The 72,089-nt window shown below is 46.5% G+C and overlaps 5 protein-coding genes across 6 annotated transcripts; 2 read left to right on the plus strand and 3 right to left on the minus strand.

The window, feature by feature from the left end:
* Positions 1-7,446: 7,446 nt before the first annotated feature.
* Positions 7,447-7,959, minus strand: LOC109757540 (uncharacterized). Its single transcript, XM_020316358.1, has one exon. It carries the CDS (start codon positions 7,957-7,959, stop codon positions 7,447-7,449), a length of 513 nt encoding a protein of 170 aa, XP_020171947.1.
* Positions 7,960-12,984: 5,025 nt separating this feature from the next.
* LOC109757520 (pollen allergen Phl p 2-like) lies at positions 12,985-14,226 on the minus strand. The gene has a single exon (XM_020316342.3). It carries the CDS (start codon positions 13,906-13,908, stop codon positions 13,285-13,287), a length of 624 nt encoding a protein of 207 aa, XP_020171931.2. The 5' UTR covers positions 13,909-14,226; the 3' UTR covers positions 12,985-13,284.
* A 130-nt stretch (positions 14,227-14,356) lies between these two features.
* On the plus strand, positions 14,357-15,153 carry LOC109757538 (uncharacterized). The gene has a single exon (XM_020316357.4). It carries the CDS (start codon positions 14,451-14,453, stop codon positions 14,985-14,987), a length of 537 nt encoding a protein of 178 aa, XP_020171946.1. The 5' UTR covers positions 14,357-14,450; the 3' UTR covers positions 14,988-15,153.
* Positions 15,154-26,729: 11,576 nt separating this feature from the next.
* Positions 26,730-32,832, plus strand: LOC109757508 (carotenoid 9,10(9',10')-cleavage dioxygenase). Of its 2 annotated transcripts, XM_020316329.4 has the most exons (14): positions 26,840-27,246; positions 28,627-28,697; positions 28,925-28,939; positions 29,345-29,456; positions 30,206-30,305; positions 30,410-30,472; positions 30,657-30,767; positions 30,851-31,035; positions 31,249-31,387; positions 31,519-31,636; positions 31,720-31,821; positions 31,990-32,241; positions 32,334-32,445; positions 32,618-32,832. In XM_020316329.4, exons 1-14 carry the CDS (start codon positions 27,010-27,012, stop codon positions 32,648-32,650), a joined length of 1,650 nt encoding a protein of 549 aa, XP_020171918.1. In that variant the 5' UTR covers positions 26,840-27,009; the 3' UTR covers positions 32,651-32,832. The 2 variants fall into 2 exon arrangements, with proteins under 2 accessions (XP_073355697.1, XP_020171918.1); XM_073499596.1 differs by lacking the exon at positions 28,925-28,939 and having other exon boundaries at positions 26,730-27,246; positions 28,627-28,713.
* On the minus strand, positions 32,825-33,476 carry LOC109757509 (oleosin 18 kDa). Its single transcript, XM_020316330.4, has one exon. It carries the CDS (start codon positions 33,403-33,405, stop codon positions 32,962-32,964), a length of 444 nt encoding a protein of 147 aa, XP_020171919.1. The 5' UTR covers positions 33,406-33,476; the 3' UTR covers positions 32,825-32,961.
* Positions 33,477-72,089: the final 38,613 nt, after the last annotated feature.

The following is a 72,089-nucleotide window of genomic DNA, read 5'->3' on the forward strand; positions in this document are numbered from 1 at the left end:
AAGACGGGGACGGGACGTGACGTACCGTTAAACCTAGACAAATCTTGAGGAAAATGGAGCTTGGAGGTCGAGCTTGGAGAGGAGAAAGCTTAGGTAGTGTGGCTCGGGCATTTCATCGAACACCTCATGTGCATAGGACGTGAGCTAGAGCACCACTAAGCCCTCCCCTCGCAGGCCAAAAAAACAGAGCAGTGGAGTGCTCTGCTCGCGGGCGAGGGAGTATATATAGCCACATCATTGGTCCCGGTTCGTGGCTGGAACCGGGACTGAAGGCCCACCTTTGGTCCCGGTTCCAGCCACGAACTGGGACCAATGGATGTGGGCCAGAGCAAGGCCCATTGGTCCCGGTTCGTGTCAGGAACCGGGACCAAACAATAGTGCAGAATCGGGCTTTAGCGCCGGTTCGTAAGGGCCTTTAGTGCCGGTTCCACAACCGGCACTAAAGAGTGGGGACTAAAGGTCCCCCCCCCCTTAGTACCGGTTCATCACGAACCGGCGCTAAAGTGCCACCACGTGGCACGAGCCAGGCCCGGTTGCGTGTAGGACATTAGTAGCGGTTGGTAACACCAACCGGTACTAAATGTTTGGGGGTGTTTTGGTTTTATTTTTTATTTTTCCTTTAATTTTGTGTTTTCAATTTAATTTAGTGATTATTTTAGTTGTTAAATCATTAGGTGAAAGTATCGCAGATTAGTTTCGACTGGATGCATGTGGATCCTAACTAGCTAACTGATCAAGTATATGCCATATCCATATTATACTTGATCACCTATACCTTCTCAGCACAGCAAAATTGTTAACGATCCTAGCTAGCTAAATGATCAAGTATATGCCATAACCAGACGAACCGGGACCAATGCCCCACGAGGCCCGGCCGGCCCCCTGGGCTCACGAACCGGGACCTATTCCCCCATTGGTCCCGGTTCGTGACTAAACCGTGACTAATGGGCTGGCCAGGCCTGGACCAAAGCCCTGTTTTCTACTAGTGATGGCAGACTAAACAAGTTGCATCCTCTGTCCTACTGCAGTAACCCATGCATATTATGTCTGAAATTATTAATAGCATGCTACACTAAACAAAATGACCTAACTTAACAATGTTGCCAGACCAAGGGGAAAAGATGCTGCCAGAGTAAACAATTGCTTCTGATCCACTTTCCTAACTTAACAATACAACAAAACTTAACAATAAACTGCAATGCCTGCCTCCACGGTACAAATCCAGAGAAAACAAATCACAATATACCTTCTCAGCATAGCAAAAAAACCTCCTGCCAGTGCGGATTCCTTCAAAAGCAACACGCCTTTCTGCGGCCTTCCCATGTTCATGGCAGAGAACAAGCAACTCCATTTCAGGTCCCTCAAAATCGGAGTCTTCAGTGGTAGCAGGGATCTGTCATACGAATAGCAAACATTTGATCCACAGGTTGAGAACAAGCTCCTTCAACAAATCCCTCAAATCAGAGTACAAACCCTAACCCTACAAATCTAAGAACTTACCTTAATGGTGCCGTCGTCGGAAGCTGAGCTGACGTACTCCACGGTGTGCTCGCTGCTATCGGACCCATCGCTCCAGGACACCATGGCGAGGCGGCGGCGGGTGCGGGGAGCAAGGCAGAGGAGCAAGACAGAGTAGGAGTGAGCGAGAGAGCAGCGAGACAGAGTGGGGAGTGGGGACAGCACCGACCGGTCTTTTGACCGGGTCCATCAAACAGAGAGGGACGGTGCCGTCTAACGCCGTCTAACAGCTGTCGGGACGGCCGACAGTGCCATGTACGCAAAAAAATGGCCCCACCTGTCATAAACAAGCTTAACTGAGCCCGATCCGCCGATCAGTGCTTTTTACAGAAAGATTACCGAAGACATGGTGTTTTCTGCAAAAAAAAATGTATTGTAGTGGTTTTCGCAAACCTTGCCTTTAAAGCGGTGGTTTTGTGCAATTTACTCTTAATCTTCGGCAGCCTTCCCTTTCTTGCTCCTACGGCAACCTGATCAGCCTCTGACACTTGGGCACTTCACTTGTCATCTGCCACAGGAAATACCGGAGGATTCCCATATTGTGCAACAAATTTCAACTCTGTTCACGACAGCAGGTTCGGAGCCAGCCAGCAGACGGCGCTCTGTCAGGTTCAGAAAGATTGGGCGTTGAGTTGAGTTGAGTTCGAGGAGGCCGACGAAGATAGCTCGAAGAAGATCGGGGCGAGGGAGGAGGGCCTCACCTTGAACGAAGCGGAGAAGAGAAGGTGCCACTGGCCAGGAAGGACCCGTTGCCGCCGGTGAAGACTCCGGAGCGCGCACGGTGGAGGAGGCGGCACTGGCACCGGCACGAATTTCTCTTTCTTCTTTTCTTTTGAGCTGGCTGAATCGGGCTGGGAGTTTTTCTTTCCTCCAAAGAGGGAGGAGGGAGGCGATCCTGGCCGTTCCGTCCAAATCCAATGGTCCACGACGGGCCGTAACCTCTGTGTGTTCGCTTCCGTGTACAACTTTGAACTTCTTGACTCTGTCTCGTTCCCGTCTTTAAGAGGGACTCTCATTTTTCCTTCTTTTTATATACCTCTAAAATTCTCATGCACATCCGACGGCAATTGCACTACATATCAATTAAAAGTATTGCTCTTTCAAATTTCAAGCTAACAATAATGTGTATAAATAATATATTAGTGTCACAAAATCAAAGATGATTCCAAGATTTCAGCTTGCTTTCTAAGTTTCTCACTTTGCTGTGCCGTGTTATGTCATTCCAACATTCCCTCAAACACGAGGAATACTGATGAACAATGCCTTGTGGAGCTAAAATAGATATATAAAGTCGAAATATTTATATAAGACTAAAGACATATATACCTTAGCCTGTTAGGCGTTCACGCCACCTCACCGTCATCTTGGACCGAGCATCGCCGCCATCACCAATGCACTTCCACCATCGCCTTGCAACGCTGCTTGTCGCCGTCTCTTTCGACCTGTTCAGGAATAACATTTTTATTACAGCGTACTTTACATGGCCATAATGCATGCATATTCAGAGTTCCAATCATGGAGACCAAGTCTTTTCAGCCGCTGAACCACATCAGCCTCGCTTTCTCTGATGATAACACCTTCTGTAACCAAATCAGCATATTTCGGCTGATTATACAGTAATGATCCCTTTGAAACGTGGTGCACACATAATAAGTCCAAAACATGTGGGATATTCCTTGAGGAAAGTACCCATCCCAGTGTTGAGACCGATCTGTAGTTGGACCCAAGAGGTGCAGAATTTCTTCTGCAAATGTCTGGAATATATAAAGTTACACGGTTTACTGATATGCTTACTCCAAATATCTATTGTACTTGTTGATCATCACATGCAAACACACTAAACTAACATCGATTCGGCCACAGCCATTTGCCCATGCGTGGTCAGAACTCACAACTGAATGGTGAAGCATATGCTTGGAATCATAACATTGACATACAAATTGTAGAGAATGATTTGGTGCATCGATAATTGATTGATCATGCACTAGGCACATATATATAGGTACAAGGGGTGCGACCGGTGTCTTGTCTCCCAAGATACAAGTAAATGCAGAGGGGGAGAGACACTACCGGTGCGGCATAAAAACCCAGACCTACGTACATGTACGCATGTTCAACACCCCCCCTCCCCCCCCCCCCCCCCCCCCCCCGCGGTCGAAGCGTCGCCGGTGACGCAGAGACTGGACCGAAAGCCCTCAAACGTCGAGGTGGGTAGTCCCTTCGTCATGACATCGGCGAACTGCTGATCGGTGGGCACATGGAGAACTCGAACACGACCAAGTGCGACGTGCTCCCGGATGAAGTGAATGTCGAGCTCAATATGCTTCATACGTCGGTGATGGACAGGGTTGGCAGCGAGATACACCGCGGAGACGTTGTCGCAGTAAACAAGCGTCGCCTTGGTAACCTCGCATAGCAACTCCTGAAGTAGCTGTCGTAGCCAAGAGCACTCCGCAACTGCGTTGGCCACGGCCCTGTACTCGGCCTCGGCACTCGATCGTGAGACCGCGGGTTGTCGTTTAGACGACCACGAAATCAGAGAGGGCCCAAGGTAGACGCAGTAGCCGGAAGTGGAGCGTCGAGTGTCGGGACACCCAGCCCAGTCGGCGTCGGAGTAGGCGACAAGGCTGGTGTCAGGTGATGCCATCAGGGTGAGACCTATAGCTGTGGTGCCACGTATGTACCGAAGGATACGTTTCACCAGAGCCCTATGAGTATCACGAGGAGCATGCATATGAAGGCACACCTGCTGGACAGCGTACTGAATGTCCGGACGCGTCAGTGTGAGGTACTGAAGCGCACCGACGATGAAGCGGTAAAAGGGAGCGTCGGACGCCGGAGATCCCTCGACGGCGGACACCTTAGCCTTCGTGTCGACGGGCGTAGGAGCAGGCTTGCAGTTAAGCATGCCCGCTCGCTCCAGAAGCTCGTAGGCGTACTTCTGCTGATGCAGGAAGAAGCCAGTAGCCCGGCGCACAACCTCGATGTCGAGGAAGTAGTGGAGAGCCCCCAAATCCTTGAGGGCGAACTCAGTGCCGAGGCGAGCTGTGATCTGCTGAAGGAGCGCTGGCGAGGAGGCAGTCAGGATGATGTCGTCGACGTACAGGAGGAGGTACGCGGTGGCGGGACCTGGGTGATAAACAAACAGGGAGGCATCGAACCGTGTGGACCGGAACCCCTGCTGCTGAAGGAAGTCCGCGATCCGCTGGTACAAGGCCCGAGGCGCCTGCTTCAACCCGTAGAGAGAATGGGAGAGCAAGCACACGTGGTCCGGATAGTCGGTGTCGACGAATCTAGTAGACTGCTGACAAAACACCTGCTCGTCGAGATGGCCATGCAAAAAAGCATTAGACACATCGAGCTGGTGAAGTGGCCAGACGCGAGAAACAGCAAGCTGGAGGACAGCGGAATCGTGCCCGGTTTGACAACCGGGGCGAAGGTGTCGGTCAAGTCCACGCCGGCACGCTGCTGAAAGCCGCGCACCACCCAACACGCCTTGTAGCGCTCGAGAGAGCCGTCGGGGCGAGTCTTGTGGCGGAAGACCCACTTGCCAGTGATCACATTGGCACGGGGAGGCCGCGGGACAAGCTGCCACGTACGGTTGCGCTGCAGGGCGTCAAACTCCTCACGCATCGCAGCAAGCCAGTAAGGATCCCAAAGAGCTGCGCGAGCGGAGGTGGGGAGTGGAGACGGTGCCGAGGTAGATGCAGCACACGCGTACTCGTCAGACGTGTGGCGCGTGCTAGGACGAAGTGTCCCAGTCCGAGCCCGAGTGACCACACCGGTGAGGGGTGCAGCCGCGACGACGAGGGCGGCCGAGGGGGCCACGGCGGTGGGGGCCGCCGAGGGAGCCGCGGCGATGGGGGCGGCCGCGGCGACGGGCCCGCGGAGGGGGCCGCCGAGGGGGCCGCGGTAGGGGCCGCGGCGACGGGGCCCGCGGAGGGGGCCGCCGAGGGTGCCGCGGTGGGGGCCGCAGCGGGGGCCGCCGAGGGGGCCGCGATGACAGGGGCCGCCGAGGGGGCCGCGGCGACGGGGGCCGCCTGCGCGGGGAGCGCTGGCAGGGCTGAGCCCAATGCGCGGCTGGGCGGTTCGCCAGAGGAGGAGGCAGGGGCGAAACCGCGCCGCGGGAGACGCCGAGGGTGACGGTACCTGCTGAAACGGGAACACCAGCTCATCAAAGTACACATGCCGCGAAGTGAAAACGCGGTGGGACACTTGATCATAGCACCGGTAACCTTTGGTGTTGGGAGGATAACCAAGGAAGATGCAAGGAAGCGACCGGGGAGCGAGTTTGTGAGGAGTAATGACCGCGGTGCTAGGATAACAGAGACACCCAAAAATGCGAAGACCATCATAAGATGGAACCGCACCGAAGAGGAGCTGGTGAGGAGTGTAGTTCCAGCGCGAACGACACGGGCGAATGTTAAGGAGAAGGCTGGCGGTCGCGAGCGCGTCCGGCCAGAACCGAGGAGGCACGTAGGAGTGGAAGAGCAACGTGCAGACACAGTCATTAAGAGTGCGAATGACGCGCTCAGCGCGACCATTCTGCTGTGACGTGTAGGGACAAGTGAGGCGAAAAATGGTGTCGTGCGATGCAAGAAGATTGCGGACGGCAACGTTATCAAACTCCTTGCCGTTGTCAGTTTGCAAGGCGAGAATGGAACGACCGAACTGTGTGGTGACATATAAATAAAAAACTGTGAGTGTGGCAAGAGCGTCGGACTTGCGACGAAGAGGAAATGTCCACATATAATGGTAAAATCATCCAATATCACCAAATAGTATAAATAGCCCGTGTTGCTCGCAACCGGGGACGTCCAAACATCACTGTGCAATAACTGAAACAGAAAGGCGGAAATGTTTGTAGACTCTCTAAAGGGGAGACGAACGTTCTTGCCAAGACGGAAAGCCTCACAAGTGTGGTCGTCAATCTTATTACATGAGAAAGAAAAACTTTGAAGAACCTGACGCATAACGGTGGACTTGGGGTGACCGAGGCGGGCGTGCCAAAGATCGACACTAGCGGCGAAGGCAACGGCACGACGGGTGGTGGTGGCGCCGGAGGGATGCACCGGGTAAAGCTCATCCAGGCTGTCACATCGGTGGAGTACCATCCGTGTACGGGCGTCCTTCACAGAAAAACCGATATCGTCAAATTCAACAGTTATAGGATTCTCACGAGCAAGACGATGAACAGAAACGAGATTAGTGACTAAGTTGGGAGACACAATAACATTAGACATGTTAACGGGAGTAGAAGTAGAAGGAAACGACATATGACCGACATGTGTAATGGGTAGAGAGGAACCGTTACCAACGGTGATGCGAGTGGGAGTATGAACAGGAGTGGCAGACGTGAGGTTACCGGGATGAGCAGTACATCTGAGCGGTGGCGCTCGAGTCCATGTACCAGTCACCACCGCCACCGTAGGAACTCGGTGACGGGGTGGAATGCAGGGCGGCGAGAAGGGCCGGGTCCCACGGCGGCGGCACCTGAGGAGGGTAAAACCCTCCGTAGGCCGGCGCGGGGGCGGCGCCGAAGGCTGATGCGGCGGTGGCGCCGTAGGCGGGCGCGGGCTGAGGCGCGGCACCGTAGCCGCTGTAGGGAGCGGCGTTCTGCGCGGCGAAGAGGGCCTGATGACTCGCTGGACGAGGCCCAAGGATGCCTGGAGCGGGAGCCCGAGGGACTGGCATCGAGTACGCGTGGACGACGCCCGTCCACGGGTTGGTGCCGTACGTCCACGGAGGGTTGACCTGCTGTTGTTGCTGACGAGCCCCCCCCCCCCCCCCGCGCGCCTGTTGCTGCTTGCGGCCGCCCCCGAGGCGGTTGCCGCGACGCCCGCCACCGGGCTGCTGGGGGGCAGCGGGAGGGGCGGGGGGCGCGGGCGGCATGGGGAAGTACCCCGGAGGCGCGGGGGGCGGCGGCTGCTAGCGCGGCGCTGGTGGGGCGACCAGTGGTGGGGCGCCACGGGAGGTGCCGGCGGCGATGGCGTGATACTGCACGCGCTTCTTGACCTCCTTCATCCGGCGCTCCTCCAACCGCAAGTACACCACAAACTTGGGGAAGGAGGGCTCCGGCATCAAGGTGAGGTTGGAGGCGGCGTTGCCGAAGTCCTCGTTGAGGCCGACGGTGAGCGTGCTGAGGAGGAGGTCGTCATCAACCTTGGCGCCAATGTCGCGGAGCTCATCCGCCAACGTCTTCAGGCGGCGGCAGTAGTCATCAATGGATTGTTCATCCTGGTGACAGTCAAAAAATTCCTGCTGCAAAAAAACGCGGCGCTGAAGCTTCTTGTCGGTGAAGAGGTCGTTCAGCTTGACCCACAAGGTGCGGGCGTCGTCGCCGGCGCTCACGACCGTGTGGAACAGGTCCTTGGAGATGGTGGTGAAGAACCACCGGATGATGGTGGTGTCGATCGCGGTCCACTCAGCGTCATCCATCATGGCGCGGGAGTCAACGGTGCCATCCACATGATCCACGAGATTGTTCTCGCGGAAGAGCGGGTAGAGTTGGAGGCGTCAAGGACGACGGGAACGCGTGCATGGACGTTGATGTCGCGGATTTCCGCAGGGTCGACGGCGAAGGGGTTGGAGTAGGTGGAGGCGTTGGACGACATGGCGGCGAAGAGTTGGTGAAGGGGCGGCGCGGCAGGGTGGATCGGGCGGCGCGGCGGGAGGGCGCGCGCGGCGGGGTGGAGAGGGCGGCGCGGTGGGAGGGCGGCGCGTCGGGGAGGTGGGTAGCGGCGTCGGCGTGGGGCAGCGGCGGCGGCCCGAGGCGGCGGCGGCTAGGGCTAGGGTTAGCGGAAGCGGGGAGATCGACTTGCGATAGATACCATGTAGAGAATGATTTGGTGCATCGTTAATTGATTGATCGTGCACTAGGCACATATATATAGGTACAAGGGATGCGACCGGTGTCTTGTCTCCCAAGATACAAGTAAATACAGAGGGAGAGAGACACTATAGATGCGGCATACAAAATCCAAACCTACGTACATGTACACATGTTCAATATAAATAATTAACTTTGGTAAAAGCTTAGCCTTGAAACTTCCAAAGCTTAATAAAAATGACAAGACCTTCAATCACCAGACCACCAGATGCCCAGTTCTCAAAGAACCATGCTATACGTACGACAATTCACGTACGAATTATATCCGATGGAGCAGATCAACCCGTATATCAGTTGGACTCTAAGTCCAGCAACGACTGGATGTTGCATCGTACCAAATCGGACAAGTCATGTTCGTAGTGCAGTAGTTTCGGTTCTCAAAACGCTGCTAGTTTCTAGGTTTACCTGCTGGAGTGAAACTACGGTTCTTTTCTCTGATGGTAGTTTTGAAGTCTGACAAAAAGTAAACCGTGTAACTTTATCGTTTGCAACTATGGTGGGTCGTTTGTAACTTTATCATTGACATCTATCAGGTCGCACTGCAGCTAGCCCACTCAACCCCAACACTACCAACTACTAAAATTCAAAAGTTCTAACCTGAACTACGGGAGGGGCTCTCCGCGGCGACTCCAACGCCGAACACGCTGGGAGTTAATGGTCCACGACCCCAAGGAGAACACACTGGTAATGAGGTACCCATTAGAGGTAGCGGGAGCATCCCAAAAATCTTCAAAGCTTAATCATCAAAGAAGTAGAGGAAGAAACATAAAAGATGAGATTCTCAACCTGGAAACGAAGGCATCGCTCCAGTCCGACGTTATCTAGTCCCTCTGCTGATATTGCCCTCATGCCCTGGCCTCCACCTGATCTACCATGATGCCACGCAAGAGAGAAAACGAGGTGGGGTGGGGGGAGGGGGATAGGGTTTGGTCGGTGGACTCTTTGGTGTCGCGGGTGAGACGGGAGAGAGCTAGAGGGAAGGATCAGGGGACGTAAAGGAAACATAAGCAAATTTGGTAAGAGGCCGCAGAGGGAATTGCATCCCTATTTTCTCAGGGAGAATTTATTGATCGATGACCTTGCGAGGTGGGAGAAAAACCGTGCGATATTCAGGCAATGTGGGGGAGTGGTGGACGAAAACTTTTGACGTAAGAGGGGAAGACGGAACCTTACATCTCTTTTATAGTTTAGGTAGTATAAGAGATGATGGCAAATTGAACGTTTTTTATGATAATTTTAGTGACGCCAGAATGACAAGTTCAGTTGACACGCACGGTAATTTTCTGACAAAAAATACCATATTTGCATCCTCGCGCCACTAAACTTGTCATTCCCGTGTCACTAAAATTACCACCAAAAGAGGCCGATTTGCCATGATAAAATCTGGGAGGTTCGGGATTTATCAGGGTCCTTTTCGGACAACACTCGGCACATTATTGATCAATATGCTCATCACATTACATCTTGCAAGACCTCACATTTCTTGGCAGACAACGTGAGCCAAACAGAGAAACGTTGACTTGTCGGGATTTATCTTCTTCAGCCCGGGCCCATCACAGCGAGGTCGTGCAACACTTCTACGATCATCGTGGTTGAAGAAAATGCCACCGTCCATAAATGGAAGGTGCGGCATCATTGTGAAAATACCACAAAGATCCCTCAACTCCTCTTTTCCGATGGAGCAAGCAGGAAAATCCCTCTATGCAGAATCATCCGATGGTATCCCAATGACGTACATATGCTATGGGTCGATATAACAGGTTGTGCCAGATCACCATTCAGAAGTAACCATTGTGACGCATATCGTGACAACATTAATGAACAACAAAACCAAGTTTGGTAAGACAACCATGGAGATAGGTCCGTTCTACCACATCATATGGGATACGGCTTCATCGTGCCAATCTTGGCAGCTAAATAAGGCTTCTTTGATTGTCGGGTGCAGATCGCATGTAAGTACTCATAAGCAACCAAAACATTATCGCCTATCAACCATCCAGGCAGAAAAGGCAATCAAATGATCAGAAATTATCTCATGGAGAAAACATGTTGGGAAGAACTTTGCACGTGATCTTGTATAAGGCATTGCATAAGTTGATGGGGTCGGGAATCTTTGAATGTTTAGGGTGGTTCAACTTTGGGATCAATACGATGATGGAGTAACACACAATCTCTCTTGGAAAATGTTCTCGGCATATGGCTTACACGGGTATTGCCTTCATAGCATGACATACATTAGCACGGGAGAGTGACAGCCGCTCAAGAGCACAATAGTCCCAAATGGAGGCGTCACTGAAGGCATCACAAATGGAGGTATCGGGAGAAGATGGCGGGAGGATGGCAAAAGTGGGCCAAGCGAGGACAGGCTATCATGCCAAAGAGACGGCCTACTGTTCTCGTTCATACGCACCGAGGTGATCACATCGGAATCAGGTCAATGAAAAAAATATGCCATGATCCTTAAAGTAAAACCATATATTGCCGAACTCTAAGGGTGAAAAGAATAATCTCAGAAAATCCTTTCGAGTCTTTGTTATACATATAATCTTGAACAGATTCAGTTGATACAAGAAAAGGAGAAAAACAAACTGTTGATAGAGAAATTGGGTGCATGGGACATCACCTCACAAGCCTCGATCAACAATTATTGACTGTTTACTTAGTACGTAATACCAGGCCGCAAGGATTATTATAGGATAGGACCTCGCGATGTCGATCGGCAATGGCGGAACCGGACGATTCTCCGGCTTACAGGGACGACATCGTCGAAGATGTTGCGCATGCCCTTCTCGGTCTCGTGCGGAAGCTATAGGGGCCCTTGAGAGGCTTGTCACCCTTGATCTCCCACACGCCGCCAGCGCCCTTGTCCAGTCCTCGTTCTGCTTCAGCTCCACCTCCTCCATGTTGTCGCCATCCTTGTCGTACTTGATCTGCAACGCCGGCTTCTTCTTGCCGGAGCCGTTCTCCACTATGAAGCTCATCGGCGGCGGCACGCACCACACCACGGACATGTCATCTCGATTCAAAGCCCTTGCCGAGGTGAACCTACCGGTGAAGATGGGTCACTAATCGGATTAATGGTTTATGAGACAACTCATTCCAAGTTCGAAATAAAATTTAATGTGATGGTGTCAGTCTGATATGTAAGATTCTTACATACAAGCATGTGTTCTCCATATAGGAAAAATCCCATTGGGATGCCGCACCACCGGAGTGAATGTGTGCATACATGTGTGTTTTTCTTTATTGTTTAGGTGGTTCGCCTTTGAGATCGTTACGATGGTGGAGTCGAACAAACCCCTCCAAAATCATATCTCCTTCGAAGAAACCGCTAGCAACCACACAAATTCCCACTTTAAAAACGTTTCTGATGGGTCTATTAGAAAGGCGTCGAGCAAACATTTGGCCCTAGCGCCTTCATGGGCCCCTTCTCTGATCTCCTCGTCGGAATACGCCTTACACTGGTTTCCATTCATATCACCAATGACTACATGGGAGAGTGAGAGCTCCTTGTGATCACCGCATATCTGGGGAGGGGGGCGTTAAAAATAGGGTGCCTGTCATGCAAGGACAAGTTATCAAGACAAAGGAACTACATATGGTCGTTGTCTTCTTCTCTTTTTTTGCGTGGTTACATATGGTTGTTGTCAACGCGCACCGAGGTGATCGTGGGGTAGAGCGAAATCCTACTACATAACAAATATGCTAGATTTCTTATAGCGAGTACCATAAACAATAATACTAGCAAACTTAGAGATTATATAGAAATGAAATCTAGATTTCAAGTATATTACAAAGAGAAAAAAAAGAAATTGTCAATCGAGACAACGGGTGCACGGGAGAGAAAATACATCTGACCGCCGGCTGTTGCTTCTCCTACTACTCCCTTCATCCCGAATTAGACAATTTATCCAGGATTCAGGACGAAGGTGAACCCACGGGTGAAGACGGGTCACTAATTGGATGACTGGTTTATGAGACAAATCATTCGAATTTTGAAAATAACAATTAGTGTGATGATGTCAGTCTGATACATGTGTGTTTTTCTTTATTGTTTTGGGTGGTTTACTTTGAGATCGTAACGATGGTGGAGTCGAGCAACTCCTCCAAAATCATATCTCCTTCCAAGAAACCGCTAACAACTGCACAAATTCCTTCTTTAAAAGCGTTTCTGATGGGTCCATTAGAAAGGCGTCGCGGAACCATTAGGTCCTAGCGCCTTCATGTGCCCCTTCTCTGATCTCCTTGTTGGAATACGCCTTACACTGGTCTCCATTCATATCATCAGTAACCACGTGGAAGAGTGAGAGGTCCTTGTGAGCACAACATATCGTGTGTGTGTGTGGGGGGGGGGGGGGGGTGTGTGTGTGGAGGGAGGGGGACTAAAAATAGGATGCCGTCATACAAGGACAAGTTATCAAGACAAAGGGACTACATATGGTTGTTGTCCTTTTTTTCGTTTGCGTGGTTACATAATATGGTTGTTGTCAACGCGCACCAAGGCGATCGTGGGATAGGGCATAATCTCAACTACTCAACAAATATGCTAAATTTTCTATAGCGAGTACCATAAACAATATTACTAGCAAACATAGAGATTATATATAAATGAAATCTAGATTTCAAGTATATTACAAATAATAGTGAAAAGATTCGGTACAAAGAAAAAAAGAAATGGTCAATCAAGACAACGGGCGTACGGGAGAGCAAATACAACCGACCGCCGGCCGTTGCTTCTCCTACTACTCCCTTCGTCCCGAATTAGACGATTGATTCGGGACGAAGGTAATATTATCTAACTTATTAGTATCCGTGCGTCTTACGACACGATCTTAGTTGCGAGGTCGATGATGGCTGAACCGATGCATGGGTGAATCTCAGTAGGTCGCCTCTGGCTTGTAGGTGGCCCCGCACTTGAAATCTGTGGGGATGACGTCGTCGAAGACGTTGCGCTGGCCCTTCTCGGTCTCATAGCGGAAGCTGTAGGGGCCCTCGAGGGGCTTGTCGCTCTTGATCTCCCACGCGCCGCTGTAGCCCTTCTTCAGGGGCAGCCAGTCCTCCTTCTGCTTCAGCTCCACCTCCTTCATGCTGTCGCCGGCCTTGTCGTACTTGATCTGCAGCGCCAGATGCGTCTTGTCGGACCCCTTCTCCACCGTGAAGCTCACCGGCGGCGGCGCGCACCACGCCACGGCCACCAGGGCGGCCATCACCGCCGCCACCAGCATCCTGCTCGATGAAGCCATCTCCGGTCGGTTGGTTGGTTGATTGATTCTTGTGTGTGGGTGTGAGTGTGTGCGGTTCTGCTGCTGTGGGGTTGTGAGCTTGTGGTGTGGTACCATATTTATGCGCGGACGGGCGGCGCTCCGGCGATGTCGCTCGCGGCCCTCGGTGACGGAGAGCCGCGTATGCATGAACGGACCAGCTCGGTCTCGATCATATGGCCGGGTGGCCGCATAAACCACCGACATCGCCGGACCGTTGGCCGGTCGCATGCCTGTCATGCCATGTCTAATTATCCACACATAGCAGCAACAAACATAAAATAATAAGCTTCCTCGGACGATCGAGATGGCTTCGTCCTCGGCGGTGGAGTTTTTCACCTCCGGCGAGAATTTTATTTTGGCGTGTCCTCGTGCTAGCGAGTAGAGGTGTCTTCCAGACGGAGTAGATGGGGGCTCGTGGCCTGGCTACACGTGCACGTGGCGCGAGGCTGTTGGCTGCGAGATGGAACGTGGAGCAGTATCTCGTTGGCGGCTGCAAAGCAGGACACGTACGCGAGCACGGAGAGCCGTCCACCTCTCGCATGCATGCACCGCCGTTGCATGCATCCATGCGCCACGTTGCCACCTCCGTGACAGACACGTGCACCTCCATTCCATGTCCATCCGATCGGCCATGGCGGCTCCATCTGCTACTTATTTATACCTGCTCCGTGCATGTGTCACATGATCGATAGCAGAGCAATTATTCTCTTGCAACTTGATAAGATCGAGATACTTCCAGACACACGCGCACACATAGGGCCGGAGATAGAAGAATAGTTATGGCTTCATCGGCGGTGAGCCACAGCCACGGCGGGCAGCACCAGCAGCACCTGCCGGCGGCGGCAGGGAGCATGATGGCGCGGGTGGACCGGCTGGACCTGGTGGTGGGGTACCTGGAGGAGATGCGCCACCACAGCGGCGGCAGCGGCAGGTCGTCCACCACCGCGACCAGCACGCTGTCATCGTCATCCCCGACCACGCCTAGGTCTTCCCGGCCTCATGGGTGCCGGCCGGCGGAGGAGCTGCTGCGGGAGGCCAAGGCCAAGGGGAGCCTGGTGGAGCGCATCGCGTTCCTGGAGGACCGGGTGCTCCGGATGGAGGAGGAGCGCATGGATCTGTCGTCCAGCATGGATACGGCGGAGCAGACCACGCCGACCTCGTCGGGGAGGAGGACGATGAGGATGATGATGAGCGGCAGCGGCGGGGCCGGGGATGAGCATGGGAGTGGCGGGAGCGGGAAGAAAGGGAAGAAGGGGCTCAAGAGCTTGGTCAAGTCATGCGTCCGAGCAGGCGCCAAGCTCAAGACCAAGGAATAGTCAGGTCTTTCTTTTGTTTCTTTATTATTAGTCGTGTGTGTACGTGCATATGTTCACGTGTACGTACACCATGTACAGTAAACGTATGTGTAAATGTGAATGTACACGTTGTAATAACGAAAAAGTAGTAATACATGCTTGCTGTATTATATTCGCCGATAAGAAACTCAATTTGGGTAATGCTAATGTTCCCTTCTGGGTGAGTTTGGGTGAGTTCTCTTCGTAGGCGGAGATTGAAACTCAATTTGGGTGATGTTAATGTTTCCTTTTGGGTGAGTGATCTTTGTAGGTGAAGATTGTTTCTGATGCGCTGGTTTTATGGGATGACTTTTTGACCCTCTATTTGTTTAGAGGGGCGATGCCGGCGGCGCGTGTTTGTGGTCTTCGCTAGGTGCTCTATAAAATTTTACTTCTAGATTGACAGTATTTTTACTTCTAGACTTGACAGTATAGAAATAGGAGAATGTGTAGATTTTACTTCTAGACTTGGACAGTATTTTTACTTCTAGACTCGACAGTATAGAAATCGATCAGAAGTTTTCACGAAAAAAAAATTCCCAGTCGAGGAATAGATCAAAAAAGAATGTTCCCATTTGATGAATAGATCAAAAATTCTCAAAAGAATGTTTCTTTTGAATGAGTAACGTTTATATATACCACAACTTTTTCATGTATTTATGGGTGGGAGCGGGAAGAAGGGGCTCAAGAGCTTGGTCAAATCGTGCGTCCGAGGAGGCTCCAAGCTCAAGACCAAGGAATAGTCAGTCTCTAGTCTCTAGTCGTGTGTGTGCGTGCATATGTTCACGTGTAAGTCCACATGGTACAGTTCACGTATCCGTAAAAACATGATCTGAAGTTACACTTTCGTATAAAAAGTAGTAGTAGTAGTATATGAAGAACTTCTTTTCACAAAGCAACGAGCCGTCTCGTCGATTTCCGTCATGGCTCAAGGAACTTAATTTTAGTGAATGTTAATGTTCGCTTGACCACATGGCTTGTAGGTCGCAGGATCTGCGGCGGCCATATATGGGGCTTGAAGGCGGAGGGTGCACTGGTTGTCGGTCGGGTCTCGTGGGCCAGATCCGGATGAAAAATCTTGTCTTTAGCCAGTGGCTGGAGCCGTGATGGCCTTCTTAAAGGCATCGTCGAGGTGAAGCTTCCTCCTCCTTCCGCTATCTTTGAGGAAATCCGCTCCTTCGAGAAAAACATTGATCGACTGATCGGGTGATGGCGGCTCCAATGTGTCGTTCCTTCTTTGGGGCGCCATTTTTGGAGGTTCATCGGCTAGAGGGATAGACGGCTTCAGCGGTGGAGCGGTGTTTTATGTGGCGCTTCGATGGTATGCTGCCTCAGGGTCTCGACGATGTACACTTAATGATGGACGCGCGTGGGTGGTGGCGTTGTCTGGCGTCGGTGGTTCTGAAGATGCTTCCGTGAAAGACGTGCGCATGCGGTGCAAGCTGCCAGTTTATAGGCTAGATTGATTGAGGCTTTCAGTATTAGATGTTTGGCGTTGTTGGTGTTAGGTCTGGCAGGCGCCCGAGAATGTGCACCTCCTTTATCACGTTGATAAAAATAGTGACAACTGTTGTCAGGAGGTTGGCTTTGAGACTCGATGATATAAGACTTTGTACGGCTTTGCGGAATAATTAATAAAGACTGGTCGCGATCGATGCAAAGGCCGGGGTTATCCTCTTTTTTAAGAAGAAAAAAATGTCGCTTGTACCGCTATCACCATACAACCTTTTCAGAAAAAAATCATAAAAGAAAATAAAAAGACTTTCCAGAGTGTTCGATTGTACCATTACAACCATTCATATATTTATTTTCTTTGACAGGGTGCCAGTTTGTATTTCAGCCAATGCCTTCTGGAAGACATGGGCCCTCTTGTTCATGTGGCTAGCTGCTAAGAAAAAAATCGTTTAGCTAAGGCAGCTCTGGGTTCTTTGCAACGGAAGATACTGACCATCTGTTTGTGGGTCGTGCTATTTTTAATATCATATATGGAGCCACGCGCTAACTGTAGATTCAAAACCCCTATGAAGGACCGAGGGGCCGCCGCCCTTCTCTTCCCCCCCCCCCCCCTCCTTCCTCTTTCCGTTTGGCAAAGCCCGGTAGGTGCTGGTGGCGGTGGGGCCCTCTCTCTCCCTGGCGCGGTGGTGACCGGCACGGACCGGCGACCCTGCATGGAGGCTCATTGCTGATCCAGGGCGACGCGGTGCCTAGGCTACCTTGCCAATCATGTGGGGCTTGCTCGTGGTGTGGGAGGGCTAGTGATACGTTCATTTTGCATCATGTTTTCATGTTGATATTTATTGCATTATGGACTATTATTTCACTTTATAATACAATTATTATTCCTTTTCTTTCTTATTTTCAAGAATTATATGAAGGGGGAGATCGTCGGCGGCTGGAATTCTGGATCGGAGAGGGCTATATCGGAGGCAACTTTTCTAAACATCTCCAAATCAGCTCAAAATTGACGTTGAATTATTTTAGAATATATTAAAAATATCAGCGAAAGAAATACCAGAGGGGGACCCACCAGGCAGCCACAAGCCTGGGGGCGCGCCCTACCCCCTAGGTGCGCCCCTTGAGCTTGTGGTGAGCCTGGCAGGCCTCAAGGGCCCATCTTCTGGTATATAACCCCATTTGCCCTAGAAAGAAAATTCAAGGGAGAGCTTTCGGGATGAACCGCCGCCGTCTCGAGGCGGAACCTGGGCGGGAGCATTTTTACAGGGAAACATCCCTCCGGGAGGAGGAAATCGAAGCCATCGTCATCACCAACAACCCTCCCATCGTGGGAGAACCAATCTTCATCAACATCTTCACCAGCACCATCTCATTTCAAACCCTAGTTCATCTCTTGTATTCAATCTTTGTATCAAAAGCTCAGATTGGTACCTGTGGGTTGCTAGTAGTGTTGATTACATCTTGCAGTTGATACTAGTTTGTTTATTTGGTGGAAGATTATATGTTCAGATCCATGATGCTATTCAATACCCCTCTGATCTTGAACATTAATATGATTTGTGAGTAGTTGCTTTTGTTCCCGACGACACGGGAGAAGTGTTGTCATAAGTAATCACGTGAATTTGGTATTCGTTCGATATTTTGATGATGTGTATGTTGTGATTCTCTTAGTGGTGTTATGTGAACGTCGACTACATTACACTTCACCATCTTCGGGCGTAAGGGAATGCATTGTGGAGTAGTAATTAGATGATGGGTTGCTAGAGTGACAGAACCTTAAACCCTAGTTTATGCGCTTGTTGGGGATATAACTATTAGGTATGACCCGCCCAGGAGGGGCCGGGTTATACCTATGGCGATTCATGAAGCCCAAGACAGCTCTGGAAGATGGCGGTTCAGATAAGGGCCCAAAGCCCAAAGGCGACTTAAGGCCCGTAGAGATAAACCGCCATATGTACATAACTTGTATTGTAAGGCAGGGATAGTTAGAGACTGAGCTGGACACTGTTTATGAGCCGGCCGGGATTCTGTGAGCCGCGGGGCGTCGGCCTCCGTATATAAAGCGACGACTCGTCGGCGGTTCAGGGCAAGTAACAACAGATCGAAAGCTAGGTCAAGCGGATTCGCTCCCTAGTAATCGAAACATAAGCAATACCACCTCAAACTGGATTAGGCCTTTACCTTCACCGCAAGGGGCCGAACCAGTATAAACCCTCGTGTCCTTTGTCCCGTTTTAACCCCTTTAAGCTTCCTAGTTGCGAGGGCTCCACGACTAAGTCCTTTCATTAGGACATCGGCCGTGACAATTCCACGACAGTTGGCGCCCACCGTGGGGCCTACGCACGGTGGATTTGAGTTCTTGAAGGGCAACTTTGAAGGGCTCAAGGGATACGTTGTGGGCCAGATGACCAAGAGTCGTCGCGGCAAGCTCTACATCAATGACGCAGGCTGGGGCCCCGATGCCGGCTCAATTGAGTACGGGTACCGGGTCCCCTTCGGCGGAATCCACGTCTTCATCGGCGAGCCAGGCCCTGAGCCGGACATCTGCACCGACATCGTCGAAACGGATCAGCGTGCGAGACCCGCCCGGGCTTAGCCGGCCATGAAGCGTGCCTTCGTGGGATGCATCCATGGAGGGGAATTTTCTGAAGGATCTGCGTCTAACGGTGAGACGACCATCTGATATGTCTTCAATGTATCTATAATTTTTGATTGCTCCATACTATATTATCTTCTGTTTTGGACATTATTGGGCTTTATTATTCACTTTTATATTATTTTTGGGACTAACCTATTAACCGGAGGCCCAGCCCAGAATTGATGTTTTTTGCCTATTTCAGAGTTTCGCAGAAAAAGAATATCAAATGGAGTCCAGACGGAATGAAACCTTCGGGAACGTGATTTTTGGAACGAACAAGATCCAGGAGACTTGGACCCTACGTCAAGAAACCAACAGGGAAGCCACGAGGTAGGGGCGCGGCTACCCCCCCCCCAGGCGCGCCCTCACCCTCGTGGGCCCCCTATTGCTCCACCGATGTACTTCTTCCTCCTATATATACCTACGTACCCCCAAACGATCAGAGACGGAGCCAAAACCCTAATTCCACCGCCGCAACCTTCTGTACCCACGAGATCCCATCTTGGGGCCTGTTCCGGAGCTCTGCCGGAAGGGGCATCGATCACAGAGGGCTTCTACATCAACACCATAGCCCCTCCGATGAAGTGTGAGTAGTTTACCTCAGACCTTCGGGTCCATAGTTATTAGCTAGATGGCTTTCTCTCTCTTTTTGGATCTCAATACAATGTTCTCCCCCTCTCTCGTGGAGATCTATTCCATGTAATCTTCTTTTGCGGTGTGTTTGTTGAGACCGATGAATTGTGGGTTTATGATCAAGTTTATCTATGAATAATATTTGAATCTTCTTTGAATTCTTTTATGTATGATTGGTTATCTTTGCAAGTCTCTTCGAATTATCAGTTTGGTTTGGCCTACTAGATTGATCTTTCTTGCAATGGGAGAAGTGCTTAGCTTTGGGTTCAATCTTGCGGTGTCCTTTCCCAGTGACAGTAGGGGCAGCAAGGCACGTATTGTATTGTTGCCATCGAGGATAACAAGATGGGGTTTTTATCATATTGCATGAATTTATCCCTCTACATCATGTCATCTTGCTTAAGGCGTTACTCTGTTCTTATGAACTTAATACTCTAGATGCATGCTGGATAGCGGTCGATGTGTGGAGTAATAGTAGTAGATGCAGGTAGGAGTCGGTCTACTTGTCTTAGACGTGATGCCTATATACATGATCATACCTAGATATTCTCATAACTATGCTCAATTCTGTCAATTGCTCAACAGTAATTTGTTCACCCACCGTAAAATACTTATGCTCTTGAGAGAAGCCACTAGTGAAACCTATGGCCCCCGGGTCTATCTTCATCATATTAATCTTCCAACACTTAGTTATTTCCGTTGCTTTTTTACTTTGCTTTTATTTTACTTTGCATCTTTATCATAAAAATACCAAAAATATTATCCTATCATATCTATCAGATCTCAGTCTCGTAAGTGACCGTGTAGGGATTGACAACCCCTTATCGCGTTGGTTGCGAGGATTTATTTGTTTTGTGTAGGTGCAAGGGACTCGCGCGTAGCCTCCTACTGGATTGATACCTTGGTTCTCAAAAACTGAGGGAAATACTTACGCTACTTTGCTGCATCACCCTTTCCTCTTCAAGGAAAAACCAACACAGTGCTCAGGAGGTAGCACCATCTACTCTGATGGTGAGTCGTCCACGGGTGAGACGGATTCATTGTATCAATTGCAAGACGGCGGGCTTGGGGGCTGTTCCGATGGCAGCAGTATTCCGAACCCCTTTGAACCGCCAAGCAGAGTGGGGATCTTCATGGCTGGCACGCAACTCGTTCAAAACACTACGGCTGCGGCAGCGATAACCTCCGGGTCAGCGGCAGCCGGGGCAGGAGGCCCTGCGCGCCCGCCGGCTCAGGTGCTGACGGATCTCATAGATAAGTTGACAGCCCTGTTAACTACCATGGTTAATCCGGCGGATCAGGCTCAACATGATGCGGAAGTGGCACGGTTACGTGAGGAGGTAGCACAAGCCAAAGAAAACCTAGCAGCGGAGGACGTCAGGCTAGCCACAGAGCGGGCGGCTTTGGATGCTCGAGCACAGTAGATTCAATCAGAGGCTTTCCAGCTTACGATGGATCTGAATGCTTCAAATGAGGTCATGAGGAGAAGGCACCAGAAGGCTCAATCCCGTCTGCCTCCGACTTATGATCCTAGAAACCTCTTCCGCACACCCGGTGCAGGCCCCAGTAACCCGCGGAGGTAAACCGGGTTGCAACACCCGGGGCTGGGACGCCGGTTCAACCACGGGTGATGGAACCTCCTCGTATGAATACTGCTCCACCTCATTATGTACCAACACCATCGGGTCATTATTCTAACCCTTTGGAGAACATGATCGCTGCGGAGGCATGATTGGCGGCTCTCCCAGTGGAGGGCGACTCTCCGGCAGCGATTGAAACACGAAGGGTCAGAGAACTTCTTCAGACGGCTCTGGCACAGCAGGAGGCATACTCTTATAGTCGAGACAGGATTCACTCAACCCCTCGCCCGAGCCGGAGCCCAAGTTATAGCAGGCATATAGATTCAGCGGCCGTTTCAAGCAACGCTCGGCGCCATGACCAGCCGCGCGGGCATGACCCGGCGCGTGATGGAGCTCTTAACTTGGTTGATCAGGACAGGATACGCCAAGAGGCTGAGCGGGCGGCTCAGTGGGCGGCTGAGAAGGCGGCTCAGCGGGCAGCTTACCAGCCTTTTCCGGTTTATCCAACGACTTCTATTGAGGCAGGCGTGACCACGAGGACTGTAGGTGTCCCTTGCTTGGTGCCGGCTCTGCGTAATGAGCGTTTGCCCAAGGATTTCAAGGGCCCTCGAAAGGTGCCTAATTACACGGCTGATTTACAGCCCGGTGCATGGATTGAAAGTTATGAGATGGCCATGGAACTACTGGAGGTCAGTGATGCTGCAATGGCCAAGTACTTCACCATGATGTTGGAAGGAACGGCCCGCACTCGGTTAAAGGGGCTGCCACCTAACTCCATTGGTTCATGGGCAGAATTAAAGGCCCAATTTATTCAGAACTTCAAAGACACCTGCAAGCAGCCCATGTCCATTGTGGATCTGACTAATTGCAAGCAAGAGGAGGGTGAGTCCACAACCCATTGGGTGCGCCGGGTCAAAGCCATAATACATTCATCTGATAAGATGGATGCCGGTTCTGCAGTCTTAATGTTGGAGAAAAATTACCGTTTTACGCCTCTGAAACAGAAGCTGGGGCGGCTCAAGCGCGATTGTAATGACATGGGCCAGCTAATGGCGGCTCTAGTCAAGTACGCCGACTCTGATAGTACCAAGGATCCCGAGTCTGATGATGAGAAGACAGGGAAGGGAAAGAAAAACGGCAACGCCAAGGGTCACCAGCATAACCCGGCGAATCAAGGAGGCAATAATAAACGTAAGGCTGACGGTAGCTTGGAGTTTGTGGCTAACACTAATGCGCAGGGCAACAATCAACGACGTAAGGGGAGACCACCACCTCAGTTCGGCGGATCAGGTCCCACTCTTGAGCAGTTGCTAAATGAACCCTGTCCAAGGCACGGTACTCGCGAAAAGCCGGCCACTCACCTATGGAAGGACTGTACGATCATGAAGGCTTTCAAGAACTCTAACATGTTCGACAACAACCATGGGCCGGGCGGCGGCTCAGGTGGCGGCGGTTTTCATGGCCCGGGCGGTGGTTCAAATTCCAACTTTCAAGGCTCTCAAGGAAACCAAGGTGGCTATAATCAGCCATCCGGCCAGGGAGGTCAGCAGCAGCAGTAGTCTGGATATCAGAGCAATCCAAAGCAGTTGAATAGTGGACAATATCATGTGTTCACCACCAGTTTGTGCAAACGAGACCAGAAGCTTCATAAGAGGGTTGTGAACGCTATTGAGCCGGCAGTCCTTGTTATTTAAGATGGTCTAAGCAGCCTATTCTGTGGAGTAGGGAAGATCACCCTTCCCGGGTTGACAATCCGGGTCACTTGGCCTTGGTAGTGGCGCCTCAGGTTGGTGGATATAAATTCACTAAAGTGCTCATGGACGGAGGCAGTAGCATCAACATCCTCTATTATGAGACCTTCCGTCGCATGGGGTTAACTGATAAAAATCTTAAGACGTCCAATACTATTTTCCATGGAGTGGTGCCTGGTAAGTCTGCGTACCCAGTGGGTAAGATTGAACTAGAAGTGGCCTTTGGAGATGAGCATGACTCTAGGGCTGAAAAGTTAACCTTTGAGGTGGTCAAAATCAAGAGCCCATATCACGCCCTGTTTGGACGGCTGGCTTACGCCAAGTTCATGGCACGGCCGTGTTATGTTTATCTGCAGCTCAAGATGCCGGGTCATAAGGGCACCATCACAGTGCATGGGAGTCGAAAGATAGCCTTGGAATGTGAGGAAGGCAACGCAGCTTACGCTGAATCTGTTTGTGCAACAGAGGAGTTGAAATTCTACAAGAACAATGTTGACCCGGCGGACATGACGTCTTTGAAGAAGCCAACCATAGAACATGAGCCGGTGCTGAAGTTTAAGTCAGCTGATGATACCAAGCTTGTTGATTTTGTGCCAGGTGACTCATCTAAGCAGTTTAGTATCAGTGCTAATCTGGATCCCAAATAGGAAAGCGCGCTCATCGAGTTCATCCGTGAGAACCGGGACATCTTTGCATGGAAACCTTCTGACATGCCGGGTGTACCGACAGAACTCGCTGAGCACACTCTTAATATCGATCCAAAGTTTAAGCCGGTCAGACAGTTTCTTCGACGGTTCAATGAGGAGAGGCGTAAGGCCATTGGTGAGGAAGTGGCCCGGCTCTTGGCGGCCGGGTTCATTATTGAAGTTTTCCATCCAGAGTGGTTGGCTAACCCGGTGCTCGTGCTTAAAAAGAACGGCACCTGGCGTATGTGTGTGGATTACACGGATTTAAATAAGGCTTGTCCGGCTGATCCTTTCGCTCTCCCTCGTATTGATCAAATCATTGATACTACGACGGGTTGTGAGCGTTTGAGTTTTTTGGATGCTTATTCTGGTTATCATCAGATCAAGATGGCAGTTAAGGACCAGGAGAAGACGGCTTTAATTACTCCATTTGGAACCTTCTGCTATGTGTCTATGCCTTTTGGGCTTAAGAGTGCCCAGGCGACTTATCAGAGATGTGTGCAGAATTGTCTTCACAGTCAGATTGGGCGCAATGTTCATGCTTATGTGTACGACATTGTGGTGAAGTCCAGAGAGAAGGAGACTTTGATAGATGATCTGAAGGAAACCTTTGTTAACCTCCGGGTCTACAAGATGATGCTTAACCCGGCCAAGTGTGTTTTTGGAGTGCCAGCGGACAAGCTTTTGGGTTTTGTGGTTTCTAACAGAGGCATCGAGACTAACCCGGAGAAGATCAAGGCAATCACTTCTTTGGCTAAGCCGGCGTGTATCAATGATGTTCAGCGTTTGGCGGGTCGTATTGCTGCTTTAAGCCGGTTAGGTGAGAAGGCCATACCGCTGTATCAGATGATGAAAAAGACAGACGACTTTGTCTGGAGTGATGCTGCTAACGCTGCCTTTGAAGATTTGAAGAGACAACTCGCTGAGCCACAGGTCCTTGCTGCTTCTATTGATAAGGAGCCATTATTGTTATATGTGGCTGCTAACACGCGTGCCGTCAGTATGGCCATTGTCGTAGAGCGCAAGGAGGCGGGCAAGGAATATCCGGTTCAACGGCCGGTTTACTACGTCAGTGAGGTGCTTATTGAGTCCAAGAAAAGATATCCACACTGACAGAAACTCTTTTATGGGGTGTTCATGGCAAGCCGGAAACTTAAGCAGTACTTTCAGGGTCATCCCATCATTGTGGTAAGTTCTGCTCCTTTAGGAGATATCATTCAAAATAGAGAAGCCACAGGACGAGTCGCCAAGTGGGCCATTGAACTTGGGCCTCATGGTTTAAAGTTTGTGCCACGCACTGCTATCAAGTCTCAAGCACTGGTGGACTTCATCAACGATTGGACAGAGCTGCAGATGCCTGAAGAGAAGCCGGACAACACTTTTTAGGGAGAATGCATGCCTAAGTTAAGTGTGTCAGACGAGTTCAGTAGAATTCTCATATGAGTGTGGCCAAATCTCAGTTGACTTAGACCTAACAAAGTCGAAGTCGAGTGGTGTCGGCATATTTATTCTTTTTCATATGTGTTTCCCTTTTTGATATTTTCTTCATCTTTTTTTTCTTGATTCATGATTTCTGTACATATACATTTGACGATTTTTCGGTTGAGGTTGAAAACAAATAAAATACGTAAGTATAGTTGTGCACAGCCAACGGTCAGTGGACATGCAACTGTAGTCGAGCGTGGACATGGGAGATTGCTCTGCGACGAATCTCGTGGGATTCGGTCGGCATTTGTCTCCATTGGATCCACGTAAATCCGGTCTTCGTTCGTCTGTGTTTGTGTGTCTACAAATTGGATCCTTCTCATCTACGCTTCTCTTCATCGGCAGCGGTTGCTGTTTTGGTGCGCTGGTCCTATAAAGCCTTAGCACGACGACTTTTCGACTGTCTACTACAACAAGGTTTGCCCAACTCCGATGAGGGAGGGGCGATGACGGCGGTGCGCCTTCGGCTCGCTCCAATGCTTGTAGTCGTCCCTAGGTGGTCTACGGACCTGAATATATTTTTTACTTCTAGTGTTCTTTGTACTACCTTGACAGTTGATCAATAGATTGAAAGTTTTCCTCGCAAAAAAGGGTAATATTTATTTTTCTTTTCCCCAATAGCACAAATTACTATTTCCATCTTCTGAAATTTAAAGCTAATGTAATCTTTAAAGTCTTTGAAAAAATAAATTTAGCTTTGAGAATGGATTACATGACGAGTTTAATTGTACATACCACAAGAAAACACCCCGGATTATCCTCCTCCTCCCGTCGGCACCGCCGCTGGTCTACCTCATCTCCGATGGCCTTCGGGCTATGGATGTGCGGAGGACCTCAGCCCCTGCCAGCGGGAGTGACCCCGTTCTCGTTTCTAGGTTAAGCGTCTTGGTTGGGGCAGTGTGGCAGCAGCGATGTCCCTCAGTAGGAATAATGTCTCTCACGTTCTATCCCTATCCTGATGGTGTGTCTAGCTTCGTCGGAGGGCGTGTGGAGGTGTGTCTCCATTGGATCTCGCAGGATTCGGTCGGTGATGGTCTTCGGTGGATTTGTTTGGATCCGGTCTTCGTTTGGGTGTTTACAGGTTTGATCCTTCCGATCTATGACTTCATTCACCGGCGATGATTGCTGCTCTGGTGCGTTGGTCCTATGGGCCCTTAGCACAACGACTTCCCGATTGTCTACTATAACATGGTTTGCCCCCGGCTCCGGCGAGGGAAGGGGCGATGACGGCGGCGCGCCTTCGGATCGCTCCCGTGCTTGTAGTGACTGCTAGGTAGTCCACAGACCTGATTGTAATTTTTATTACCTTCTTTGCACTGCCAGGATGGAAGATGAATAGATTGGAATTTTTTTTAAAAAAATAAGAGTTTAGTTGTATATATTTATTTTTTTGCTTGCTTAAGCAAGGCACGGATCGTACCAGGTGAGGTCATGTCACGCACACGATATGGTAGAAAAATCGTGTGGAACCTGCGACCGAGCATTATCACTCGATTGATTTGGATTTTTGTTCGGACGACGAAATCCAGAGCGAGCGACGCGGCCAATGGCGCGCCACCACCACGCCACTGACTAATCGATGGCCGGCTGTCGCTAGCGCCATTGCCGTCCCTCTCTCCTCCGCTCGCGTCGCGTCGCGTGGCCGGCTACAAGCCAAACCCCCGCCGAGCCAACGCCCAGGGAACAATGCGCTGAGCATCATCTCCGGCCTCCTCCTCCTCCTCTTCTTTCACCAACCCACCCACCCCGCCCCGTCAGTGGCCAGCAGTAGTCACCATGGGAGAAGCGGTGGCCGCGGCGGAGGACGCCCTGAAGAAGGAGGGGGCGGTGGTGGTGCCGGCGCCGCGGCCGAGCAAGGGCGTGGCGTCCTGGGCGGTGGACCTGCTGGAGCGCCTCGCCGTCCGCCTCGGCCACGACAAGGCCAAGCCGCTCCACTGGCTCTCCGGCAACTTCGCCCCCGTCCGCGACGAGACCCCGCCCGCCGCCGGCCTCCCCGTCCGCGGACACCTCCCGGTCAGCAATCGCACCCCCTCCCTCTCTTCAACCCTTCTTCCCCACTGCGTACATGAGTGTTTCTATCTACTAATAGTTCCAGATTGCTTCTTGCCCGCCGTCAAAATTCAAGATCCCCTCTGTTAGTTACTACGACGTGAAAGAAAAATCCCTTCTTTCAGATGATTGAAAATTACTACTCCCGTAGATCCCCTCCCGTAGGTCTTTGTCGGCTTTTGGATTCAGAATCGATTGAACTCCGACTCCTCGGAGGACGACTTGAGACTGCTTGTACTACTACATCGTTAGTCAACTATGAGAAGTAGTTTTTTTTTAAGACGAAAGGCATAGCCCTGCTTCCACATCATGAAATAGTTGTATCCATACTTGTAATTAATTAAGAAATGCTCTGGAGTCAACCCAGAGAACACCTGAAATCAATGCTCCGCACCTTGTTCATATAAGTATATAACACCCAGCAAGCATTGCCCTCTAAAAGCTTCAGTTTGTCTTGCCCTGGAGAGGAGTAACTTGAATTGATCCTTTCCTGGATGTCAAAAATCCTTGGTGTTATACTCACTGGACAAAACTAGTTATCCTACTCATCTTTCATCCCTATCCTTCTCTTCTCCAGTTTGCTTGTATCATTCCCACTGTTGTTCTTCCTTTTACCGTTTGCGTCTCTGAAACCATGGTAGACAATAAAAATAACAGTGATATGTGAAACGTGGTCACATGCGACCGTTACAAGGATTAACATCGGTTTTGCTTGGTTACAAATACAATGCAACCATTTCCAGGATTAGCATGGGTTTTGCTCAGAACTCTTGTCTCTTGTTGTGAACCAAGCCCAGATTTCGCTCAAGTTGCAGCTTGCGTTACCTCATATGTTGGGACTATTTTTGTCTCTAACAAAGCATATGTTGGGACTCCAAATCCTAGCTAACAACGTGTCTGGGAGTATATTTGCACTTTTTTACTGTGCCCAACATACCTTTTTCGTTACTCCTTATCTTCACTGGCTTGTTCAACCTATGTCTGGTACTCCAGGATCTGGCCTTTTGATGAAAACTTCTTTTAGAAGCACTAAAATTCCATCAAGAAGGCATCTGGCCTTTTGATCAAAACTTCTTTTAGAAGTACTAACATTCTCCAAGAACAACCTCTATGCCAATTTTCTACTCCCTCCGTCCCATAATATAAGAGCGTTTTTAACACTAGTGTAGTGTCAAAAACGCTCTTATATTATGGGACAGAGGGAGTATAACCTAATGATATATGCTTTATTTGAGAAATTGGTTATTCAACAGTTCCTTAAAGAACTTCCCTTTTTCTTATGAAGCCATGCATCTCACTAGATTATCTTCCTGATGGTGTTCTTTCTTTCTTTCTTGTCCACAGGAGTGCTTGAATGGAGAGTTTGTCAGGGTGGGGCCTAATCCGAAGTTTGTCCCTGTTGCAGGCTATCACTGGTATTGACTCATACTTGTTTCTGACAATTTGTGGTCATACACCAGTTCCTAGCAAAATCTCAATTCTTAAACATCACTTTCTGTTCCTAAATACGGGCTGTTATCTTCCTTCAACAGTGTGACTACAGTTATCCATATCTGCTTTGATGTACACATATTAATTGTGACAGTATCCAATAATTGAGCATCACATTTCTAATTTCTTTTTCGTGTTTTCTTTTTTGCAGGTTTGATGGAGATGGGTATGTGATACAATCTCTTCTGTTTGGAAAACTGCAGATCTAGCTAGTTGCACATTCATTTTTTCGTGTTTTCAGTACAATTTTCCGGACCATCACAGTTTCATGCCCACATTTCCCATGCTACACATAAAGATTTTACATAAATGGAGGTTATCCTATGGATGCTGTATCCATGCCTGTTCGAAATGTGAATTATAGTATTTTTTTTCTTGTGGGAATGGAAATGAAAAACACGAGATACCTTTTCTAGAAATATGGACAAAATTCAACGATTTCAAAATTTCAATGTTTCGGCATCAAGTTTTGAGTACTCCAGCTCATGTTTTTTGCGATAAAATCCAGCCTTAATCTATGGTTCAGACTTTTGCTTTATGGATACACCAACTTCTATATTGTTTGTTACAGAATGATCCATGCAATGCGTATTAAAGATGGCAAAGCTACATATGTATCAAGATACGTGAAGACTTCTCGCCTCAAGCAAGAAGAATATTTTGGTGGAGCAAAGTTTATGAAGGTAAGTTCCATAAAAAACGTGATTCTTCTTAACAGTTACTCAACTATTGCGCAACACTTGATTGTCTCCATCTCCAACTATGTTCTGTTTTTCTTAATTCATGGTACTAACTTTTTTACTCTGGTAATTAAGAATCTAATACTCCCTCCGTCCGGAAAAGCTTGTCCCAAGCTTGTCCATCAAATGGATGTATCTAGCTCTAACTTGGTGCTAGATACATCCATTTGAGGGACAAGCTTTTTCGGACAGAGGGAGTAGATATCATACATACATATATTTTAATCCACCATATTTCCTTGGTGAAGTTCTCTGATCAGCTTGGTTCTTAATGACATAACTAATCTCATGCCCACCATAATTTTCTGTAGTGTACTTGTGGTGCTTGCAAAGCTGCCTGTGCTTGAACATAAGTTTATTAGTATGAATGTTCTCTTCTTTTATGGCTTATCTTGTCAGTTGTCAACTTGTCATATATTCATATTTCCGTAGAGGTCTCTATCGTGTCATCTTAGCTTTTTAGCTGCTACATCGACCTTATGGTAGGTCGGCCTAGTTTATTGTGGCTGATGCCATCAATACATGATACTGTCATGAATAATATTTAGGTCATACCATCTGTCAATTCAAGGCTAATAAAGCTACTAAGTATCAATTTAAAACCCTGACTCTCCTTGCCTCTGGTGGGTTTAGTGATGGCTATATAAGCAATCGTTGTGCACACGTGTGAGTTTTTATCTTGATGTTTACAGATTGGAGATCTAAAGGGCTTTTTTGGATTGTTTATGGTTCAAATGCAAGCACTTAGGAAAAAACTGAAAATCCTGGATGTTACTTATGGATTTGGGACAGGTACCTCTTTCCCTTATGCAGTAACTGAATGATGTATATCTACATATTTTTCATGGGTATTTAATTTTAGTGGGATATTGTTGATCCGTTCCCTTCTTTTCCAGCTAATACCGCACTTATATATCATCATGGCAAACTCCTGGCCCTGTCAGAAGCAGATAAACCCTGTAAGTTCCGCACATTTTTTTTTCTATATGCATGTACATATATCATTGTAGATAGGGGGCCTTAACTGTGGTTGTGCTGGCCGCTACATTACATCTTGTTGCAACTTGTTATCATCCACAAATCCCGCATCCATCACAATAACTATGCAACTGTGGAAGATGAGTTTCTATTTTCGTTTTTCAGATGTTGTTAAGGTCCTTGAAGATGGAGACCTGCAAACTCTTGGGTTGTTGGATTATGACAAGAGGTTGAAACATTCTTTCACTGCTCATCCCAAGGTTGATCCATTTACAGGTACACTACGGTGACATCGTACTATTTTTACTTTCTTTTAGGACAAAAATCATGCTAAATGATGTAGTTTATCCTTCTTTCAGATGAAATGTTCACCTTTGGGTACTCGCATGAACCTCCTTATTGTACATACCGGGTCATCACCAAGGATGGAGTTATGCTTGATCCTGTGCCAATAACAATACCAGAGTCTGTAATGATGCATGACTTTGCAATCACAGAGAACTATTCCATATTTATGGACCTGCCTTTGTTGTTTCGACCAAAGGTATGCGATGCTTTATGCACGCCGTCAATTGACAGGCAATGTCCTCAATGATAAATGCCTTCAGTACTTTTTTTTCCTGCACCATTTCTTTTCATCCTGTTGAAGGACGCCCTACACAGATGCATATGGGATAGTCATGCATTTGCATTAGCACTTGATAAGGGATACTCCTCTTCACAATCTGGTCTTATTGTTCTGCATTCTTGTATAAAGGAAATGGTGAAGAATGGTGAATTCATCTACAAGTTCGACCCTACAAAGAAAGGTCGTTTCGGCATACTCCAGCGTTATGAAAAGGATGAAAAAACCATCAGATGGTTTGAACTCCCCAATTGCTTCATTTTCCACAATGGTATGCCATTTCTTGCTACTTTGTTAGAGCATGTAGTAGTTCCAATCGATGCATCGCACGATCCAATTATCAGTGGTTTTCACTCCATGCTAATCTTGCAAACTGATCACAAGAAGCATCTCTTGTCGCAGCTAACGCCTGGGAAGAGGGCGACGAAGTTGTTCTGATTACCTGCCGCCTTGAGAACCCAGATCTGGACAAGGTGAACGGCACCCAAAACGAGAAGCTCGAGAACTTCGGGAATGAGCTGTATATACACCTGCGACCTCAACTTTTACTTTGAATTCCATGCAACCCACCAGTGCTTGCGCCTAATTTTATATCTTCTATAGGTATGAGATGAGGTTCAACATGAAAACCGGCGCTGCTTCACAGAAGCAACTGTCGGTCGCTGCTGTAGACTTTCCTCGAGTCAACGAGAGCTATACCGGCAGGTAGTTCCACTGAGGCATTGAGCTTCAACATAAGTTTCCGTTCTTTCTTTGATGCTCGTGTCATAAAGCACCGTGTATTTAACTCCTGAGAAAACTTGCATTTACAGTATGATTCTTCCTGAATTTCTATTATGTACTCTGATCTGTTACTCTGTTGAGCGAACGCAGAAAGCAGAGGTACGTGTACTGCACGATACTCGACAGCATAGCAAAGGTGACTGGCATCATCAAATTTGACCTGCACGCCGAGCCAGAGAGCGGCAAGAAGCAGCTTGAAGTTGGGGGGAATGTGATGGGCATATATGACCTGGGACCTGGTAGGTTTGGTTCAGAGGCTGTCTTCGTGCCCAAGGAGCCCGGTGTTTCTGGGGAAGAAGACGATGGCTATCTGATATTCTTTGTGCACGATGAGAACACAGGGTGCTCCTCCATTCCCTTCCCATACATACATCATCACTCTAAGCTGCTGCTGCAAAAGACAGAAATATTAAAAATTTGTGTTGTGGATGCAGGAAATCTGAAGTGAATGTGATTGATGCCAAGACCATGTCTCCTGATCCGGTGGCGGTCGTCGAGCTGCCAAACCGGGTTCCTTACGGGTTCCACGCCTTCTTTGTCAACGAGGTACTTTTCAGCTAGAAATCTTCTTCTTTTCTGATCTGTTTGTGTATGTATATATATAGCAAAAAGAGAGTAGTATTTTGGCAAAGCTTGAAATGAAATCTATATCCATTTATCTGGCATTTGTATCGTACATGCTGAAGAACATCTATCTGGTTTGTGGTTTCCTTGACAGGAACAACTGGTACATCAGCAAGCAGAGGTGTGAAGAACAGTGATAAAAAAGACTCTGCGTGTTCTGCATGCTGCAGAAATAAAGGAAAGAAAGCAGTACATAGTACATTGGTACAATATATATAGGATTATTTGTACAGTGAATTAATCGGCACCGTGGAACGAGACTGTAAATTTCATACTATATATGGTACTTAATAAACATGGATTTTCATATAGGGATTATCACGATGATAGATTTTATTGCATAATCTCATATGCTCCATGAACATCGTTGGATATTACTACATTAAGCACTCATATTGCTACTAGAGGAGCTAGACAGGATAGATAATACAGTATATTCTAGGAGATCAGGGCGTGTGAGCCACCGTACGGCCGGCGGCTGCGGGCCACTTGCTCCGGATTGATCGCCGGGCCGGCGTCGATGTGCGCCGTCTGCTCCCCGGCCACCTCCGCCACCCGCCGCTTCCCTAACTCCACGTAGTCCGGCGGGGTTGCGGCCGCCCTCCTCACCGCGCTTGCCAAGCGTGACAGCAGCGCCGTCGCCCCGACGGCCAGTGAGCCTGAAGCGGCCATGCCGCCGGCCGTCAGAGCGGCCAGCAGCGCCGCCGGGACAAGCACAGGGCTGCAGAGCAGGAGCAACGGCGCTGCCACGGCCAGCCCCGCGACCGAGGCAGCCAGCGCCGTGCCGGAGAGGGCGAGGAGGCCGAGAGCCGCGAGCGCCGCCACCATGAGCACGCCTGGCCGCTGCTGCTGGGCGCGGTCACGGCGGTGGTCCCCCGCCATGGATTCGTCGTCGCCGCCGCTGGATTCTGTCAAGCTAGCCGCTGATGGTCTCTCTGGATGGAAGAAACCAGATGCTTTGGTTCTTGGCGCAATTTATATACACGGAGGTAGGTCCACGCCACGCGTAGACGGCGGCACACACCTAGTACCCGTGGCACGTGGAGCACCATGCACGTGGCCACATTGAGCCAAATGAACGCTGATAGTGAGGGTATCCATAGTTACAACATCTATGCCCGGGTGCCTAGTACCCGCCTCAAACACACAACAGACCATCCAAATAAAAAACTTAATCTAAGTTGTTTTTCAAACCGGTCTTAAACATTTGGGCTACCCCTCATATCCAGCCCCCCAAAAAAAAAATCCAGTAAGGTTGTCATAATCGTGATTTTGAATTGGATCGGAGTTCCGATGGCAGGATCGCAAATCGTAGAATCTTCACTCTCAGGATCGTAAAAACGTAGATTCTATGAACCAAAATCGTAGAATCAGAGGGGTTAGTTTGGATCGTAAAGTCATAGAATCATACAACAGAATCGCGATCCTGACAACCTTATCCGGCCCGCGCTAGCCTACTTCGGCCTCACATATATTTGTCCCTATTTGCTTGCCCGACCAAATCCTAACCACTCCGGCCCCTCCCCTCCCCTGTGCCCTGAAGCTCACTTCTGGCGATCTTCGGCCTTCTCCGGCATAGCCGGCAGCGGATCCGAGTCCTCCGTCAATCGATCTGCGAACATGGACCTCATCCCAGTTGGGCCCCGGGGGAGATGGTCGCCGGCAACTTTTTTGATGATCTCGCTTATGAAAGAGGGGCATGATTTGTTGAGTTCTTTGTGGCTTGCACAACATCGTACATGTCAGGTTCGGATGCCATGAACTTGACGCATGAGCCCTCGAGCTGCCAACAATCGTGCCGGCCGTGCACCAGCATGAGCGTCGCCATGACATTGCCGACATCGATGCTTTCAGACAATATGTTCTCGCACATGAGCCTTAGTCTCTCCAGGTCGTATAGGTCCGCGGCCACGAGGAGATCACGCGCCATGGCTACACGGCATATGCCCCAGATTCCTTGGGTACGAGCAGCTCATCGTGTTATATTAATTGATGAGATTATATAAGTGCCAATGGATCTTGTCTAGTACACATGGACACAACTTGATCTGATGCAGAATGATAATTGTACCTCCGTTTGGAGAGGCCATCTCGGTAGAGAAATTAGAGTTTGAAGTTGATGACGGATTGCAGCAGCGTCTCCAGCACTTTGCCGGAGAAACGGCAAGGCCTTCACGTCAATGAGCCGCGCTCTCCTGATTGGAAAAGGAGTGATTCTGGGAGACAATGACTAATGCGATTAACTCATGTTTACGTGCATCTCCTCCCTTATATAATGCGCTGACTTTGACCGTGGGACCTTAACCATATTAACATAAATTCAGCCCCCCGATCACGGGCCCAATTGTTAATTGCCATTTAATTGGTATTAATACCTAAATTAATTAATGGGCCCATATTAACTTATGGTAATTAACGTTTTGACCATTTGATCACATAATAATTCCAACACATCGGTGTAGATGAAGTGGAGCATGGCTGTGGACGTCAACACACTCATGTTGGAAATATGCCCTAGAGGCAATAATAAAATGGTTATTATTGTATTTCCTTGTTCATGATAATTGTCTATTGTTTATGCTATAATTGTATTAACTGGAAACCATAATACATGTGTGAATACATAGATCACAACATGTCCCTAGTAAGCCTCTAGTTGACTAGCTCGTTGATCAATAGATGGTTATGGTTTCCTGACCATGGACATTGGATGTCATTGATAACGGGATCACATCATTAGGAGAATGATGTGATGGATAAGACCCAATCCTAAGCATAGCACAAGATCGTGTAGTTCATTTGCTAAGAGCTTTTCTAATGTCAAGTATCATTTTCTTAGACCATGAGATTGTGCAACTCCCGGATACCGTAGGAATGCTTTGGGTGTACCAAACGTCACAACGTAACTGGGTGACTATAAAGGTGCACTACAGGTATCTCCGAAAGTGTTTGTTGGGTTGGCACGAATCGAGACTGGGATTTGTCACTCCGTATGACGGAGAGGTATCTCTGGGCCCACTCGGTAATGCATCATCATAATGAGCTCAATGTGACTAAGGAGTTAGCCACGGGATCATGCGTTACGGAACGAGTAAAGAGACTTGCCGGTAACGAGATTGAACGAGGTATTGGGATACCGACGATCGAATCTCGGGCAAGTAACATACCGATGGACAAAGGGAATTGTATACGGGATTGATTGAATCCCCGACATTGTGGTTCATCCGATGAGATCATCGTGGAACATGTGGGAGCCGATATGGGTATCCAGATCCCGCTATTGGTTATTGGCGGGAGAGGTGTCTCGGTCATGTCTGCATGGTTCCCGAACCCATAGGGTCTACACACTTAAGATTCGGTGACGCTAGAGTTGTTATGGGAAATAGTATGTGGTTACCGAAGGTAGTTCGGAGTCCCGGATGTGATCCCGGACGTCACGAGGAGTTCCGGAATGGTCTGGCGGTGAAGATCGATATATTGGACGAAGGGTATTGGAGTCCGGAAGTGTTCCGGGGGTACCAGGCTATGGCCAGCATGACCGAAAGGTGTTTCGGGAGCCTCGTCAAGTGTTGGAGGGCCTTATGGGCCAAAGGGGAAGGGGCAAACCAGCCCACTAAGGGGTGGTGCGCCCCCCACACCCTTTCCCACGTTACTTGGGGAGGTGGGGCGCCTCCACCTGCTTGGCTTGGGGGCAAGTCTCCCTAGGATTTTCCCTAGGGAGATCCAATCTGCTTGGCCGCCGCCCCCTAGGGGAAACCCTAGGGCGCCTTCCCCTCTCCCCTTGCCCCTATATATAGTGGAGGGGTGGGAGGGCAGCCGTACCTCTTCCCTGGCGCAGCCCTCTCCTCCTCCTCCGTAGTGCTTGGCGAAGCCCTGCCGGAGAACCACGAGCTCCATTGCCATCATGCCATCGTGCTGCTGGAGTTCTCCCTCAACTTCTCCTCTCCCCTTGCTGGATCAAGAAGGAGGAGACGTCCCCGGGCTGTACGTGTGTTGAACGCGGAGGCGCCGTCCGTTCGTCGCTAGATCGGATCTTCTGCGATTTGAATCGCCGCGAGTACGACTCCATCAACCGCGTTCTTGTAACGCTTCCGCTTAGCGATCTTCAAGGGTATGAAGATGCACTCCCTCTCTCTCGTTGCTAGCATCTCCTAGATTGATCTTGGTGACACGTAGGAAAATTTTGAATTATCGCTACGTTACCCAACAACTCATGTCGTTGATCTAGAGGTGCCGCATGGTCTTCTCCTTCATGCCCGTGCGGAAGAACTCGGCCGTGAAGACCGGCGAATACATGGCGGGCACGAGCTTGTGTGCCTGGATCTTGGCCTCATTGACGGCAAGCCCCCCTAGTTCCTGAGTTCTGGCCCAATCCTCACCCTGAGTACTTTCTAGCGACGGCGACACCCACGACGCAACGAGGGCGAACTTGACGAAGTTCATTTACATAGAGACGGACCGTACGGATGGAAACTTGCCCCCAATACGCACGTAGTACAAGGGTAGCTAGCACAAACGGCATAATCGATGAGTGCCCAAGCTACCTTGTTTTTCTTTTCTTTCTTTCTGAGCAAAAAAAACCCAAGCTATCTTGTATCGACGATCCTTGACCCTATCTAGATTGGGCGCCGACGCCTCCTCCTCCAGTGGCGGGGATTGACGCTGGTGTGCAAGGGAAAGCGACGACGCACACGCAGCAGACAAAAAAATTGACAAATAATTCTTCTTTTACCACCAATTCAGGTACAGGTGATGTTATCCTCCTCTATCTATCTATCAAAATGCCACCAACTCAACTCATAGCGTACATTTTAGGATGATGAGGAAGCAAACCCTAGACCTAGAGTGGTTTCTTTTTCGGGAAGATATTCTAGTATTCTAGAGCGCGTGGCTGTAGATAGATGGATGGATCTGGCGATCATACCTAGATATTCTCATAACTATGCTCAATTCTGTCAATTGCTCAACAGTAATTTGTTTACCCACAGTAATACTTATGCTCTCGAGAGAAGACACTAGTGAAACCTATGGCCCCCGGGTCCATTTTTCATCATATTAATCTCCCTACAACAAGCTATTTCTGGCGCCGTTTATTTTGCTTTTATTTTACTTTGCATCTTTATCATAAAAATACCAAAAATATTATCTTATCTTATCTATCAGATCTCACTTTCGTAAGTGACCGTGAAGGGATTGACAACCCCTTTATTGCGTTGGTTGCGAGGATTTTATTTGTTTGTGTAGGTGCGAGGGACTCGTGTGTGGCCTCCTACTGGATTGATACCTTGGTTCTCAAAACCTGAGGGAAATACTTACGCTGCTTTACTGCATCACCCTTTCCTCTTCAAGGGAAAACCAACGCAGTGCTCAAGAGGTAGCAAGAAGGATTTCTGGCGCCGTTTCCGGGGAGGCTCACGCAAGGTTAAGTCAAGATTTGGACTCCCGACAACGAGCCATTTCTGGCGCCGTTGCCGGGGAGTCTACGTACAAGTCAAGACATACCAAGTACCCATCACGAACTCTTATCCCTCGCATTACATTATTTGCCATTTGCCTCTCGTTTTCCTCTCCCCCACTTCACCCTTGCCGCTTTATTTGCCCTCTTCCGTTCGTCTTTTTCGTTTGCTTGTGTTGCCATGTGCCTTCTTTGTGCTTGCATCTTCGCTTGCTAAATATCTATTGATATGGATCCTCATCCACTTGCTAATCTCTTTAAGAGATCCAATTATGATGAACCAATTCCTAGTGATTTGGGTGCACTAGATTATCTTTATAAGGTTTGCTTGAAATTCGTGAATCTGAAAATTGTGATGAAGTACTTTGTGAAGTGATTCACGATAGATCTTTGGATAAAAAGCATGATTGCAATGATGTTATTATAAATTCTATTAATGTCAATTGTGCTAATAATATGCAAAACCCAAGCTTGGGGATGCTAGTTTTGCTAGGTCTACTACTTGTTGCAATGATCATGATTGGGGTGATTTTTCTTATGATCTCGAAAATTTATTTAAGCCCCATGATGAATATGAGATTGATAATAATGTTTGCAATATTATTGAAAGTGGGTTTGGAAGAGTGTCAACTTTAGATCTCACATATTTGGGGAATGTTCAATCTTATGGTATTTTTGATAAAAGTGGGTCTGGAGAGGTCATGACTTTAGTTAATGTTAATCCCACTATTTTGGAAGAGTGTCAACTTTGCATGCATGTGGATCATGTTGAAAATATTTTATGTGATAGCTATTTTGTTGAATTTGCTTATGATCCCACATGTAATTATTATGAGAGAGGAAAATATGGTTGTAGAAATTTTCATCTTACTAAATTACCTCTCATTTTGTTGAGATTGCTATTGTTTCTTTCCACTTCCTTGCATATGCTAGTTTTTGCTTGCTATGATAATTTGTTTGCCTATAAGATGCCTATGCATAGGAAGTATGTTAGACTTAGATGTATTTGTCACGTGTTTCATGATGCTTTTTTTGTGCTTCAATTCTTGTCTTTCATGTGAGCATCATTGAATCTATCCTTGTTTTTATGCCTAGCTAGGGGCGTTAAACGATAGCGCTTGTTGGGAGGCAACCCAATTTTATTTTAGTTTTTTTACTTTTTTGCTTCTGTTTAGGAATAAATATTTGATCTAGCCTCTGGTTAGATTTTTTTATGTTTTAATTAGTGTTTGTGCCAAGTTAAACCTATAGGATCTTCTTGGATGATAGTTATTTGATCTTGCTGAAAATTCCAGAAACTTTCTGTTCACAAAAACAATTGTTAAAAATCACCAGAACGTGATAAAATATTAATTTCAATTGCTTCTGATCAATAAAATTTTTGTCTAGGTCTTCCTATTTTGGCTGAATTTTTTGAGTTCCAGAACTTTGCGTTAGTTATAGATTACTACAGACTGTTCTGTTTTTGACAGATTCTGTTTTTCGTGTGTTGTTTGGTTATTTTGATGAATTTATGGCTAATAAATAGTTTATAAACCATAGAGAAGTTGGAATAAAGTAGGTTTAACACCAATATAAATAAAGAATGAGTTCACTACAATACCCTGAAGTGGTGTTTTGTTTTCTTTTGCTAACGGAGCTCACGAGATTTTCTGCTGAGTTTTGTGTTGTGAAGTTTTCAAGTTTTGGGTGAAAGATTTGATGGATTATGGAACAAGGAGTGGAAAGAGCCTAAGCTTGGGGATGCCCATGGCACCCCAAGATAATCTAAGGACACCTAAAAGCCAAAGCTTGGGGATGCCCCGGAAGGCATCCCCTCTTTCGTCTACTTCCATCGGTAACTTTACTTGGAGCTATATTTTTATTCACCACATGATATGTGTTTTGCTTGGAGCGTCAATTTATTTGAGTCTTTATTTGTTAGTTGGCCACAATCATCCTTGCTGTACACACCTTTTGAGAGAGACACACATGATTTGGAATTTGTTAGAATACTCTATGTGCTTCACTTATATCTTTTGAGCTATATAGTTTTTGCTCTAGTGCTTCACTTATATCTTTTAGAGCACGGTGGTGGTTTTGTTTTATAGAAACTATTGTTCTCTCATGCTTCACTTAGATTATTTTGAGAGTCCTACAAAACAGCGCGGTAATTTGCTTTAATTATGATAGGCATTCAAGATTAGTATTTTTTTCTTATGAGTGTGTTGAATACTATGAGAAGTTTGATACTTGATAATTGTTTTGAGATATGGAGATGGTGATGTCAGAGTCATGCTAGTTGAGTAGTTTTGAATTTGAGAAATACTTGTGTTAAAGTTTGTGATTCCTGTAGCATGCACGTATGGTGAACCGTTATGTGATGAAGTCGGAGCATGATTTATTTATTGATTGTCTTCCTTATGAGTGGCGGTCGGGGACGAGCGATGGTCTTTTCCTACCAATCTATCCCCCTAGGAGCATGCGCGTAATACTTTGCTTTGATAACTTGTAGATTTTTGCAATAAATATATGAGTTCTTTATGACTAATGTTGAGTCCATGGATTATACGCACTTTCTTCCTTCCACCATTGCTAGCCTCTCCAATATCGCGCACTTTTCGCCGGTATCATACACCCACCATATACCTTCCTCAAAACAGCCACCATACCTACCTATCATGGCATTTCCATAGCCATTCCGAGATATATTGCCATGCAACTTACCACCGTTCAGTTTATTATGACACGCTCCATCATTGTCATATTGCCTCGGATGATCATGTAGTTGACATCGTATTTGTGGCAAAGCCACCGTTCATAATTCTTTCATACATGTCACTCTTGATTCATTATCCCGGTACACCGCCGGAGGCATTCACATGGAGTCATATTTTGTTCTAATTATTGAGTTGTAAGTAAATAAAAGTGTGATGATCATCATTTTTAGAGCATTGTCCCAAGTGAGGAAAGGATGATGGAGACTATGATTCTCCCACAAGTCGGGATGAGACTCTGGACTAAAAAAAGGGCCATAAAAAGGGAGAAAAGGCCATAATAAAATATGAGAGAAAAAGAGAGAAGGTACAATATTACTATCCTTTTACCACACTTGTGCTTCAAAGTAGCACCATGATCTTCATGATAGAGTCTCCTATGATATCACTTTCATATACTAGTGGGAAATTTTTCATTATAGAACTTGGCTTGTATATTCCAATGATGGGTTTCCTCAAAATGCCCTAGGTCTTCGTGAGCAAGCGAGTTGGATGCACACCCACTTAGTTTCTTTTATTGAGCTTTCATATACTTATAGCTCTAGTGCATCCGTTGCATGGCAATCCCTACTCACTCACATTGATATCTATTAATGGGCATCTCCATAGCCCGTTGATACGCCTAGTTGATGTGAGACTATCTTCTCCTTTTTGTCTTCTCCACAACCACCATTCTATTCCACATATAGTGCTATGTCCATGGCTCACGCTCATGTATTGCGTGAAGATTGAAAAAGTTTGAGAACACCAAAAGTATGAAACAATTGCTTGGCTTGTCATTGGGGTTGTGCATGATTTAAATACTTTGTGTGGTGAAGATAGAGCATAGCCAGACTATATGATTTTGTAGGGATAACTTTCTTTGGCCATGTTATTTTGAGAAGACATAATTGCTTAGTTAGCATGCTTGAAGTATTATTATTTTTATGTCAATATTAAACTTTTGTCTTGAATCTTTCGCATCTGAATATTCATACCACAATTAAGAGAATTACATTGAAATTATGCCAACTAGCATTCCACATAAAAAATTCGGTTTTTATCGTTTACCTACTCGAGGACGAGCAGGAATTAAGCTTGGGGATGCTTGATACGTCTCCAACGTATCTATAATTTTTGATTGTTCCATGCTATATTATATTCTGTTTTGGACATTATTGGGCTTTATTATACACTTTTATATTATTTTTGGGACTAACCTATTAACCGGAGGCCCAGCCCAGAATTGCTTTTTTTGCCTATTTCAGAGTTTCGCAGAAAAAGAATATCAAACAGAGTCCAAACGGAATGAAACCTTCGGGAACGTGATTTTCGGAACGAACGTGATCCAGAGGACTTGGACCCTACGTCAAGACATCAACCAGGAAGGCACGAGGTAGGGGGGCGCGCCTACCCCTGGGCGTGCCCTCCACCCTCGTGGGGCCCACGTTGCTCCACCGACGTACTTCTTCCTCCTATATATACCTACGTACCCCCAAACTACCAGATACGGAGCCAAAAACCTAATTCCACCGCCGCAACCTTCTGTACCCATGAGATCCCATCTTGGGGCCTTTTCCGGAGCTCCGCCGGTGGGGGCATCGATCACGGAGGGCTTCTACATCAACACCATAGCATCTCCGATGATGTGTGAGTAGTTTACCTCAGACCTTCGGGTCCATAGTTATTAGTTAGATGGCTTCTTCTCTCTCTTTGGATCTCAATACAATGTTCTCCCCCTCTCTTGTGGAGATCTATTCGATGTAATCTTCTTTTGCGGTGTGTTTGTTGAGATCGATGAATTGTGGGTTTATGATCAAGTTTATCTATGAACAATAGTTGAATCTTCTCTGAATTCTTTTATGTATGATTGGTTATCTTTGCAAGTCTCTTCGAATTATCAGTTTGGTTTGGCCTACTAGATTGATCTTTCTTGCAATGGGAGAAGTGCTTAGCTTTGGGTTTAATCTTGCGGTGTCATTCCCTAGTGATAGTAGGGGCAGCAAGACACGTATTGTATTGTTGCCATCGAGGATAACAAGATGGGGTTTAAATCATATTGCATGAGTTTATCCCTCTACATCATGTCATCTTACTTAAAGCGTTACTCTGTTCTTTTGAACTTAATACTCTAGATGCATGCTGGATAGCGGTCGATGTGTGGAGTAATAGTAGTAGATGCAGGCAGGAGTCGGTCTACTTGTCGCGGACGTGATGCCTTTATACATGATCATACCTAGATATTCTCATAACTATGCTCAATTCTGTCAATTGCTCAATAGTAATTTGTTTACCCACCGTAATACTTATGCTCTCGAGAGAAGCCACTAGTGAAACCTATGGCCCCCGGGTCTATTTTCCATCATATTAATCTCCCTACAACAAGCTATTTCTGGCGCCGTTTATTTTGCTTTTATTTTACTTTGCATCTTTATCATAAAAATACCAAAAATATTATCTTATCTTATCTATCAGATCTCACTTTCGTAAGTGACCGTGAAGGGATTGACAACCCCTTTATTGCGTTGGTTGCGAGGATTTTATTTGTTTGTGTAGGTGCGAGGGACTCGTGCGTGGCCTCCTACTGGATTGATACCTTGGTTCTCAAAAACTGAGGGAAATACTTACGCTGCTTTACTGCATCACCCTTTCCTCTTCGAGGGAAAACAAACGCAGTGCTCAAGAGGTAGCACCCCCCATGTATCGCCATTTCAGTTTTGAAAAAAAAAGAAATGATAAAAACTTCAAAAAGTAAAATCCTTCAGGATGTAGTTATATTACTACATCTACTAGTTAGGAAAATTAAAAACCTTAAATTTGGACATGTTTTGCAAAAAATTGTTATGAAAAAGTAAAACGGCTATAACTTTTGCATACGATGTCGGAAAAAAACGTATAATATATCAAAATGTTGAGCACGAAAATCCGCATCCGATTTTGACCGCCGTAGGCCTGTTTGCAAATTTTTAGAACCCTCAAATTCTAAAAGGAAAAAAAGTTTTTCTCAAATTTCAGTTTTTTTAATTTGGTTAAATCTGGTCAAACTACTTATTCAAGAAGTATTAGTGGTACTAAATAATTATTCAAGAATATTAGTGTTACTAAATAATTATTACAGTTTTCTTGAATTTTGGTCAAATATGGTCAAACTACTTATTCAAGAAATATTAGTATTACTAAATAATTATTGTTTTTTAGAATAATAGTTTCAAACTCAAACAGTGAAACGTGTGACTTCATGCTCAAGCTAAACTCCTGAGGGTTAATAGGATTGACATCTTACTATTGTCAGGAAAACAACAAGTGCAAACTTGGAAACGAGGGGGAATAGAACCCGGAAGTTAAGCGTGCTCATGCTGGAGTAGTGAGAGGATGGATGACCGGCCGGGAAGTTAGATGATTTGGAATGATGAGGGATGATTAGAGATTAGAGGTTAAATTGAGCAGTGATGAGGGGTGATTAGAGATTAAATTATACAAAAATAGTAAAATTTCCTTTAGTCACGGTTGGTATTACCAACTGGGACTAAAGGTGGAGCTCCAGACAGCGGCCACGTGGAGGGCCTTTAGTCCCGGTTCGTATAAGAACCGAGACTAAGGGGGGGGCTTTAGTACTGACCATTTAGTCCCGGTTCCAGAACCGGGACTAAAGGCCCTCTGAAACCGGGACTAAAGGCCCTTTAAAACCGGGCCTTTTTCTACTAGTGAGCTAAGCTAGTTTAGATTTTAGAAACAGGTTGATACAAATCTACGTGACTTTATTCGTCACGTGTAGTATTCCTCCAGCTCCAACAAGTTGTGACACCAAGTCACCTTCGCCAGCAAGTTTTCACACAATCACCTCCAGCTCCATCGATCCTTACATGGTCTGTGCCAATTGCCGATTTTTTCACCGCCTCATAGAGCACCGGCGACCGTGCAGCAACCACGGTCTTGTGTGCATGCATTTCACGACCCTCGATTAGTAGTTGTTCAAGATGCCAGTTCATATTCGACTGTGCCTACGTTGATGATACCACCAGTGCAAGACTCCGTGATTACATCGACTTGGCATTGTACAGTTGAAGGAAATATGCCCTAGAGGCAATAATAAAGTTGTTATTTATATTTCCCTATATCATGATAAATGTTTATTATTCATGCTGGAATTGTATTAACCGGAAACTTAGTACATGTGTGAATACATAGACAAACAGAGTGTCACTAGTATGCCTCTACTTGACTAGCTCGTTAATCAAATATGGTTAAATTTCCTAACCATAGACATGAGGTATCATTTGATTAACGGAATCACATCACACTATTACAGCGAGCTCCTAAACAAACGGTCATTTGGAACCGTTGCCAAGTGAGTGTGGGCGATAGGGGGGTCCTTCCCACACGACCCAGAAACCGTCGGGGATATGCCCTCCTGGCACACACGTTCGGCAAAATGAGATCGTGTGCGACCGGCGAGCACTCAAATACAGAAATACGTACAGTAGAGCTAAAAAAATACAATTATACGGCGAAATTGTTTCCGGTCGCAAGTACATCCCACACAGTCAGTCCCCGCTAAACATTTCCGTTCATATGTACATCCCACACAGTCGCTCAAAGGAAAACGTTTTCGTTCATAAGTACATCACACACAATTTTTCCCGTTAAATCGCTTGCGTTATTGAATATATCACACACGGTCCGTGGAAGAAACTGTGTGGCGGCTGTCCATCACACACAGTTTTCATGTGGTAAACGTTTGCGCAAGGTGGCCTAACGAAAACAGTTTTCAAGAGAAAGTTGTGTGTGATTGTTCATTGATCCAACACGGTTTATTCCTAGAAACTGTGTGCGTTGCCTGAGGTCATCGCCCACTGTATTTTTCAACAACCATTTGCAATAGCAAAACCCAATTAGCAGGCTAATTCGTCACTAGCAGGCTAATTATCTGATTATTCATAATCCATTTATTAATCTAATTGACAGTTCATATTAAGCACACAATATATTTTATTTTCATAATTGAAATACATCAGAGTACAACACCATATAGCTTCAGCACTCAGCTACCCCATTACACAACTACACCAGGACCAAGTTTCACATGCAACATCTATAACCTTTCGAAATTAGCATCATAGACGGTACATAGACAGATGTATCTCATCTGGAAAACTGCTGAAGCAGAAGGCGAATATTGAACCTTCATTGATGTTGAAGGTCTTTGTAACTTTAGGCCTGTGCCTGTGGATGATTGACCGTCCATCCTTCGTCCTCTTCAGGAACACTTCAATATTGAACCATGGGTGTTGTATGAGTACCTTCCTCGCCTCCTGACCATACAGGTGGTTTGAGAGGTAATCATCGGTGAACTGCTTTGGAAAGGCCTGAAAACAAGGATGTGCATAAATATCATATCTATATTGGAAATGGGGCAAAGGAATTAAAAAGGCAAGGTATAATAGTGTTGGTGAACGTAGTAATTTCAAAAAAATTCCTACGCACACGCAAGATCATGGTGCTGCATAGCAACGAGAGGGGAGAGTGTCGTCTACGTACCCTCGTAGACCGTAAGCGGAAGCGTTATGACAACGCAGTTGATGTAGTCGTACGTCTTCACGATCGACCGATCCTCAGTACCGAACGTACGGCACCTCCGCGTTTAACACACGTTCAGGTCGGTGACGTCCCGCGAACTCACGATCCAGTAGAGCTTCGAGGAAGAGCTTCGTCAGCACGACAGCGTGGTGACAGTGTTGATGAAGATACGGACGCAGGGCTTCGCCTAAGCACCGCTACGATATGACCGAGGTGGATTATGGTGGAGGGGGGCACCGCACACGGCTAAGAGAGATCAATGATCAACTTGTGTGTCCTGGGGTGCCCCTGCCCCATATATAAAGGAGCAAGGGGGGAGGCCGGCCGGCCCTAGAAGGGCGCGCCAGGAGGAGGAGTCCTGCTCCTAGTGGGAGTAGGACTCCCCTTTCCTAGTACCACTAGGAGGGGGAAGGAAGGAGTGGGAGAGGGGAAAGGCAAGGGGGGCACTGCCCCCCTTCCTTGTCCTATTCGGACTCAAGGGGAGGGGCGCGTGGCCTGCCTTGGCCGGCCCCTCTCTCTCTCCACTAGGGCCCAACAAGGCCCATTAATCACCGGGGGGTTCCGGTAACCCCTCCGGCACTCCGGTAAAATCCCGATTTCACCCGGAACTATTCCAATGTCCAAATATAGGCTTCCAATATATCGATCTTTATGTCTCGACCATTTCGAGACTCCTCGTCATGTCCGTGATCATATCCGGGACTCCAAACTACCTTCGGTACATCAAAACACAAAAACTCATAATACCGATCATCACAGAACTTTAAGCGTGCGGACCCTACGGGTTCGAGAACTATGTAGACATGACCGAGACACGTCTCAGGTCAATAACCAATAGCGGAACCTGGATGCTCATATTGGTTCCTACATATTCTACGAAGATCTTTATCGGTCAAACCGCATAACAACATACGTTGTTCCCTTTGTCATCGGTATGTTACTTGCCCAAGAATCGATCGTCGGTACCCTCATACCTAACTCAATCTCGTTACCGGCAAGTCTCTTTACTCATTCCGTAATACATCATCCCGCAACTAACTCATTAGTTGCATTGCTTGCAAGGCTTATAGTGATGTGCATTACCGAGAGGGCCCAGAGATACCTCTCCGACAATCGGAGTGACAAATCCTAATCTTGATCTATGCCAACTCAACGAACACCATTGGAGACACCTGTAGAGCACCTTTATAATCACCCAGTTACGTTGTGACGTTTGGTAGCACACAAAGTGTTCCTCCGGTATTCGGGAGTTGCGTAATCTCATAGGAACATGTATGAGTCATGGAGAAAGCAATAGCAGTAAACTAAACGATCAAGTGCTAAGCTAACAAAATGGATCAAGTCAATCACATCATTCTCCTAATGATGTGATCCCGTTAATCAAATGACAACTCATGTCTATGGCTAGGAAACTCAACCATCTTTGATCAACAAGCTAGTCAAGTAGAGGCATACTAGTGACACTATGTTTGTCTATGTATTCACACATGTATTATGTTTCCGGTTAATAGCATGAATAATAAACATTTATCATGATATGAGGAAATAAATAATAACTTTATTATTGCCTCTAGGGCATATTTCCTTCAGTCTCCCACTTGCACTAGAGTCAATAATCTAGATTACACAGTAAAGATTCTAACACCCATGGAGTCTTGGTGCTGATCATGTTTTGGTCGTGGAAGAGGCTTAGTCAACGGGTCTGCAACATTCAGATCCACATGTATCTTGCAAATCTCTATGTCTCCCACCTGGACTTGATCCCGGATGGAATTGAAGCGTCTCTTGATGTGCTTGGTTGTCTTGTGAAATCTGGATTCCTTTGCCAAGGCAATTGCACCAGTATTGTCACAAAAGATTTTCATTGGACCTGATGCACTAGGTATGACACCTAGATCACATATGAACTCCTTCATCCAGACTCCTTCATTTGATGCTTCTGAAGCAGCTATGTATTCCGCTTCACACGTAGATCCCGCCACGGCACTTTGTTTAGAACTGCACCAACTGACAGCTCCACCGTTCATTATAAACACGTATCCGGTTTGCAATTTAGAATCGTCCGGATCAGTGTCAAAGCTTGCATCGATGTAACCATTTACGACGAGCTCTTTGTCACCTCCATAAACGAGAAACATATCCTTAGTCCTTTTCAGGTATTTCAGGATGTTCTTGACCGCTGTCCAGTGATCCACTCCCGGATTACTTTGTTACCTCCCTGCTAAACTAATAGCAAGGCACACATCAGGTCTGGTACACAACATTGCATACATGATAGAGCCTATGGCTGAAGCATAGGGAACACTTTTCATTTTCTCTCTATCTTCTGCAGTGATCGGGCATTGAGTCTGACTCAACTTCACACCTTGTAACACAGGCAAGAACCCTTTCTTTGCTTGATCCATTTTGAACTTTTTCAAAACTTTATCAAGGTATGTGTTTTGTCTCTATAGATCTTGATGCCCAATATATAAGCAGCTTCACCGAGGTCTTTCATTGAAAAACTCTTATTCAAGTATCCTCTTATGCTATCCAGAAATTCTATATCATTTCCAATCAACAATATGTCATCCACATATAATATTGGAAATGCTACAGAGCTCCCACTCACTTTCTTGTAAATACAGGCTTCTCCAAAAGTATGTATAAAACCATATGCTTTGATCACACTATCAAAACATTTATTCCAACTCCGAGAGGCTTGCACCAGTCCATAAATGGATCGCTGGAGCTTGCACACTTTGTTAGCACCCTTTGGATCGACAAAACCATCTGGTTGCATCATATACAACTCTTCTTCCAGAAATCCATTCAGGAATGTAGTTTTGACATCCATTTGCCAAATTTCATAATCATAAAATGCGGCAATTGCTAACATGATTTGGACAGACTTAAGCATCGCTATGGGTGAGAAAGTCTCATCGTAGTCAACCCCTTGAACTTGTTGAAAACCTTTCGCAACAAGTCGAGCTTTGTAGACAGTAACATTACCGTCAGTGTCAGTCTTCTTCTTGAAGATCCATTTATTCTCTATGGCTTGCCGATCATCGGGCAAGTCAATCAAAGTCCACACTTTGTTCTCATACATGGATCCATCTCAGATTTCATGGCTTCAAGCCATTTGCGGAATCTGGGCTCACCATCGCTTCTTCATAGTTCGTAGGTTCGCCATGGTCAAGTAACATGACTTCCAGAATAGGATTACCGTACCACTCTGGTGCGGATCTTACTCTGGTTGACCTACGAGGTTCGGTAGTAACTTGATCTGAAGATTCATGATCAATATCATTAGCTTCCTCACTAATTGGTGTAGGTGTCACAGGAACCGGTTTCTGTGACGAACTACTTTCCAACAAGGGAGTAGGTACAGTTACCTCATCAAGTTCTACTTTCCTCCCACTTACTTCTTTCGAGAGAAACTCCCTCTCTAGAAAGGATCCATTCTTAGCAACAAATGTCTTGCCTTCGGATCTGCGATAGAAGGTGTACCCAATAGTTTCCTTTGGGTATCCTATGAAGAGACATTTCTCCGATTTGGGTTCGAGCTTATCAGGTTGAAGCTTTTTCACATAAGCATCGCAGCCCCAAACTTTAAGAAACGACAACTTTGGTTTCTTGCCAAACCACAGTTCATAAGGCGCCATCTCAACGGATTTGGATGGTGCCCTATTTAACGTGAATGCAGCCGTCTCTAAAGCATAACCCCAAAATGATAGCGGTTAATCAGTTAGAGACATCATGGATTGCACCATATCTAGTAAAGTACGATTACGACGTTCGGACACACCATTAAGCTGTGGAGTTTCTTCATGCGCTTTACACCAATATGACCCAAACGGCAGTGCCACAAATAAGTTGCACTATCATTATCAACGCTGCATCTTTTGGTTTCAACATTATGAATATGTGTATTACCACTATCGAGATTCAACACAAATAGACCATTCTTCAAGGGTGCATGACCATAAAAGATATTACTCATATAAATGGAACAACCATTATTCTTAGATTTAAATGAATAACCGTCTCGCATCAAACAAGATCCAGATATAATGTTCATGCTTAACGCTGGCACCAAATAACAATTATTCAGGTCTAAAATTAAGCTCGAAGGTAGATGTAGAGGTAGCGTGCGGACGGCGATCACATCGACTTTGGAACCATTTCCCACGCGCATCGTCACCTCGTCCTTAGCCAATCTTCGCTCAATCCGTAGCCCCTGTTTCGAGTTGCAAATATTAGCAACAGAACCAGTATCAAATACCCAGGTGCTACTACGAGCTTTAGTAAGGTACACCTCAATAACATGTATATCACATATACCTTTGTTCACCTTGCCATCCTTCTTATCCGCCAAATACTTGGGGCAGTTCCGCTTCCAGTGACCAGTCTGTTTGTAGTAGAAGCACTCAGTCTCAGGCTTAGGTCCAAACTTAGGTTTCTTCTCTTGAGCAGCAACTTGTTTGCTATTCTTCTTGAAGTTCCCCTTCTTCTTCCCTTTACCCTTTTTCTTGAAACTGGTGGTCTTGTTGACCATCAACACTTGATGCTCCTTCTTGATTTCTACCTCCGCAGCCTTTAGCATTGCGAAGAGCTCAGGAATTGTCTTATCCATCCCTTGCATATTATAGTTCATCACGAAGCTCTTGTAGCTTGGTGGCAGTGATTGAAGAATTCTGTCAATGACACTATCATCTGGAAGATTAACTCCCAGTTGAATCAAGTGATTATTATACCCAGACATTTTGAGTATATGTTCACCGACAGAACTATTCTCCTCCATTTTGCAGCTGTAGAACTTATTGGAGACTTCATATCTCTCAATCCGGGCATTTGCTTGAAATATTGACTTCAACTCCTGGAACATCTCATATGCTCCATGAAGTTCAAAACGTCGTTGAAGTCCCGGTTCTAAGCGGTAAAGCATGGCACACTGAACTACCGAGTAGTCATCAGCTTAGCTCTGCCAGACGTTCTTAACGTCATCAGTAGCATCTGCAGCAGGCCTAGCACCCAGCGGTGCTTCCAGGACGTAATTCTTCTATGCAGCAATGAGGATAATCCTCAAGTTATGGACCCAGTCCGTGTAATTGCTAACATCATCTTTAAACTTTGCTTTCTCAAGGAACGCATTAAAATTCAACGGAACAACAACACGGGCCATCTATCTACAACAACATAGACAAGCAAAATACTATCAGGTACTAAGTTCATGATAAATTAAAGTTCAATTAATCATATTACTTAAGAACTCCCACTTAGATGGACATCTCTCTTATCATCTAAGTGATCACGTGATCCAAATCAACTAAACCATAACCGATCATCACGTGATCCAAATCAACTATGTTGATCATATCTACTATATGATTCACGTTCGACCTTTCGGTCTCAGTGTTCCGAGGTCATATCTGCATATGCTAGGCTCGTAGAGTTTAACCCGAGTATTCTGCGTGTGCAAAACTGGCTTGCACCCGTTGTATAAGAACGTTGAGCTTATCACACCCGATCATCACGTGGTGTCTCGGCACGACGAACTTTGGCAACGGTGCATACTCAGGGAGAACACTTGTACCTTGAAATTTTTAGTGAGAGATCATCTTATAATGCTACCGTCAATCAAAGCAGAATAAGATGCATAAAGGATAAACATCACATGCAATCAATATAAGTGATATGATATGGCCATCATCATCTTGTGCCTTTGATCTCCATCTCCAAAGCACCGTCATGATCACCATCGTCACCAGCGCGACATGTTGATCTCCATCGTAGCATCGTTGTCGTCTCGCCAACTATTGCTTCTACGACTATCGCTACCGCTTAGTGATAAAGTAAAGCAATTACAGGGCGATTGCATTGCATACAATAAAGCGACAACCATATGGCTCCTGCCAGTTGCCGATAACTCTGTTACAAAACATGATCATCTCATACAATAAAATATAGCATCATCTCTTGACCATATCACATCACAACATGCCCTGCAAAAACAAGTTAGACGTCCTCTACTTTGTTGTTGCAAGTTTTACGTGGCTGCTACAGGCTGAGCAAGAACCGATCTTACGTACGCATCAAAACCACAACGATATTTCGTCAAGTTAGTGCTGTTTTAACCTTCTCAAGGATCGGACGTAGTCACACTCGTTCAACTAAAGTTGGAGAAACTGACACCCGCTAGCCACCTATGTGCAAAGCACATCGGTAGAACCAGTCTCGCGTAAGTGTACGCGTAATGTCAGTACGGGCCGCTTCATCCAACAATAACGCCGAACCAAAGTATGACATGCTGGTAAGCAGTATGACTTGTATCGCCCACAACTCACTTGTGTTCTACTCGTGCATATAACATCTATGCATAAACCTGGCTCTGATACCACTGTTGGTGAATGTAGTAATTTCAAAAAATTTCCTACACACACGCAAGATCATGGTGATGCATAGCAACAAGAGGGGAGAGTGTCGTCTACGTACCCTCGTAGACCGTAAGCGGAAGCGTTATGACAACGCGGTGATGTAGTCGTACGTCTTCGCGATCGACCGATCCTCAGTACCGAACGTACGGCACCTCCGCGTTCAGCACACGTTCAACTCGGTGACGTCCCGCGAACTCACGATCCAGTAGAGCTTCGGGGAAGAGCTTCGTCAGCACGACGATGTGGTGACAGTGTTGATGAAGTTACCGACGCAGGGCTTTGCCTAAGCACTTTATGGTGGAGGGGGGCACCGCACACGGCTAAGAGAGATCAATGATCAACTTGTGTGTCCTGGGGTGCCCCCTGCCCCCGTATATAAAGGAGCAAGGGGGGAGGCCGGCCGGCCCTAGCAGGGCGCGCCAGGAGGAGGAGTCCTCCTCCTAGTGGGAGTAGGACTCCCCTTTCCTAGTCCCACTAGGAGGGGGAAGGAAGGAGTGGGAGAGGGGAAAGGCAAGGGGGGCGCCGCCCCCCTTCCTTGTCCTATTTGGACTCAAGGGGAGGGGGCGCGCGGCCTGCCTTGGCCGGCCCCTCTCTCTCTCCACTAGGGCCCAACAATGCCCATTAATCCCCCGGGGGTTCCGGTAACCCCTCCGGCACTCCAATATATTTCACCCGGAACTATTCCAATGTCCAAATATTGGCTTCCAATATATCGACCTTTATGTCTCGACCATTTCGAGACTCCTCGTCATGTCCGTGATCATATCCGGGACTCCGAACTACCTTCGGTACATCAAAACACAAAAACTCATAATACCGATTGTCACAGAACTTTAAGCATGCGGACCCTACGGGTTCGAGAACTATGTAGACATGACCGAGACACGTCTCAGGTCAATAACCAATAGCGGAACTTGGATGCTCATATTGGTTCCTACATATTCTACTAAGATCTTTATCGGTCAAACCGCATAACAACATACGTTGTTCCCTTTGTCATCGGTATGTTACTGGCCCGAGATTCGATCGTCGGTATCCTCATACCTAGCTCAATCGCGTTACCGGCAAGTCTCTTTACTCGTTCCGTAATACATCATCCCGCAACTAACTCATTATTTGCATTGCTTGCAAGGCTTATAGTGATGTGAATTACCGAGAGGGCCCAGAGATACCTCTCCGACAATCGGAGTGACAAATCCTAATCTCGATCTATGCCAACTCAACGAACACCATCCGAGACACCTGTAGAGCACCTTTATAATCACCCAGTTACGTTGCGACGTTTGGTAGCACACAAAGTGTTCCTCCGGTATCCAGGAGTTGCATAATCTCATAGTCATAGGAACATGTATGAGTCATGGAGAAAGCAATAGCAGTAAACTAAACTATCAAGTGCTAAGCTAACAAAATGGGTCAAGTCAATCACATCATTCTCCTAATGATGTGATCCCGTTAATCAAATGACAACTCATGTCTATGGCTAGGAAACTCAACCATCTTTGATCAACGAGCTAGTCAAGTAGAGGCATACTAGTGACACTATGTTTGTCTATGAATTCACACATGTATTATGTTTCCGGTTAATACAATTCTAGCATGAATAATAAACATTTATCATGATATGAGGAAATAAATAATAACTTTATTATTGCCTCTAGGGCATATTTCCTTCAATTAGTTAGTACCATATTGTAGTGAACTGATGTCTTCTTCATTGTGCAAACAAAGATCTTGTTGTTTTTTGTCGCTAATTTTTTTATCCTAACAATCTTTCTGTGTTTCTTGACTTGACTGATATTCATGGACAACTCATTTCCCCATATGCAAAAAGGGTCGAACAGTGGGTCAAAACCTCTGACAGCAGGACCTACATGTGCAAGACCAAATTGTTAAAAACCTAAATATTAAAATGGTACCTGCAATTGCACAATAATGTTCTATTAGACAACGGACCATGCACGTGCTAACCTCGATTGTAAACCTCAGTGCTTCCCATTGTTTCCCTGCAACACATATAAGGTAGTTAGTCATCAGGTTAAGTAAGGGTTCGCATGCTATTAGTAAAATATGTTGATGAAAAATAATCACATTGCAGATTCATTAGATTAATTAAAGCCAGAGGGAAAACCCATTTATCCAAACCAAGCATTATAAAGAACTAGGAAATATAGCACTTGTATATCTTTCTCATGTATTAAGTGCAGCCAAATTTGATTTATTCCTCACATGCACAACAATACAAAATTCTACCCACGACAATTGGACATCGCATTGCAGAATTAAACCAAGCAGTTAACTAAACACCACAACGAATGAACCAAACATTAACTGAGCACCACATTGCACAATATAACATACTCCTAATAGAAGATCAGACAGTTAACCAAACAGTTAACTACAGCCAATTGTAGCAATTGTATTTGTTTCTCATGTATTTGCTACAGCCAAATTCAATTTATTCCTCACATGGTATACAATAACAGAATGCACCCAAAATTTTGTAAAGATAAATTTGATTTATTTCTCACATGGAAGACAATAAAAAATTGCAGCCTGAAGAATTGAACATCACATTTGCAGAATTGAACCAAACAGTTAACTGAAGATGACAACTAATTAACAAAATAGTTAATAAGTGAGCACCACACTGCACGACATATAGAACATATACACTAGAGCAATAGATTGCATGGTAAAATTAGATAGCACAATTCCCTAGAATTTGTGAAGGAAAGGCAGGAGCAGCACACGCAACGGGTAAACCGAGCATGCTTAACCGGCATAGCTAGCAAATGGCAAGGTGCTCCTTCAAGATCTGGGGGTCGGCATGAATGGCAGCCATCATGACCTCATCCGCGCGTGCGGCCGCGATTTGCTTCTCCGCTGCCAAATGCTCCTTGAGGTCCTGGCTATACTGCGTGCACAATGGATTAGGCGGGCGCTTATTTGGTGGAGGGGTCGGTGATTTGGGTGGAAGGTGTCGCGCTCGCGCCGGCGGTAGGGGCATGTGGGATGTGGAAGGAGGAGAAGGATGGGGGTCGGGTGTGGATTACCTGCCTGGATAGGCGAGGCCGAGGAGCATGAAGGAGAGTCGCCGGCGAGGAGGCGGCGGCGCTGCAAGCAAGGAGTGAATGTTTCAACTTGGAAAGGAAGGCGGAAAGAGGGGAAATGTGGCTTTTGGTAAGGGGGAGGGGGCGGGGAGGTAGATATTTCCACGGAAGCCGAAAATTTGGAATCGCTTCAGCCAAAAAACTGGCGCGCAAAGTGTCATCAGACACGGTCCCTTATTCAGACACGGCCCGAAAAAATTTTGTGCTGCATCTCACACGGTTGGTTATAATAAACTGTGTGCGATCTACTTGATTTATCGTCTAGATCATTTGAATTACGTAATGGGGTCACAGCTACAAAGGATGGTGTTTGAATTATTAGAACTTTTATCTGCATTGAACATGACACTATAGGTGTGTCGTCAAAAAAATAGGAATTATTCAGGGTTCCTTTGTACGTTTTTATGCTTTAACTGGGGTTTCCAGGCATTTTATGCGCATAATTCAAATTTGAACTACAGGCACATGCTCCAGTGCATCTAAACTTATTGAAAAATCAAATATGTGTCCTTGGTTGCATGCTTAGGTCCCATGCAAGAAATGGGAATGAATTTCAAACACCCTGCCACCGTCACTCGGTCGCAAACATTGAGATACCTGGTATTTAAATTCTAGTAAATCCAAAACTCGTCTGAAATTCATGAAACTTGGCATGCTATCATGGAGCGGCATCAACATACCGTGGTACAAATTTTATCCCATTTGGGGCAGATTTGGGTATATGCTTCTCACAAATCGGAGCTTCTCACAACAAGCATAATGGTTTTCGGTAGGGAACGTCCCACCTTTGGGGACGAAACGATATCCATTGCCTCTTATTGCTTTCAGATTTTTGTCTCGTGTCAACATAGAACAACAGGAGTGTTGTGTGAATTTTTGTGATTTTGGGGGTTCGTTTGGACATTTTTATGCATTAACTAAGTTTTCAATGCATTTATGTGCATAATTCAAATTTGAACTACATGCACATGCTCCAGTGCATATAAATTGGTTGAAAAATAAAATCTGTGTCCTTGGGTGCATGCTTAGGTCCCATGCAAGAAATGGGCATGAATTTCGAACACCAGGGCACCGTTGATTGCCGGCAAAACATTGATATACCTGGTTTTTAAATTCTAGTAAATCCAAAACTCATCTAAAGTTCATGAAACTTGGCATGCTATCATGGAGGGGCATCAACATGCCGTGGTACAAATTTTGTCCCATTTGGGGGCAGGTTTGGGTATATGCTTCTCAAAAACCGGAGCTTCTCACAACAAGCATGATGGTTTTCGGGAGGGAACGTCCCACCTTTGGGGACGAAATGATATCCCTTGCCTCTCATTGCTTTCAATTTTTTTTCTCGTGTCAACGTAGAACAACAGAAGTGTTGTATGACTTTTTTGTGATTTTTCGGGGTTCGTTTGGACATTTTATGCATTAACTGAGTTTTCAAAGCATTTATGTGCATAATTCAAATCTGAACTACATGCACATGCTCCAGTGCATATAAATTGGTTGAAAAATAAAATATGTGTCCTTGGGTGCATGCTTAGGTCCCATGCAAGAAATGGGCATGAATTTCGAACACTAGGGCTGTTGGAGATCGTTGCCGAAATTAAAAAATTTCTACTCATCACCAAGAACAATCTATGGAGTCTTCTAGCAACGAAAGGGAAAAGAGTGCATCTACATACCCTTGTAGATCGCGAGAGGAAGCGTTCAAGTGAACGGGGTTGATGGAGTCGTACTCGTCGTGATCCAAATCACCGATGACCGAGCATCGAACGGACGACACCTCCGCGTTCAACACACGTACGGTTGGGGAAAACGTCTCCTCCTTCTTGATCCAGCAAGGGGAGGGAGAGGTTTATGGAGATCCAGCAGCACGACGGCGTGGTGGTGGAAGCAGCGGGGATCTCGGCAGGGCTTCGCCAAGCTCAGCGAGAGGGAGAGGTGTCACAGGAGGGAGAGGGAGGCGCCAGGGGCTTGGGATGCTGCTCCCATGTGCCTCCCCATTATATATAGGGGTGTAGGGGGCTGGTTTCTTGCCCTCCAAGTCCATTGGGGCGTTGGCAAAGGTGGGGGAAAGAAATCCCATCATTTCCCTTCCCCACCGATTGTTATCCCCCTTTTTTAGGGATCTTGATCTTATCCCTTCGGGATATGATCTTATTCCTTCTAAGGTGGGATCTTGGTGCGCCTTGACCAGGGGTGTGGGGCCTTGCCCCCACTACCCACGTTCATGTGGGTCTCCCCATGCAGGTGGGCCCCACTTAGGAACCTTCTAGAACCTTCCCGGTACAATACCGAAAAATCCCGAACATTTTCCGGTGGCCAAAATAGGACTTCCCATATATAAATCTTTACCTCCGGACCATTCCGGAACTCCTCGTGGCGTCCGGGATCTCATCCGGGACTCCGAACAACTTTCGGTTAACCACATACTAATATCTCTACAACTCTAGCGTCACCGAACCTTAAGTGTGTAGACCCTACGGGTTCGGGAGACATGCAGACATGACCGAGATGACTCTCCGGTCAATAACCAACAGCGGGATCTGGATACCCATGTTGGCTCCCACATGTTCCAAGATGATCTCATCAGATGAACCACGATGTCGAGGATTCAATCAATCCCGTATACAATTCCCTTTGTCAATCGGTACGTTACTTGCCCGAGATTCAATTGTCGGTATCCCAATACCTTGTTCAATCTCGTTACCGGCAAGTCACTTTACTCGTACCGTAATGCATGATCCCGTGACCAAACACTTGGTCACATTGAGCTCATTATGATGATGCATTACCGAGTGGGCCCAGAGATACCTCTCCGTCATACGGAGTGACAAATCCTAGTCTCGATTCGTGCCAACCCAACAGACACTTTCGGAGATACCCGTAGTGCACCTTTATAGCCACCCAGTTACGTTGTGACGTTTGGCACACCCAAAGCACCCCTATGGTATCCGGGAGTTGCACAATCTCATGGTCTAGGGGAATGATACTTGACATTTGGAAAAGCTCTAGCAAACGAACTACACGATCTTGTGCTATGCTTAGGATTGGGTCTTGTCCATCACATCATTCTGCTAATGATGTGATCCCGTTATCAATGACATCCAATGTCCATAGTCAGGAAACCATGACTATCTGTTGATCAACGAGCTAGTCAACTAGAGGCTCACTAGGGACATGTTGTGGTCTATGTATTCACACATGTATTACGATTTCCGGATAACACAATTATAGCATGAACAATAGACAATTATCATGAACAAGGAAATATAATAATAACCATTTTATTATTGCCTCTAGGGCATATTTCCAACAGTCTCCCACTTGCACTAGAGTCAATAATCTAGTTACATTATGATGAATCGAACACCCATAGAGTTCTGGTGTTGATCATGTTTTGCTCTAGGGAGAGGTTTAGTCAACGGATCTGCTACATTCAGGTCCGTATGTACTTTACAAATATCTATGTCTCCATTTTGAACATTTTCATGAATGGAGTTGAAGCGACGCTTGATATGCCTGGTCTTCCTGTGAAACCTGGGCTCCTTGGCAAGGGCAATGGCTCCAGTGTTGTCACAGAAGAGAGTCATCGGGGAATAACTCCTAGGTCGGTAATGAACTCCTTCACCCAGATTGCTTCTTGTGCTGCCTCTGAGGCCGCCATGTATTCCGCTTCACATGTAGATCCCGCCACAATGCTTTGCTTGCAACTGCACCAGCTTACTGCCCCACCATTCAAAATATACACGTATCCGGTTTGTGACTTAGAGTCATCCAGATCTGTGTCGAAACTAGCATCGACGTAACCCTTTACGATAAGCTCTTCGTCACCTACATAAACGAGAAACATATCCTTAGTCCTCTTCAGGTACTTCAGGATATTCTTGACCGCTGTCCAGTGTTCCATGCCGGGATTACTTTGGTACCTTCCTACCAAACTTACGGCAAGGTTTACATCAGGTCTGCTACACAGCATGGCATACATAATAGACCCTATGGCCGAGGCATAGGGGACGACACTCATCTTTTCTCTATCTTCTGCCGTGGTCGGGCATTGAGCCGTGCTCAATTGCACACCTTGCAATACAGGCAAGAACCCCTTCTTGGACTGATCCATATTGAACTTCTTCAATATCTTGTCAAGGTACGTACTTTGTGAAAGACCAATGAGGCGTCTTGATCTATCTCTATAGATCTTGATGCCTAATATATAAGCAGCTTCTCCAAGGTCCTTCATTGTAAAACACTTGTTCAAGTAGGCCTTTATGCTTCCCAAGAATTCTATATCATTTCCCATCAACAGTATGTCATCCACATATAATATGAGAAATGCTACAGAGCTCCCACTCACTTTCTTGTAAACACAGGCTTCTCCATAAGTCTGTGTAAACCCAAACGCTTTGATCATCTCATCAAATCGAATGTTCCAACTCCGAGATGCTTGCACCAGCCCATAGATGGAGCGCTGGAGCTTGCATACCTTGTTAGCATTCTTAGGATCGACAAAACCTTCCGGCTGCATCATATACAATTCTTCCTTAAGAAAGCCGTTAAGGAATGCCGTTTTGACGTCCGTTTGCCATATCTCATAATCATAGTATGCGGCAATTGCTAACATGATTCAGACGGACTTCAGCTTCGCTACGGGTGAGAAACTTTCATCGTAGTCAACCCCTTGAACTTGTCGATAACCCTTAGCGACAAGTCGAGCTTTATAGATGGTAACATTACCATCCGCGTCTGTCTTCTTCTTAAAGATCCATTTGTTTTCTATCACTCGCCGATCATCGGGCAAGTCTATCAAAGTCCACACTTTGTTTTCATACATGGATCCTATCTCGGATTGCATGGCTTCAAGCCATTTGACGGAATCTGGGCCCGCCATTGCTTCTTCATAGTTCGAAGGTTCACCGTTGTCTAACAACATGATTTCCAAGACAGGGTTGCGGTACCACTCTGGCGCGGAACGTGTCCTTGTGGACCTACGAAGTTCAGTAGGAGCTTGATCCGAAGTACCTTGATCATCATCATCATTAACTTCCTCTCTAGTCGGTGCAGTTAACACAGGAACATCTTCCTGAGCTGCGCTACTTTCCGGTTCAAGAGGTAGTACTTCATCAAGTTCCACTTTCCTCCCACTTACTTCTTTCGAGAGAAACTCTTTCTCCAGAAAGGACCTGTTCTTGGCAACAAAGATCTTGCCTTCGGATCTGGGGTAGAAGGTATACCCAATGGTTTTCTTAGGGTATCCTATGAAGACGCATTTTTCCGACTTGGGTTCGAGCTTTTCAGGTTGAAGTTTCTTGACATAAGCATCGCATCCCCAAACTTTTAGAAACGACATCTTAGGTTTCTTCCCAAACCATAATTCATACGGTGTTGTCTCAACGGATTTTGACGGAGCCCTATTTAAAGTGAATGCGGAAGTCTCTAAAGCATAGCCCCAAAATGAGAGCGGTAGATCGGTAAGAGACATCATAGATCGCACCATATCCAATAGAGTGCGATTACGACGTTCGGACACACCATTTCGCTAAGGTGTTCCAGGCGGCGTGAGTTGTGAAACTATTCCACATGTCCTTAAGTGTGTGCCAAATTCGTGACTCAAATATTCCCCTCCACGATCTGATCGTAAGAACTTTATTTTTCTGTCATGTTGATTCTCAACCTCACTCTGAAATTCCTTGAACTTTTCAAAGGTCTCAGACTTGTGTTTCATTAGGTAGACATACCCATATCTACTCAAGTCATCAGTGAGAGTGAGAACATAACGATAGCCACCGCGAGCCTCAACACTCATTGGACCGCACACATCAGTATGTATGATTTCCAATAAGTTGGTTGCTCGCTCCGTTGTTCCGGAGAACGGAGTCTTGGTCATCTTACCCATGAGGCATGGTTCGCACGTGTCAAATGATTCGTAATCAAGAGACTGCAAAAGTCCATCTGCATGGAGCTTCTTCATGCGTTTGACACCAATGTGACCAAGACGGCAGTGCCACAAGTATGTGGGACTATCATTATCAACCTTACATCTTTTGGTATTCACACTATGAATATGTGTAACACTACGTTCGAGATTCATTAAGAATAAACCATTAACCAGCGAGGCATGACCATAAAACATATCTCTCATATAAATAGAACAACCATTATTCTTGGATTTAAATGAGTAGCCATCTCGAATTAAACGAGATCCTGATACAATGTTCATGCTCAAAGCTGGCACTAAATAACAATTATTGAGGTTTAAAACCAATCCCGTAGGTAAATGTAGAGGTAGCGTGCCGACGGCGATCACATCGACCTTGGAACCATTCCCGACGCGCATCGTCACCTCGTCCTTTGCCAGTCTCCGTTTATTCCGCAGCTCCTGCTTTGAGTTACAAATATGAGCAACCGCACCGGTATCAAATACCCAGGAGCTACTACGAGTGCTGGTAAGGTACACATCAATAACATGTATATCACATATACCTTTGGTGTTGCCGGCCTTCTTGTCCGCCAAGTACTTGGGGCAGTTCCGCTTCCAGTTACCACTTCCCTTGCAATAAAAGCACTCAGTCTCAGGCTTGGGTCCATTCTTTGGCTTCTTCCCGGCAACTGGCTTACCGGGCGCGGCAACTCCCTTGCCGTCCTTCTTGAAGTTCTTCTTACCCTTGCCTTTCTTGAACTTAGTGGTTTTATTCACCATCAACACTTGATGTTCCTTTTTGATCTCCACCTCCGCTGATTTCAGCATTGAATATACCTCAGGTATGGTCTTTTCCATCCCCTGCATATTGAAGTTCATCACAAAGCTCTTGTAGCTCGGTGGAAGCGACTGAAGGATTCTGTCAATGACCGCGTCATCCAGGAGATTAACTCCCAGCTGAGTCAAGCGGTTGTGTAACCCAGACATTTTGAGTATGTGCTCACTGACAGAACTATTTTCCTCCATCTTACAACTGAAGAACTTGTCGGAGACTTCATATCTCTCGACCCGGGCATGAGCTTGGAAAACCATTTTCAGCTCTTCGAACATCTCATATGCTCCGTGTTGCTCAAAACGCTTTTGGAGCCCCGGTTCTAAGCTGTAAAGCATGCCGCACTGAACGAGGGAGTAATCATCAGCACGCTGCTGCCAAGCGTTCATAACGTCTTGGTTCTCTGGGATGGGTGCGTCACCTAGCGGTGCTTCTAGGACATAATCTTTCTTGGCAGCAATGAGGATGATCCTCAGGTTCCGGACCCACTCCGTATAGTTGCTGCCATCATCTTTCAGTTTGGTTTTCTCTAGGAACGCGTTGAAGTTGAGGGCAACATTAGCGTGGGCCATTTGATCTACAAGACATATTGTAAAGATTTTAGACTAAGTTCATGATAATTAAGTTCATCTAATCAAATTATTCAATGAACTCCCACTCAGATAGACATCCCTCTAGTCATCTAAGTGAAACATGATCCGAGTCAACTAGGCCGTGTCCGATCATCACGTGAGACGGACTAGTCAACATCGGTGAACATCTTCATGTTGATCGTATCTTCTATACGACTCATGTTCGACCTTTCGGTCTCTTGTGTTCCGAGGCCATGTCTGTACATGCTAGGCTCGTCAAGTCAACCTAAGTGTTTTGCATGTGTAAATCTGTCTTACACCCATTGTATGTGAACGTTAGAATCTATCACACCCGATCATCACGTGGTGCTTCGAAACAACGGACTTTCGCAACGGCGCACAGTTAGGGGGAACACTTTCTTGAAATTATTATAAGGGATCATCTTACTTACTACCGTCGTACTAAGCAAATAAGAAGGAAAATATGATAAACATCACATCCAATCAAATAGTGACATGATATGGCCAGTATCATATTGCTCCTTTGATCTCCATCTTCGGGGCGCCATGATCATCTTCGTCACCGGCATGACACCGTGATGTCCATCATCATGATCTCCATCATCGTGTCTTCATGAAGTTGTCACGCCAACGATTACTTCTACTTCTATGGCTAACATGTTTAGCAATAAAGTAAAGTAATTTACATGGCGTTATTCAATGACACGCAGGTCATACAAAAATAAAGACAACTCCTATGGCTCCTGCCGGTTGTCATACTCATCGACATGCAAGTCGTGATTCCTATTACAAGAACATGATCAATCTCATACATCACATATATTTCATTCATCACATCCTTTTGGCCATATCACATCACAAGGCATATGCTGCAAAAACAAGTTAGACGTCCTCTAATTGTTGTTGCATGTTTTTACGTGGCTTCTATAGGTTTCTAGCAAGAACGTTTCTTACCTACGTAAAACCACAACGTGATATGCCAATTTCTATTTACCCTTCATAAGGACCCTTTTCATCGAATCCGATCCGACTAAAGTGGGAGAGACAGACACCCGCTAGCCACCTTATTCAACTAGTGCATGTCAGTCGGTGGAACCTGTCTCACGTAAGCGTACGTGTAAGGTCGGTCCGGGCCACTTCATCCCACGACGCCGCCGAATCAAGATAAGACTAGTAACGGCAAGTAAATTGACAATATCGATGCCCACAACTGCTTTCTGTTCTACTCGTGCATAGAAACTACGCATAGACCTAGCTCATGATGCCACTGTTGGAGATCGTTGCAGAAATTAAAAATTTTCTACGCATCACCAAGAACAATCTATGGAGTCTTCTAGAAACGAGAGGGAAAAGAGTGCATCTACATACCCTTGTAGATCGTGAGCGGAAGCGTTCAAGTGAACGGGGTTGATGGAGTCGTACTCGTCGTGATCCAAATCACCGATGACCGAGCGCCGAACGGATGGCACCTCCGCGTTCAACACACGTACGGTTGGGGAAGACGTCTCCTCCTTCTTGATCCAGCAAGGGGAGGGAGAGGTTGATGGAGATCCAGCAGCACGACGGCGTGGTGGTGGAAGCAGCGGGGATCTCGGCAGGGCTTCGCCAAGCTCAGCGAGAGGGAGAGGTGTCACGGGAGGGAGAGGGAGGCGCCAGGGGCTTGGGGTGCTGCTCCCATGCGCCTCCCCACTATATATAACGGTGGAGGGGGCTGGTTTATTTCCCTCCAAGTCCATTGGGGCGTTGGCAAAGGTGGGGGAAAGAAATCCCATCATTTCCCTTCCCCACCGGTTGTTTTCCCCCTTTTTTAGGGATCTTGATCTTATCCCTTCGGGATATGATCTTATTCCTTCTAAGGTGGGATCTTGGTGCGCCTTGACCAGGGGTGTGGGGCCTTGCCCCCACTACCCACATTCATGTGGGTCCCCCCATGCAGGTGGGCCCCACTTCGGAACCTTCTAGAACCTTCCCGGTACAATACCGAAAAATCCCGAACATTTTCCGGTGGCCAAAATAGGACTTCCCATATATAAATCTTTACCTCCGGACCATTCCGGAACTCCTCGTGACGTCCGGGATCTCATCCGGGACTCCGAACAACTTTTGGTTAACCACATACTAATATCTCTACAACTCTAGCGTCACCGAACCTTAAGTGTGTAGACCCTACGGGTTCGGGAGACATGCAGACATGACCGAGACGACTCTCCGGTCAATAACCAACAGCGGGATCTGGATACCCATGTTGGCTCCCACATGTTCCACGATGATCTCATCGGATGAACCATGATGTCGAGGATTCAATCAATCCCGTATACAATTCCCTTTGTCAATCGGTACGTTACTTGCCCGAGATTCGATCGTCGGTATCCCAATACCTTGTTCAATCTCGTTACCGGCAAGTCACTTTACTCGTACCGTAATGCATGATCCCGTGACCAAACACTTGGTCACATTGAGCTCATTATGATGATTCATTACCGAGTGGGCCCAGAGATACCTCTCCGTCATACGGAGTGACAAATCCCAGACTCGATTCGTGCCAACCGAACAGACACTTTCGGCGATACCCGTAGTGCACCTTTATAGCCATCCAGTTACGTTGTGACGTTTGGCACACCCAAAGCACTCGTATGGTATCCGGGAGTTGCACAATCTCATGGTCTAAGGAAGTGATACTTGACATTTGGAAAAGCTATAGCAAACGTACTACACGATCTTGTGTTATGCTTAGGATTGGGTCTAGTCCATCACATCATTCTCCTAATGATGTGATCCCGTTATCAATGACATCCAATGTCCATAGTCAGGAAACCATGACTATCTATTGATCAACGAGCTAGTCAACTAGAGGCTCACTAGGGACATGTTGTGGTCTATGTATTCACACATGTATTACGATTTCCGAATAACACAACTATAGCATGAACAATAGACAATTATCATGAACAAGGAAATATAATAATAACCATTTTATGATTGCCTCTAGGGCATATTTCCAACAAGGGCACCGTTGATTGCCGGCAAAACATTGAGATGCCTGGTTTTTAAATTCTAGTAAATCCAAAACTCGTCTGAAATTCATGAAACTTGGCATGCTATCATGGAGCGGCATCAACATGCCGTGGTACAAATTTTGTCCCATTTGGGGCAGGTTTGGGTATATGCTTCTCACAAACCGGAGCTTCTCACAATAAGCATGATGGTTTTCGGTAGGGAATGTCCGACCTTTGAGGACGAAACGATATCCATTGCCTTTCATTGCTTTCAATATTTTTTCTCGTGTCAACATAGAACAACAGGAGTGTTATGTGACTTTTTATGATTTTTCGGGGTTCGTTTGGACATTTTTATGCATTAACTGTGTTTTCAATGCATTTATGAGCATAATTAAAATTTGAACTACATGCACATGCTCCAGTGCATATAAATTGGTTGAAAAATAAAATATGTGTCCTTGGGTGCATGCTTAGGTCCCATGCAAGAAATGGGCATGAATTTCGAACACCAGGGCACCGTTGATTATCGGCAAAACATTGAGATGCCTGGTTTTTAAATTCTAGTAAATCCAAAACTCGTCTGAAATTCATGAAACTTGGCATGCTATCATGGAGGGGCATCAACATGCCGTGGTACAAATTTTGTCCCATTTGGGGCAGGTTTGGGTATATGCTTCTCACAAACCGGAGCTTCTCACAACAAGCATGATGGTTTTCGGTAGGGAAAGTCCCACCTTTGGGGACGAAACGATATCCATTGCCTCTCATTGCTTTCAAATTTTTGTCTCGTGTCAACATAGAACAACAGGAGTGTTGTGTGAATTTTTGTGATTTTTCGGGGTTCGTTTGGACATTATTATGCATTAACTGAGTTTTCAATGCATTTATAGGCATAATTCAAATTTGAACTACACGCACATGCTACAGTGCATATAAATTGGTTTTAAAATAAAATATGTGTCCTTGGGTGCATGCTTAGGTCCCATGCAAGAAATGGGCACGAATTTCGAACACCAGAGCACCGTTGATTGCCGGCAAAACATTGAGATGCTTGGTTTTTAAATTCTAGTAAATCCAAAACTCGTCTGAAATTCATGAAACTTGGCATGCTATCATGGAGCGGCATCAACATGTCGTGGTACAAATTTTGTCCCATTTGGGGCAGGTTTGGGTATCTGCTTCTCACAAACCGGAGCTTCTCACAACAAGCATGATGGTTTTCGGTAGGGAACGTCCCACCTTTGAGGACGAAACGATATCCATTGCCTCTCATTGCTTTCAAATTTTTTTCTCGTGTCAACATGGAACAACAGGAGTGTTGTGTGACTTTTTGGGATATTTCGGGGTTCGTTTGGACATTTTTATGCATTAACTGAGTTTTCAATGCATTTATGTGCATAATTCAAATTTGAACTACATGCACATGCTCCAGTGCATATAAACTGGTTGAGAAATAAAATCTGTGTCCTTAGGTGCATGCTTAGGTCCCATGCAAGAAATGGGCATGAATTTCGAACACCAGGGCACCGTTGATTATCGGCAAAACATTGAGATGCCTGGTTTTTAAATTCTAGTAAATCCAAAACTTTTCTGTAATTCATGAAACTTGGCATGCTATCATGCCGGGGCATCAACATGCCGTGGTACAAATTTTGTCCCTTTTGGGGCAGGTTTGGGTATATGCTTCTCACAAACCGGAGCTTCTCACAACAAGCATGATGGTTTTCGGTAGGGAACGCCCCACCTTCGGGGACGAAACGATATCCATTGCCTCTCATTGCTTTCAATATTTTTTCTCGTGTCAACATAGAACAACATGAGTGTTGTGTCAATTTTTGTGATTTTTCGGGGTTCGTTTGGACATTTTTATGCATTAACTGAGTTTTCAATGCATTTATATGCATAATTCAAATTTGAACTACAGGCACATGCTACAGTGCATATAAATTGGTTGAAAACTAAAATATGTGTCCTTGGGTGCATGCTTAGGTCCCATGCTTGGGCATGAATTTCGAACACGAGGGCACCGTTGATTGCCGGCAAAACATTGAGATGCCTAGTTTTTAAATTCTAGTAAATCCAAAACTCGTCTGAAATTCATGAAACTTGGCATGCTATCATGGAGCGGCATCAACATGCCGTGGTACAAATTTTGTCCCATTTGGGGAAGGTTTGGGTATATTCTTCTCACAAACCGGAGCTTCTCACAACAAGCATGATGGTTTTCGGTAGGGAACGTCCCACCTTTGAGGACGAAATGATATCCATTGTGTCATGGTTTTGTCACGGCAGATGTCCTAGAGAAAGGACTTAGTCGTGGAGCCATCGTGCGGGTTAGCTTAAAGGGGTTAAAGCGGACAAGGGACGCAGAGAGTTTATACTGGTTCGGCCCCTTGCGGTGAAGGTAAAAGCCTAATCCAGTTGTTGTGGAATTGCTAGGGTTTCGATGACCAGGGAGCGAATACGCTTTGCCTGAGTCTCGAGTTGTTATCTGTTCTCCTCAAACTGCCGCCGGGTCGTCCCCTTATATACATGGGTTGACGCCCGTCGGTTTACAGAATCCCGAGGGCGGCTCATAGACGTGTCCGGCTCGGTCTCTGCTCTTTCTATCTTACAACACAAGTTTACATACTAATGCCGGCTTATGTCTACAGGCCTTAAACCGGCTTTTGGGCCCTGGGCCTTCATAAAGCGTCACCGTCTTTGTCTTCATGGGCTTCAGATACAGTGAACCCTTATGGGGCTAACCCGGCCTCTCCTGGCCGGTTTACGCCCAGTAGTAATATCCCCAACATTAGGCCCTAGATTGATTTGAACTGGTTCATGTCAATCCTCAATACTTAAGAAGAATCTTCTTCAGCACCTTCACATAATCTTGTAAACCGCCGTGACGTCACCTTCTAGGACCATGATAAATCGCCATGACGTCATGTGTTATTAAAAACTGCGTATAACCCGCCTTCATTGATGGGCCTCCGACAATCGAGGCAACAGCACTGTCATATATCCCATTTTTTCGGGCTCCTCGATTCTCGCGCCTACCTTTTATCCATTCACCTTATAAATAAGGCCGAGGGGTCCCTTTCACTTTCCCCCTCGTGCCTCTTCGCATCATATTTTTCCTCGTGCCGTCCGACCCTCCAGCTCTGCCACCGCCGTCGTCCTTCGCATCTGCCTCAACGACGGCAGCTGCATCAACCTGAACGTACTAGAGTAACGCGGCGATCCTCTGCTGCCTCCTCAGCACCAGTAAGTTCCTTCTTTCCTGACTCTAGATCCACCATTAGGGCTCGGTGTTCTTCATAGTTCTTCAAAGTTCTTGAATCTGTTCTTCCTTGTTTCTCTTCAGTAGTATCAATGGCTAGTTAGATCTGCTTTTTCCAATGCCCTTGTACTTTAAACTCCTGCTTCCTTGTTAGAACATCTGCCTTATATAAAACTCATCTAAACTTGGTGAACTCTTAACACGCTGGAAACTAGGTCAGAATATATTTTGTTTTTCCAACGCGCGGTAGATCTGAAATTACCAAGCCAAGATGTGAAACTTGTTTTTCCTTCACTTACGCACCTTTAAGACATATACCTGTAATACCAGAATAGGCGGTTTAACTTCATAGAAAAATGATGACCCAGTAGATACCATTAGTCCCCTGTTGAACCGCTAATGCATTCATCATTGTACTGTCTCCATTGTCCGACTCCGGTTTACAAATAGCAAACCCCGGTTTAATAATATACTTACATCCTTGTACTGCTTTATAGCTGTTCACTGTGTATCTTAAACCGGCAATAATCATGTTTCAGCTTCTCACTGCAATGGCTAAGCAAGTCTATGAATGCAACTGGGTTCCTTCCCGGGTCACGGAAGAACAGTTAAACAGATGTGTTATAACGGGCGCTTTGGCCAAGAAAGATGTCATCCACTGGAGGGCCCCTGGCCCGGAAAATCCTCCTACACCCAAGGACGGAGAGGTAGTCGGCTTTGTTGACCATCTGGGCCGAGGCTTTAGCCCTCCCGGTTCAAAATTCTTCCGAGATGTACCGGCTAATTTTCAACTTCGCCCTCAAGACATCGGTCCAAACGACCAACATCTGCCACTTCCAAGTCTTCTGCGAAGCTTATCTGCAAGAGGAACCTACAGTTGAACTGTTTAGGGATTTCTTTCACTTAAACCGTCGCACAGAGTTCACAGATGGACCCAATACTGAATTGGGCGGAATGGCAGTTCAGAAAAGGAAGGAAGTCACTTCCCCTCATCCCAAGCTCCACAGTCACACCAAAGAATGGAACCAGACCTGGTCTTATTGCAAGGATACATCTCCAACTGATGAAAACCCCTGCCGGGTTACCGCCCTGAACGCCTTAGCAATACACATCCTTTTCCTCAGAGGTTAACAGCAAAGGAAAGGGCCAACTATGCCCCATAGCTGTCGAAGCTTAGAGCCTTTATGGCTAACGGTTTAACATGTGTTGATTTTTCTCGTTGCTGGATCGGCTGGAGCATCGTACCCTTAAGCCGGCGCCCCGGCTTGATGTGTGAATATATAGGGAGTTTGACCAACCCTCAACGGCACATTAATATTCAACTGACAGAAGCTGAAATTACTGATGCTGTCAAGAAAATGTTGAATGAACCGGAGGCCATCTGCAGCCAAACCGGCCTAAGTCCTTTCTGTACCTTTAACAAACCGCCATCTGTAAGAATTATCTAACTTCCTGAGTGTAAGTTACCTCTTTTCAACATACTTCCTGAGAGTTTGTGTGATTTTGACAGGGTGATGATCCGTTCTGGAATAAAAAGCCACAAGATAAACCAGCAAAACCACAAGACAAACCGGCCAAACCAGTTCGCCCAAAGACCAAGGTTGTTAAAAAACCTGCCAAGAAAAGGACCACTGCATCCTCCGAGCCAAATGCTGATGACGATGTGGGTAACCCGGAATCAGAGGTAGAACTTGACTCTCTTGGTTCATTTTTCGTACACCTCATTGACAATGATTATTATCAGGACGACGCTGAAGGCAGTCACGCTGATGATGTAGAGGTAATCATTCTTTCCTCCGATTCAGATCCTCTGCCAACATCAAAAATCCGTCGAGCAAACCGGGAAGTAAAATTTTCTCACGCCCTTGCTTACTTGGACCCAAACTTTCTTTTGAAGACACAGCAGCACGAGGCTCGCCGCACAACCCAGCACAGCGGCCAGGAAGTTACCTCCGCCGGTTTACCGAATACTTCAATTCGGAAACGCCGATCAGAGGTCTCTTATACCCTTGACACTTCATGCCCCAAAGTGGGTTGTTTCCGCCAGCCTCTTAACCCGTCTGATTCAAATTATCAGTGTACTTTTCACTCATCTTCTGGCGAGTCATCGGCCACACAGCTTCGACCCCTCAAAACAGTTCCTGGGTGAGTTATGCACTTGTCTTTATTCTTGATGTGTTATCTTTACATACTGTACTGATCCTCATGTTTATCTTTTCTCAGCGCCAAGCCGAGGCCTAGCAAGAAGGCTCGGTTAAGTAAACCGGCTGATGATAATGTAGCTGTTGAACCGAAAAAACTCCAGATTCGGAAGAAACTGACGCTGACGCCATGCTTAATGATCCGCCGCCTCAAGACCATGACTTCCTTGCTGAACAAGTGCAAGTTGACACTACAAGCCATGCAGACCAGCCAACCAGCCTTGTCCGAACTGATGACAAACCGGTCAGTCCAGTTAAGGATACTGACAAACCGCCAACTTCAGTAAAGGCTGCTGATGACAAAGATGATGACATTATGATTACTGGCACTGGCCACACCACTCCTGGCAATCCTGTCGCTTTGTCAAAGCATACTGCCAAGGATGAGCTCTCTGCTATCGGCAAAGGCAAATGGAATGCCGATTTATCAAGCTACGCCCATCTCAATGCTCAAGACATTCACTCTGGCTTC

Source organism: Aegilops tauschii, chromosome 5 (assembly GCF_002575655.3).
Source record: "Aegilops tauschii subsp. strangulata cultivar AL8/78 chromosome 5, Aet v6.0, whole genome shotgun sequence".
NCBI classification, from domain to species: domain Eukaryota; kingdom Viridiplantae; phylum Streptophyta; class Magnoliopsida; order Poales; family Poaceae; genus Aegilops; species Aegilops tauschii.

Bases quoted from the DNA above. Each gene is read 5' to 3' on its own strand.
- LOC109757540 (XM_020316358.1), bottom strand. From the start codon at position 7,959: ATGATGGATGACGCTGAGTGGACCGCGATCGACACCACCATCATCCGG.
- LOC109757520 (XM_020316342.3), bottom strand. From the start codon at position 13,908: ATGACAGGCATGCGACCGGCCAACGGTCCGGCGATGTCGGTGGTTTAT.
- LOC109757538 (XM_020316357.4), top strand. From the start codon at position 14,451: ATGGCTTCATCGGCGGTGAGCCACAGCCACGGCGGGCAGCACCAGCAG.
- LOC109757508 (XM_020316329.4), top strand. From the start codon at position 27,010: ATGGGAGAAGCGGTGGCCGCGGCGGAGGACGCCCTGAAGAAGGAGGGG. The intron at 31,388-31,518 runs GTATGCCATTTC...CTCTTGTCGCAG, and splicing joins TTGCTTCATTTTCCACAATG to CTAACGCCTGGGAAGAGGGC. The intron at 32,446-32,617 runs GTACTTTTCAGC...TTTCCTTGACAG, and splicing joins ACGCCTTCTTTGTCAACGAG to GAACAACTGGTACATCAGCA.
- LOC109757509 (XM_020316330.4), bottom strand. From the start codon at position 33,405: ATGGCGGGGGACCACCGCCGTGACCGCGCCCAGCAGCAGCGGCCAGGC.